This window comes from Strongylocentrotus purpuratus, unplaced genomic scaffold (genome assembly GCF_000002235.5).
Source record: "Strongylocentrotus purpuratus isolate Spur 01 unplaced genomic scaffold, Spur_5.0 spur5_scaffold_8, whole genome shotgun sequence".
NCBI classification, from domain to species: Eukaryota; Metazoa; Echinodermata; class Echinoidea; order Camarodonta; family Strongylocentrotidae; genus Strongylocentrotus; species Strongylocentrotus purpuratus.
In genome coordinates, this window is record NW_022145614.1 from 29,262,710 (window position 1) to 29,332,109 (window position 69,400).

General features: G+C 38.3%; 4 protein-coding genes across 5 annotated transcripts; 3 read left to right on the forward strand and 1 right to left on the reverse strand.

Moving 5' to 3' along the window:
• Window positions 1-3,845: 3,845 nt before the first annotated feature.
• Window positions 3,846-17,669, forward strand: LOC100887899 (neuronal acetylcholine receptor subunit alpha-2). Of its 2 annotated transcripts, none has more exons than XM_011678931.2 (9): window positions 3,846-4,202; window positions 5,943-6,027; window positions 6,757-6,875; window positions 8,395-8,439; window positions 9,400-9,509; window positions 10,235-10,367; window positions 11,762-12,089; window positions 13,745-14,034; window positions 15,289-17,669. In XM_011678931.2, the coding sequence occupies exons 2-9, from the start codon at window positions 5,958-5,960 to the stop codon at window positions 15,403-15,405; spliced, it is 1,212 nt and encodes a 403-aa protein (XP_011677233.2). In that variant the 5' UTR covers window positions 3,846-4,202; window positions 5,943-5,957; the 3' UTR covers window positions 15,406-17,669. The 2 variants fall into 2 exon arrangements, with proteins under 2 accessions (XP_011677233.2, XP_003723410.2); XM_003723362.3 differs by having other exon boundaries at window positions 3,846-4,171.
• A 1,531-nt stretch (window positions 17,670-19,200) lies between these two features.
• On the forward strand, window positions 19,201-29,505 carry LOC583663 (neuronal acetylcholine receptor subunit alpha-2). Its single transcript, XM_030975980.1, has 8 exons — window positions 19,201-19,257; window positions 19,566-19,650; window positions 20,403-20,518; window positions 21,884-21,928; window positions 23,433-23,542; window positions 25,402-25,537; window positions 27,798-28,286; window positions 28,904-29,505. The coding sequence occupies exons 2-8, from the start codon at window positions 19,581-19,583 to the stop codon at window positions 29,006-29,008; spliced, it is 1,071 nt and encodes a 356-aa protein (XP_030831840.1). The 5' UTR covers window positions 19,201-19,257; window positions 19,566-19,580; the 3' UTR covers window positions 29,009-29,505.
• A 5,502-nt stretch (window positions 29,506-35,007) lies between these two features.
• On the forward strand, window positions 35,008-44,384 carry LOC580310 (neuronal acetylcholine receptor subunit alpha-2-like). Its single transcript, XM_030975981.1, has 8 exons — window positions 35,008-35,085; window positions 37,418-37,502; window positions 38,402-38,517; window positions 40,337-40,381; window positions 41,408-41,517; window positions 42,291-42,426; window positions 42,932-43,420; window positions 44,038-44,384. Exons 2-8 carry the CDS (start codon window positions 37,433-37,435, stop codon window positions 44,140-44,142), a joined length of 1,071 nt encoding a protein of 356 aa, XP_030831841.1. The 5' UTR covers window positions 35,008-35,085; window positions 37,418-37,432; the 3' UTR covers window positions 44,143-44,384.
• A 6,697-nt stretch (window positions 44,385-51,081) lies between these two features.
• On the reverse strand, window positions 51,082-57,757 carry LOC115920213. Its single transcript, XM_030975501.1, has 4 exons — window positions 54,826-57,757; window positions 54,014-54,328; window positions 52,781-52,870; window positions 51,082-51,734 (listed from the first exon to the last, which is right to left on the reverse strand). The coding sequence occupies exons 1-4, from the start codon at window positions 57,695-57,697 to the stop codon at window positions 51,598-51,600; spliced, it is 3,414 nt and encodes a 1,137-aa protein (XP_030831361.1). The 5' UTR covers window positions 57,698-57,757; the 3' UTR covers window positions 51,082-51,597.
• Between the last annotated feature and the right edge of the window lie 11,643 nt (window positions 57,758-69,400).

A 69,400-nucleotide genomic window follows, 5' to 3' on the forward strand; every position in this document is an offset into this window, starting at 1 on the left:
GGCACTGCTCGTACAACGCGAGGAAAACGTATCACCTACTCAAAAAATAGATTCGACCATTCATGATTGGTGGATTTAGAGATCACGTGGTTTGTTTTTTGTTAGTGTGTGTCACAAGATACTCCACTCAGGATTTCGGTCGTGATCATAAACACGTACCGTTTTGAAAGTCTCGTGTCAGAATGGATTACTGAAGGAAAGCAATTTGAAGGAAATGAAAAGATGTGTTAGTTTCCTTAACCAATTTGGCTCAATAAACGAAAACGTTTGCAGATGAAATGACATTGAAGACTTTAAAACATAACGACTGCCGGGAGAATGAATTTCCTTGATATCGGGAAGATTTGGAGACTTCAATATGTTAAACTAAACAACAATGAAAGTTACAAAAATTATTACAATACATGGTTTAAAGAGTATATGAAGAAGAATGCAACATAAATCTGCCTATTATCAGATATGCGAGTGATGGAGTCCCATGTACATACCGCATAGATATCTGAGTGTAATCACATCAAACATCATGCACTAATTAATATCTCAATCGTCTGGGGAAAGTGAGGGGACGTTTTGATACGATTATAAGGTATTGGAAAAGTAAGAGATTATTTGCACCTGCCATCACCCATGATAGAACATTAAACTAGGTCTAATAAATTCATCTTTTCTTGGTTCGAATCTTTTAATGACATCTCACCTTGAAACAGCAAAGTAGCAAACCAATCAATTCATTTTATTCAACAACAAAATCTAAAGAGATTTTCCCAGTCCATCTTTCATGAATAAATTAGCCAATATCCAGATATCAACATGATCACTACCTGATCACTAAACTACACTATTGGTGTAGCTACGGGGTGAAGGGCACGGAAGGAAAAAGTGGGGGAGGGGTAAAGGGACGAATGCATATTATAGGACCCCTTCCAAACTCTTCCCAAAATAATTTGATCTTGATTACTCACAGGCATATACCATCCGTTATAAAAGAACGATGTCCCCCCCCCCCCCCCCCCCACTTTATTCATTGCACCCCAGCTACAATCGTAATTCCAATTACATGACGTCATATAATTTACCTTCGACGACCACCTACACCAATACGCCTATGGACGGATCTCTAGGGAAGGGATGAACCATGTGGTACTTGATATTATTGTACTCTGTTTCTTGTATTAGTGTAATGCTGGTGGGAAGCATATTTCCACACTGTGGACGAATAAATAAATAAATAAAATAAATCAATCAATCATCAACCCCTTTCCAAGCATCCAATCGACACCTTTTGTCCTACCATTTTAGTAAGGGCGTTGCCATGGGTGTCGATCCTTACGTAATACCTATTCATCAGGGGGGGATGAATGAATAGATCATCCCCCCTGATGAATAGGTATCAGTTACAAATCGACACCCATGGGCGTTGCCCCCAATCGTATCCAGCTAACCTCTCCTCAATATGTATTACTGGACCAATGTTTAGTCCTTTGGACGGAGCCCTGTGCGAGGGATGAAGCCCGTGGCACCTCATCAGCCCCCTTTCAACGCATCCAGTCGCAGTAGATCCTTTTCCTAGCATTAAGTAAGCCCCCCCCCCCCCCCATCCCACCCCGACCGCCCCCAACCGTATTCAGCCAGCAGTTCCTCAATGTGTAGGCTTTTGGAAGGAGCCCTGTGCGAAGAATGAACCCCGTTGCACCCAACCAACCCTTTCCACCTATCCATTCAACACCTTGAATTCTACCAGTAAAAACAAAGAAATAGATGACGAAGAAGAAAAGGATATAGATAGACGGAGAAACAAATAAATAAATAAAAACGATAGAGAAAGAGGATAGAATAAAGGAGAACAAAATAAATACATAACAAAGGAGAACGAAAGATAGATTGAAGGAAAAACAATTTAGAAATACATAACGAAGGAGAAATAAAGGATAGGCCTAGATTGAAGGAAAACACAAAGAAATACATGACGAAAGAGAAGAGGATAAATTTAACGAGAAACAAACAGATAACGAGTACTACATGTACAGCTCCAGCAATCCAAAAATACTACTAAGGGTAATGTTAGACTCTGTCTCTAGTCGTTTGCATAGTATATTTGACTGTACCGGCTAAACAGTTGTGTATTAAAAAAACAATATGCGCAGTCGGCGCCACCAACAGCCATGCCCATGACGTCATGACAGTAATTAATCCGATTCTTATTTAGCTTCGTCATCACCAGGCCTATGGGCGGAGCATAGGGAGAGGGATGAACCCTGTCTGTCACACCCAATCATAAGTCCCTTCCACCGATCCAGTCGACACGCTTTGCCCTATCCATGACTCGATCTACCTGGTGGGATGATCGTTCGAAACCAGTCAACACGCTGGTTTCATCAAACGATAATCAATCTCGGGTCGTATGTTTCTGCATCCCCGTGTCAACTTTGAAGAAGAGGGGCGGGGTCATAATGCATTGACAAGCCCATGATGAAAACAAGTAAGATTGCATTCCCACTGGTTATATGACGTGCTAAACATGGGATGAGTAATGATGTCTTGTATCGTTCTTTTTCTTCTCCATTCTGTAATCGTACTAGCTCGACTGAACTATTTGATATTTATAAAAAGTAAACATGGACTAGGTGTGTAGCTATAGTATACAAATATACACTGTCTTGAGAGGTTCTGGTTAAAACTATGCGCAAGAGGTGATATTTTTTGAAAACACCCCCTAAGTCCGGTGTGTAAAGTCAATTTTGCGTATGTACGAGCCGGACTTTGGTGCGTGAAAAGTACCCCTATACCGGACATTTTGGTAACACGCATGCGGTCATTCCGACCCCGGAATGGGGAGGGGGGGGGGCTGGAGTTGGCCCCTTCTAATTGCGAAGTAAGTACAAACAAACTAAACAGGGAGGGGTACTCCAGAGAAGAGTAGGTCGTAATGTATCATGGCAGCCAAACGTGTTGTAGAATGTTAGGTTTTGTTTATTTGTTTTCTTGTAGTTGTTGCTGCTGCTGCTGTTGAAGTTGGTTAACCTTTAAACGGAAAAGGTATCACAGCTTCACTCCATTTTGGCTACGTAACTAAGCCACCTCTCCCCCTCCCCATGATTTTGCAACTCAAATGTCACGTCTTCATTATTGTAAAAGTAACTGACATTTGACGTAGAGGGCAGAATAGCACATTTTCACTCGGACGTTTTTGGAAGTGTTTTGAACGTAAACATTGACGCGACAAATAATTCAATTAGAATTATAGCTGCCCTTTCACTCTCGAAAGAGATTATAATAATATAAGGTCATCTCCTATTGCCATGAACAAATGTAAACTAGGGACTCCTAATCATTAGGAGCCAGAGCAAAATAACACTAAGTTCCGCATAGGCAATCTTTTTATTCAGTTTGTCATATCAGTCAATATTTAATATATTCAATTGGTTTTCGAGATTTGGACATTATTTTTGATGCTCTTTCGGAAAATAAAGAACAAATTGAGAAATTCTAAAAATACATTTTAATGATGTCACAACTTCGGTTCTCTATTCATCCTCATTTTACATTTCAATATAATTCATTATTGCAGGGGGCGAAACTGGGGGTCTGATCGATTCTCCAATTTCCCCCAGAGAACAAGATAAGTGCCCTTACTGAGTATAACATCCAAATTTGTATCTGATGCGTTCCTAGTTTACATTTATTCATGGCAATAGGAGATGACCTTCCTTTAAATGAATACAGTCCTGGGTCATATCGATTTCTTACTTGCATCGTATTCTGTGTGTATGTGTGTGTGTGTGTGTTGGTATTATATTCCCCATGGTCATGTAATTAGAGCTGTCAAGAAAAAGAGATGGGCCCGTGCTATCAAGTCAAACCCCCACACACAGTTTCACAGAACAATTATTATGAGGTCACTCTCATAGGAGAAGTCGTTTACAGACTGTATAGACGGTAGTAGATCTCCTTTGTTGATATAAACCCACTAGCTGTTTCTCAAAGCACTTTCTCGAGCGGTGAACTGGAAAGCAGTGGTATATATCTGAGTACGGTAGGGATATGGTTTGATGCACAAGATAATTATCATTACTCAGGGACGCGCCTTTGGGGATACACACCAAACACTTGAAGATACGCCGCACAGGACATTGGATGCAGAGCTGAGCAATAATACATACATATACTGACCGTGAGTATAGGTTACGTCCCTTATTATATGAGTGAGTGGTGGCATTAATATATTCTTGCATTGAAATTACATTACGCTATATAGAGTACAACCATGGACCTATGTATATACAACAGTGTAATGCATCATATTTTGACATTATAGCACCGTCATGTTGTCGTAGATGAGGGAGGGGTGAGAAGGGTGATGGGTGAAGCATGATAATGGTCTATTGGGAGTTACTAGGTAAAAAATATCCCCTCCTAGCACCACTACCACCATTATCATCATCAGCATTGGAGTAAGAGTAGGAGTAGACATGAGTAGTAGTAGTAGTAATAGTAGTAGTAGTATTATAGTAGTAGTAGTAGTAGTAGTAGTAGTAGTAAAAGTAGTAGGAGACGACATAGAGTAGGAGTAATAGTAGTATTAGAATAGGAGTAGGAGTAGACGTAGTAGTAGTGTGTGTAGTAGTAGTAGTAACACTTTAAAGCTAGTGAATGCAAGTGGAAATGGAAAAGTTTTTTTGATAATTGGTCATGCACACGTGTTTGTTCACTCCCCCCCCCCCGCCGATACACTATCATAATTCATAACGCAATTTATGATAATGACAATGGCAAACACACGCCCCAAACGAAGCACCACAGCAGGTGAACATTCTGGAATAATGATTACAGTTTTTTCTTTCTCCCTCAAAACCCCCAGAGTATCATTATATTCCAATCAACGCTGGTCGCAGTTATTATGGAGGACAAAAATAAGTGCTAGTATGCATTAAAATCGACATAATTAATTATCCCCTTAGAGCAAATATGACCATGATGTAGTATCTATTCAGTGTGAGTCAATATAGAGGGAACCTAAGTTCAACTCAAATATCGCAAGAAGTTTAGATTCAACTATAATATGAAAGATTTTACTTTTAACAAACAAACAAACAAACAAAAACCAAAAAAAAGTCAGATTTGCGGAATTTCCTATGCGTGGTCTCCCTGTATGATGTGTATAATTGAATCGTCACAATCAAACACACAAACTTACCAACTATTATGCTCAATGTGTTGCTTGACTATACAGTGCGTCCCAGAAAAAAATGAACCGAGAATTACCGATGTTTTATCATCAAATTAATCACAATTGTAATTAATAAATGATACTTATTTGTAAAGCTTAGATCCTCCTCTTTCATTTGATGCAACTCATATGATGTACATTTCACGCATGAGTGATTACAAACAATTTGAAGAGAGGAAACCAAAAAGTCATTTGGGGGCGGTATCTGAATTTCAAAGAGAAAATTATATTTCTAGAAAGTTCAATTTCTGCCCTTTCATATGACACCTCAATCAGGAAAAAAGAGCCAGGAATAACAAAGTTCTGTTTGTTTAAAGTAATGCCTGTATTTTTTATTTAATTTGATCAAACGAGTTCGTTTTCACTGGCTGCTTGCCGTAGCAACAAAAATAATTGACAAAAGACTTAACTCCGTTTCGTTAACGATTAGCCATGCATCAAGTCTTTCGTCTTTTTTGTGCATGACCGATTGTCAACGAAACGGAGTTAAGTCTTTTGTCAACTCTTTTTGTTGCTTAGTTGAAACAAACGTTTGATTGATTTGACAGACGAAATTGCAAAATTGGTCGAAAAATCTATTGCTTTCGCTAAAAATCTTAGTTTTAAGATGTATTTTGTATTCTATTACCAGAAGATTATGTGCAAATTTAGTCTTACTTGTTGTTTTCTTTTTTACATTGAATGTTTCCTCTTCATTGATTTTTATTTTCCCTAGATTACATCTTTAACCATGAGTTTCTCCTGGGAATATCTGTTCCTTTCTTTTCTGGGAATGCTGACCATCACAACGGCTCAGTATGGTAAGTTGGATGAATTTACGTGATCTCCTTAAAATTTAAATCAACTCTGCTGCCATTTGATCATATTCATGTTAGTCTCTTATATATTAAATCTTTTAATGACCATTTGAATCAATCGTAGACATTCCCACATCGAACTTGTAATATCTTAATTAAGAAAATCACTACCAAAGGGCTTCATAATAATATATATGTAAAGCGCTTTGAGAGGGCCTGCGGTCCTGAAAAGCGCTATATAAGAACGAACTATTATTATTATTAAATCCGCAGTTTAATAGTTCCTTTTTCCATTTCCAAGGTTCGAAAGAAATCAAGTCTACCACTTCATCTTTTTTTATAAATTTGAAGGGTGGGTGACACAACGCTGTGGCGAACATGGCTTCGCTATCAAATGTTCTACCCTGAGCGAATCCTTAACTTAACCCTGAACTAAACTCTATATTTACCTAGCCCTAATTCTGAACATAAACCTCCCGCAAAACCCAACAGTAGCCCTTACCCTATATACCTCTGACGATTTAGAGTCTGGAGTAAATTTCGCCAGAGCGTATAGTCCCGTCACCGTTGTGTTTTCCCAAAGATGTTAATTTGGCATTTATTTTTTTGAAATCATTATTTCCCCTCCGCCTGCAAATAATGATTACAAAAAAATGTAACATCGAGCCATAAATTGTAACAATATTATATGCCTAATAAATGCATTTTCTTGATTTCTTACTAACTATTAAGCAAGTGGAGCTAGTCTAAATAGAGATCTGTTCTCCTACTATGACAAGGATCTCCCGCCAAGCTATGGGGAAAGCACGACGGTCGATATGAGTCTTTCATTGGAGAAGCTGAATAAACTGGTTCGTCAATCCCATTCAAGTTTTTACCTAGTGCATACAAGGCGCCCTTTCGATGCGTCGTTTTGATTGCGTCTACACTAATCAAACCTCTAAAAATAATGCATAGCCATACGCCAATAAGCCAAATCAGTATTTAAATTAATCATTTTGCATTCACTTCTGTATGATGTCACTCTCAGGTTGCGCGCCTAAGACAGTGCCAATCGTTGGCGCAGTGCAAAGTCAGCAAAATAGGGAATTTCCGATTTGCGTGGACGTAGACGTGTGACTTCCTTTTAAGGCACTGGCAGTGCCTTAAAAGGATGTCACACGTTGCAGTCCACGTTCTCGTCGTGCAAATCGAAAAGTCCCAATGACGCATTGTGTGCCTCGTACTACGTTGTGGAGAAAATTGTGAAGCGCTTCTGTAACTGCAAGGAAAAGGTCTATCCAGGAATGGATAAAAACATGGGCGGCAAACTCCTCCCAATATGACGGAACATAATGTACCAAATTTGGGCTGCCCCACATGCAATACAGTACAAGTTTCCTCTGCGTATTAAAAAGGGAGGCATATGCCGGCTTCATCTTATGCTGTATACGCCATTTACATTTTGTTGAAAGTATTTTGAAATTGGCCCAGATTTCAGCAGTTCGAATGAGACATGGGCTAAAGTATTGAGAACAGTTATTCAAATAACAAAGATGGAAAGCAATAAAGTTTTAAAACGATAGGTAAGATTTTGTCCATCAAAATAAGTTACCGAGTCTTACTGGTCTCGTGAAGCTCGTTATAAATTCACATTTACAATTACATGTACATCTATAAAAGCTTTCTTCACGCATCCGGTTACGAAGGATTCACTAATACTTCGCAACTTCACCCACATCCCAATAAATGATAATAATACTAATAATAATATTTCGCTTTTATATAGCGCTTAATACATCTACGATGTCTCTAAGCTCTTTAAAAATACACTACCGTATAACCCCCGTCATTGGATTCAATATCTGCCCGCGCACACTGTGTGCACAATATCCACTCCCTAGGGAGTATTCCAGCCAGGCGTTACTTGACGCTCGAAAATGTTTGACCAATATTCAACACCCGTGGAGAGTAGCAAGTGCAGATTAATATCTTGCCAACGGATATTAGTGCCGTGTTGGGATTCGAACCCTCGACCTCCGAAGGTTTATAAACAAGCATTAAAGCCCCACTGTCCTACTTGTAGCTACTTGCTCCCTCTATATAGAAAACTTCCCCAATCGGTGCCTGTTTGTCCCCCATGATCCTCTATTTCTTATGTTATTTGAGAGCTGAGTTGATGAGATAGCCACCTGTCAGTGACCTCGCTGTGTGGTCTAATCCCTCCTAGCCACACTAGTGGTGAAAAGCTTTAAATTTAATATACGCGATTCAATGGGATGTCGGCAAACTCTGACCATGATGACGGTTTCGTGAAAGCATGACATGGTCTTTCAATTAAATCATTATGTAACAAAGTCGTATTATTATTATCATTCTGTATTGTTGCAGGACTTTTACAAAGGAACCATTCAAATGACTGTGACGTTGAAAATGGTAAGTGAACTATTCAAGAAAAGGAATAGATTACAGCCTATTTGCCCTATGCACAGTTGGTCTATCACTAACATTTCTATTTCAAGATTTACGCCGCCATGCGCGATTTAAAAACGAGCAGAAAAAAGGCTTGTTCTTCATGACGACGTAACGTGTATATAAATATTTCTGTATCTTATAACACAGAGCTCATACGCGCAGTTACCATTCATTTACGCCTGTAAAAAACATCGAGACGGTGTTTTGTGGCGGTTTACCGCTTCATATCTTAAAGGTAAAGACTAGTTGTGGAAACGCCCCCCTCTCAAAAAATGAAATGGAAGCTCTTATTAACAATCATGTGAAAGAATATGTTTTGACTAATACGTGATGATACAAAATATTGCCGGGAAACCGCCTATACTAATTGATATATTTGGTAAATTATTATATCTATTTGGACCTGATAGATATCGCGCATGTGTCGCGTAGTCCCATATACACCTTTCTGTGTACAGTGCTTGTAACTTTACCAAGACTGGGCCAAATATTCTTATCATTTTGTGATTCCAGAACCTTGCAGTACACACCAATTATGCTAGATGATCAACCTTTTATGATCGATTCCACAACGTTTCTTTCACAATGCAATCGCATGACCAGAACTGATCTTTACCTTTAACGAGCCTTAATTATCCATCATTATTTTGTACATTATAGATGGAAATGAATTCTCTTGTATACATATATATGGTGATTCCTTGGGATGTGTCTCGTACGACATAGGCTAAGGCTTCTATCCATTTGTTTCTCCCCCCCCCCCCCCCCAAAAAAAAAAAAAAAAACTTTTTTGAAATAGCCTTTCTCGTATATCAACCAATGCTCCGTGGTAAATATCAAGGTTTTCATCTATCGTACAAGACACATCTCACCAAATCGTCCTTTTACTGTTTTCACTTCATGTATGTTTTCTTTTTCCAGATGTGGAAGGACTTTCGTTTGCGATGGGATCCGGCACAATATGGAAACATAAGTGATATACTGATCCCTTCATCAAAACTCTGGATTCCTGAAATAAGTCTATACAACAGGTAGGCATTTAACCATAATAGGACCATTGATATGGACATTGTAGATCGGTGGTACTTCACTGGTAGATAAATGATAGTTCATTGGTTAATACGTGGTATTCCGATGGTATATGCGTGGTAGTACAATGGTAAATCAAAGTTAATTCAATGGTCAATACATGTACACGTACATGGTATTTGAATGGTATACATGTGGAAGTGTATATGGGCAATTAACGGTGGTTCGATGTTACATTAGAAAAAGTTCAATGGTACATTAGTATATAGTATTTTAATGGTAGATGAATAGTATTTCAATGGTAAATTGATAAGTAGGGTAGATTGTAGACCGTTAGGCTGAGTAGGAGGTCAATGATACGTCAGAGGTCAATCAAAAGTTTGGGTTATTATATAAGGAATTCGGATTAGCAATGTCAGTGTTTCTATTTTGATTTGATTTGACTTGATTTTGTTTTAAATTATACTTCCTTCTGACAGTGATACAACGGGCTTAACACAGAACAATTTATTAGGTGTCACATGATAGCTTGTCAGCCAAATACAAATACAATATTTTATATTTCGACTATAAACACTGAATACATCACAGTAGAAGGATACTATTAAGATTTTTGTTTGCTATTGGACATTTCAGTGCATTTCAAAGGCACTATGAACATGTACAATGACCAGAAACTGGCTTATGGCGTTGTTTACACGTTTATTCTATTCTCCTATAATTATAGTAATTCGCCAAGTGAGATGCTAAAAGGTTTTTCAGCCCACGTGTACAGCTATGGATCTATCTCCTATCACCCATCCATGAAGATTGAAGCGGACTGTAGCCTTGACTTGAAAGACTACCCCAACGACACCCAGGTAAAAACGAAAAGGTCGAGACGCTTCCGGGGACATGGGGAAGGGTCCGACAAACTATTTCAAGGCCCTGTCGGTCGCATTGGTAACTTATGTTACAACGTTTAACAGTAACACTGTTGATCAGCGATCAGTGCATCAAGAATTCCTTAAATATGTTAACGAAATGATCGTAGTCTTCACCATGGCGTCTTCATTGCGTTCACATAATGTTATTTGACTCATTATGGCGTCCTCATTGCGTTCTCATAGTTGTTAATTATTTGACTCATCATGGCGTCCTCATTGCGTTCTCATAGTTGTTATTTGACTCATCATGGCGTCCTCATTGCGTTCTCATAGTTGTTATTTGATGTAATGGATGTTTAGTTATATAAATTACTGAAACGTGGTGCACACTATTACATAGAACAATCGAAAGTACAATAAGATATGTGAGAGCTATTGCGTTAGCATGACAACAATGGATAAATGAATAAACACATTATGGAATTCATTATCCGTTGTCTAATGGACATGCAGCTATTTGTGAATTCAGATATTTCGGTACTGTTTTAAATACTGTCTTTATAGCCTATATCCTGTAAAACACCAACAATATATAATATTCAACTGACTGGAAAGAGTTTAAAATGATACAATATTATAAGCACAAGTAATTCAAGAAAATAATAGTCATATTTATCTTTTGAATATTTTCAACAAAGTATCGTGGTATTGTGGATGTGTCTTGGTATAGTAGATTCACCTCAATCCCAGCCCGGTACTCACGTCCATTGGCAATACTTTAACCGACATTTGCCACTCTCCAACTAAGTGTTATACCTGGCAGGATTTATTCCTTGAAATGCTCTGTGCGCTGACTACGTCTGCCAGAGCTAAAAAACAGTGTTATATCAAACTTCTTTGGGAGCTCATATAGGCCCCGCCCCCCCACTCAGTGTTATTTAGGGTACGCATATGCTTGTTCCCTCTTTTTGAAAGCACCCCCTATCTGAGGACTGCCAACATTTCCGAACCCCCCTTTCGCGGGCTTTTCCTGCCTTGGAGACCCCCCCCCCCCCATAAATCATGAAAAATGCTCAATGTACCCCCCTAAATTCGGAATAATTTCTCAGGAGTTCAAAGAGATGAGAGACAAAAAGAAAAAACACCCGCTTTTTAAAGAAATCTCCGGGTGAAAAGTTAATACACCCCTTTATTTACAATTCTCGGGCCGGACTTTGTCGCACGAAAAGTACCCCTTTACCGGACATTTTGGTAACACGCATGGGGTCCGTCCGATCTCGGAGTGGGGGGGGGGGGCGGGATATAGGCACATTATATCATAATGCGATATGTGCTATAGCAAGAGCAGTTATTATCATTCATTAACAAAATATTTCTGAATTCCGCAGACCTGCCAGCTAGTTTATGGATATGGGATGTTTGATACAAGTAGAATATCCCTCCGATCGACATCAGATACAATGCATCTCGATGAATACCGTGAAAACCCTCTTTGGGAGCCGTTCAACACCTCGGCTGTTAAGCACACTCGTGAGTTCGTATGCTGCGAAGAGGTATACGATGATATTACTTACTCCTTGACTGTCAGGAGAAGAGAGGGTCATGGTCGAATCGTCTCCGCCGTTGGAATGGATGATGGGATGCATGGGAGCATGCATCCATCATATTCTGTTAATAGAGGAGGAGGAGGAGGACGTGTACACGCATCTAATCAAGGTAAACATATTAAGATATAGTTATCGAATTATCCTCAGGTACAGTGTAGCTTAGGGAAATGTAATGACATGAAAAGACGCGTCCGAAATGCAAACAGTATTATCCTTGAACTTCGAATTTGTATCACACAGAGGTAGAACCCTAACTTTAGAAAATACTAACAGTACTTAATACTATCTGTATGATAGCTAAAATTTCATCGAATTAGGTCCAAAAAATAACTTGAATAACAAACATCACTATTATGCATTATGCATTCCGGGCGCGTCGTTTTTTTAGCCACTATATTTTTCTAAGATACCTTATGATAGCAGTAACATTTGCGAGTGACCTCAGTGAGCTATTGATTCTTTTTATTCCTTCTTTTTCTTTTTTTCAAATGATTTTAAAAATTGTAATTTCCAATGCCAAGAACATTTTCTAATACTCTATTTACACACTGTTTTATTACCATTCCTGTATCATCAACTTCTGTCCTCAAATTTGGGGATTTGATAACCACTTATATATTTAATAAATTAACACAGTACATGTGATGATAAATTAATAATCATATCAATTCATGATTATCATCATCGATTTTTTTTTCTTCTTCTTATTGTCAATGATACGATATAACCATGATTTTTTTTTTAAATCGTAAAGAAAAGCTGAATAATAAATTTGAGGCCAAAATAATACCCTTTTGTTTCAAATTTTGTATATCCCATAGAAAATTCAGATTAATTCATTAATCAATTTATTAATTCCTTTATTAATTCATCTATGTATTTATTGAACATGATCAGTAAACCTGTTTTTCATCATGGTCCCGATAAGGGACATACAAAATATAGTGAAAAATAAATTAAAAAACCAATTCAAATAGAACGAAGAAATACAGAAAATGAATACGTCACTGCAAGTGATATTGACGTTGACTAATGCCTGGATTACGTTTGCCCCGGACACCGTACGATAAATTAGACTACGATTTTTTGTGCGATTTGGGGGGCATCGTAGGAGGCTACGGACTATATGATGTTTGTGTTTAAATTATCTACGAGCATCGTGCCTTTTTTTGTATTGGCCCTCGGGGGCAGGCCGGGGCAAATCCGTACAGAGGCTGCTCGGAGATTGTACGGAAATCGTGCAATTTCAATGCAGTAGCCGGGCAGTCTACGTAGCCTCCGCACGGAAATCGTGCGAAGATTGCGCGGAGAAGGCGCGGTGACCGTGCAGCCGCCGTGCCGTTTTTAAGCGTTTTTTGTCTCCATGTTCACCGAAAAATCGTGCGTTAGCTGCACGAACAGCGTGAGTCCTCCGCGCGATGACCGTGCGGGAATCGTGCAATGACACCTAAGACATGTCTATGGACTATGGGCTTACGATTTTTCAAATTTGTATAACTTTCTGCGAAACAAAATCGTAGAGGCCGCGGAGCCCGTGAATCCGTACGAAGATCTCACGGCCGCCTCCTGCTTCCGTACGGAGGCCGCACGGAAAAGGGATACGGGCAGGATACGGGTTCCGTAGAGTAGACTAATCGCAGATCAAATGTAATTCAGGCATTAGTTGATTTTTTCGTAAGGCTTGGCAGTCATGTGTAAATGTTTTATTTGTTACTATTCTGATAAACTTTTTGGTTCGATCACCCCCCCCCCCCCCCCCCACAGCTGAAGACAAATCTAGCGCGTTCTGGGTTACCTCCATGATCACCACGTGGTTGATTCTCACAGTCTTCCTGGTCGGCCCGTCATCGGCTGGAATACGGATCATCTTCGGGGGCTTTATCATCGTAGCCCTGGTTGTGCTGTCGGTAGCACTCAACGCACAGGTCGACAACTTCCCGGAGACGAAACTAGGTCGGTTCCTCATGGGAGGGATGACGGTCACCGCCGTCGTCATCATCATCAACGGCCTCGTCCACCGCTGCTACCCCAAGGAGCACCCAGTGCATTTAAATGTGAGGGGAATAACTTGAATTCATGATCGCATACACTTTCGAGAAATCAGAGCATGTAGAGCATTTCAATACCCTAGTAGGCTATTTATATTGCATATAATTATATTTTCGGGGTACGTCATTTGTCACTGTCATGTTTGCAGATTTCAGTAGGTGACGCCCAAGGCTTAGGTTGATTTTTGGAAAGTTATGCAATCGTGTAAGGCTTACATTAACATTGGTTGTGGGCAGTTATACCCAGAATGGGGCGGAGTCGTTCTACGCTCAAGAAACCAAGAATGATGATGATAATAAATACTAATTTGGTCTTGTTTACCCAGAAAACCCACCACATCACTAATACCGCCCTTCCTATATGGGCCTAGCAACTATTCTTACCCCGGAAATTGCCAGGTACCCATTTTCACCTGGGTGAAGAGTAGCAAAATAAATGCAAATGGATGAATATCTTGGTAGTGTTGAGTTGGGATTCGAACTGTTAATTCAAGGATTGAGATTCCAGAGAATGAACCCCTTTCCATTTTCCCCAAGAAAGTCTATATCATTTTTTCCTTTTAGTTGGGGGGGGGGGGGGTCATGTGGGATGCTGAGGGTTAACTAAATATGCCCCGATAATGGCGGATCTAGGATTCCCTGACCAAGAAGGGGGGGGGGGGCAAAATTCAGAAAAACCTCTGGAGGACTTGGGAGAGGGTAGCGGGAGGGGTTGTCAATATCGAGAGGGTGGCGGGAGGGGGTGGTGAGGCGAGGGGGTCGATAGGGGGGATAGTGTATTGGTAAATTACTATGATTTTAAAAAAAATGATATTGTATGTAAAATAATATGATTTTATTGCTTTTGGACCCCATGGAAGAACAGGACCATTTTGAAAATGGTCCTGAAATGGGCTGTCTATGCTTTACACATTTACTTACTTTCTTATCATTCGAAATGTGTTTTATAAGTATGTTTTAAAACTTGTATGGATATATTTGGATTTCGGAAGAAAAGAAAAGAAAAACTTCTATGATTCACGTATACACTTCCGCGAAAGTAGGCATCTGCACCACGACATGACTTGGTGTGATTGACCGATGGAACCGACTATAGGGCCGAATAGAAAGTATTCGAAATGTATTGTGTTCTCTTTTTAAACCAGTTTTATGCTGTTCATGTTTCTTTTTTGTTTGCCCCCACCCCACTCTCTCTCTCTCTCTCTCTCTCTCTCTCTCTTTCTTTCTCTCACTTCCTTTACATTTCCTATTAATATTCAGGACGGAGAGCGCTCTAAATCTAAGAAGCTCCGGATATTTGTGTTCATCGACATCGTCGCCTTCTTGATTACAGTCATCATACTGGGGACATTAACAGGCCTCATCTTTGCCTATTAAGCAATACAGCAGGAGCATCGCTACTTCACTAGAACAAATTAAACGTGGGGAGGGGAGGGGTCACCTTACTGGGGACAGGCCACATCTTCGCCCATTAACTAAACAAGAGAGCGTGTTGCTACAGCATTTTGAACGGGAGTGGGGTCGTTATTTTACTGGGGACCTGGGGGTATTTCACAAAGATCCCAAGTTGAACGTATCTCTAAGTTGGACTTAAACATTATGGATAGCCGTTAGCATCACTGAAAATATTTTGTAAAAGTTAATTTAAGAGGCGTAAAATGATGATTCAAATCATTCATATATTCTATTATTCAGGAGATTTCATGTTCTTGATGTGGAATTTTTGTAAAGTCTAAAATACTTCAATTTTTGCTTTTGAATATATTTTATTTTAAGGCTACAAATGGCTCTCCATAATATTGGAGTTAATTTTAACTTAACTCTTTGTGAAACACCCCCAGGCCCCATCTGCAGTAACCGACTGGGAGGCATTTCTCCTGCACGTAGAGGGACGTTGAGTGATCCGAAACACGCAATTATTGTACGAGGCACACGATAGACATTTGCCGTGCTGATCATTTGCTGTGATGGGGTGTTTTGTATGTGAACATAGTACTTTTATATGTATTTCTAAACACATTGTCAAAATCATTGTAAAACGATTGCAGTGTATAGGCATACCGAAAATAAAATGAAAATATTTGTGACCGTTCATGATTTATCACATCGAAGATGACGTGTAAGTGAACTTTGGGGGGTTTTGTGCGAAGTTAACCATTTTTTCCTATTTGCAAAATTATCAAATTTGATTGACATGATTATCGTCATATCATGTATTCATACATGTAATATATCCATTTTTAGCTATCTTGTAAACAACCTAAGTGTACTAGTTAAAGAGCAATTGAATGTAAATATGTATATAACAATTTTAGTATCCTGTGTGTTAAGCTATATCCGATTATAAAATGAACGTTTTCAATTATTTTTTTCTTTCTTTTAAATACGTGGTTATCATTCTATTCTTGATTTTATTTTCATTTTTTTAAAATAGTATTTTCTATTTAAATAGAAAATTCTATTCACTTATTTCTTGTAAGTGATTAAGGATAATTCTTGAATATTCAGTTATATCATGGGGATACCAATTAATTTGTATTTCACCTGTTTATTTGCTTGTGTATTTATCTATTTTGTATTTGCTGCTGTTATTTGTTTATTGTTACCAAACAGAGCCTCATGGAAACCACCAAATTGGTGATATGTGCCAACCTGTATAAATATCAGAAAAATAAATAAATAAATAAAATAAATAAAGAACATCATGGGAGCCATATGTGATCACGAAATGCTCTCATATCACAAACAATTATTACTATAAATAGTGTATTGTCATTAGCCATATAATTTGTTTGCATCATTATACATATATAGTGAAGTGCATTTCATTGATTGCGTTTATCAGTAAGATCAAAATAATTGTGTTAATTCTCTCACCAAATTATCCCTAATCACTACACAATTCCCCATCAAAAAATTATTTCCACAATTGTTTTCACCATGAAGTTTCATGACCTGTACTGAAATGCACTGTTTAATCAAGGACCTTGGCCCCGTTTCATAAAACTTGTTATCAATAACAAGTAACAATAACCGTTTAAAGTTAGTTAAATCGTGGTATTAATTGGCTGAGAAAAAATTTAGCACTTGTTATTGATGACCTATTTTTTATAAAACAGAGCCCTGGTACGATTGCAAATTTCTCACTATTATGTTTATGTCACTTTTATGTCAAAATGCTATTATTATTAAGTTTTGGTTCCTCATTCAAACCATGTTGGATTTATTTATACTATGCTAACTTGCTAAGTCTGTGTGTTTTTCACTTTTAACTAAAGAAATGATATCACGAACAACATGCCGAGTGCAGGTATGGGTAAAGGTATTATACTTCTTTTATACTTATTAGTATTTATGAGAGAAATATATTGAAATGATAATCATTAAATCGAATAATAGCATTTGGATTTTCAAATTTAGTTGTTTTTCTTTTGTAGAGAAGCAATAAGAGGTTGACTTGTCTGTATTGGGAACGATAACAACGCAATTATAATATCATATTTCAAAAGAGGTATATCTAAAAACGACAAAGTTCCGTGCATTGTCTGTTTTTAAAACCTATCTTTATTTTACCAGGGGTGTTTTTTTAAAGTAAATTGGCACTTCCCTTCAGTTGGATGTGTTGTACGAGAAAAACAAGACATTAACCTATATATTCCCTTTCAGTTTCTATGTTGTTTTGAGAAACATCGCATTGTTTTGAGTTTAAAACGCAATATATTATCGTTGGCTGCGACTGCTCATGGAATTAAACGTTATGTTATCTTGCATGATGATGATGATGATGATTGTTTCACCTGACTGCTACGAAAGCATGTATATGTTTCTGAGTAAACAACCAGAGGACCAACGGCTTTAAATCCTCACCGAGGTACTTGTCAAAGAGGAATAATAGAAGTACGTTAATAGAAACATTGTCATTACCAGTGATAAGTTAACCACTGATTTTGTCAAAATTCAATACATTTAATTTTTTTTTAATGACAACTTTTTCATTTAAATCAAAGTAGACCACAGATATGCAATCGCCCGATCGCAAATATTAATATCAACAAGACACCTACTGTCTCATTGGGACACTCCCTAGTCAACTTAACCCCATTCCACACCCACAAAATCCCCTTGCTCGTCCAAATCGCCCCCCCCCCCCCTGACGAGGCATACCAGGTACGCCACTGGTGCTACCTATTTAGCTTTTCAAAGAAGTGCCCCTTTTTTGGCGACGTTTCCACTTTGAAGAAGAAAAAAAGAAATCTGTCACCATTTGTTATTGCTCTCTTCAAGGCAGCGCCGATACTCTCATAATGATAGCACATTTTCTTTGTGTCTTTTTGGAGTGAACCCCAGATTTAATTAAAACAAATTAAGTCTTGGCTTTGAGGTTTCAAGCCTCTGTCTTATCCTTGGTCTTTGACTCTTAGTAGTTAAAACCTATAGGCCTTGAGGGTTTGTGAATGCCTTGACTACAACGCTGGCTCGGTTGTATACCGATGTCTCAAATTTGTATTTTCCACTTTGTGGTCACGCTTCGTAGATTCCCATTTATTAAAAATTACCCTTTTTTGTCGCCCCATTTTGAAAGACGCTCCACCACCATGACCGCCTCTGGTATGTAACCTCATGCAATTAACTTTTCGTCTTTTTTCACTTGCAGGGCCCATACAAGATCAAGTTTACTGTATGTGCTACTCTGTATCATATGGTATATGGAATACATAGACATTTCTATTTGTATCTAAATAAATCTATTTCATACCCCTCAACTGTAGCAATACATGATAACCAAAAGTTCTAGTTGATTTAAACATGAGTTCCGGGAATATACATGCTTTCAAAGTAGTAACTGTGATAGTCAGACAACTGAGACAAGAAGCCCTTGTTGATAAAAATGTCCATACTCTTTAGTGCTTACCAAAGGTCTACTTGATTGAAAAACAGAATGTTCCGAGAACGTACCTGGTCAGTGGTCTCAAAGATATTAATGTAACAAGCAGAGAGTAAAAACATGGTAACGACGAACGGATTTCCTATCAGAGCCAGTTCACCCTTTTATGTTGACACTAGACCGCTCAAAGTCACGTACACATGCAGGCACATTATGTCTTGTAATGACATTATGTTATTGCGTTCTCGCAGCTATATACTCGACAGCCATTTGCGTTTGTTGCGCAGTCTCCGATTTCGACACACGTCCTCTCACTTACATGTTCCAAGCTTCCAGAGATCAAAGTAAGTTTGCTATATTTCAATTGTTGATATAAAAAGGGCAAGTTCATGGTATTTGGTAATTTTGATGTCCCATATGTTACTGATAATAATGGAAACAACAAAAGACATCGAAAGTGTCTTTTTTGAGACATTTTGATATGGGCTAATCCAAACTTGACGCTGTTACAGAAGTAGGTCGGAGAATGGAGTGTCACGTATAAAGATGTTTTCGTTATAATCCAAATGAAAAAGTTGAAAGAAAGAAAAGTTTGTTATTATTGTAATCTTCCTTTTTTTTAAAATCATCATATTTTAAATTTTCTTCTCAGATAATATCCTCAGTCATGAAGTTCTCTATGGGATCGTTAATGTTGTTCTTCATGGGAATGTTAACAAGGACAACCGCTAACCAGGGTGAGTTTGGTGGTGGTGGTGGTTATTTTACCTGACTGCTATAAGAAAGCATAAATGATTGTAAGTAAGCAACCAGACGGCCGACGGCTTTAGGTCCTCTCCGAGGGACCTGGTAATGAGGATTAATGTCTTACCAAAGGGCACTAGCGCATCGACTTGGTTTCGAACCCGGGTCACCGGATTACGAGACCACTGCTCTACCGACTGAGCTATCGCGCCTGATATCCGCGTGATACTCTTGAAAAGAATTGAATTATTTCGGTTTCATTTTGTATTATCTTGTAGTTAGCTTTCGATGTTGTCGATTTTTCACAGAATAAGTATTCCTTTCTATACATTCGTGTTTTCCTAAGGAATATTCATTTCATTGCATTGCACAGTCATATAATCGTCTACCCCCCCCCCCCCCATCTCATAAAAACATTCTTCATATCCTTCAAACATACTGTGGGGAAATATGTTGGTGTTTTGTTATTTGTATCTACCGTGTTTCCTATTATGTTAACTCACTCGAAGTTTGGTAATAGTTTTTTTTATATTATGCTTTTTCTGTTTTTTCGTTTTATTCTGGTATTTTGTATCTCCTATGCTAACTTTTATGTGAATTCACTCCAAGTTTGGTAATGCATTTTTTTACATTATGCTTTTCCCACTTTTTTCGTTCTTTTCTGGTATTTGGTATCTTCCATGCTTGGTAGTAATTTTCGTTTACATTATGCTTTTTTCTGTTTTTTCCATTCTATTTTAAGCAGTTGAAACTCGTTTGAAAGCGGATCTGTTTTCCAGCTATGACAAGCGTCTTCTTCCTACTCACGACGAGAGTCTCGAGGTCAATATCCGAATGAGTTTGAGTAACCTGAGAGAAATGGTAAGTTTATTCCTTCCAATCAGTTATAATTTGGAGATCAACATAATGCTACACCGTGAAAATCCCTCACAAATCGACTCGATTCTATGTTATTTATGATCTCCATTTTTCTCGATATATCTTGAAATTATCTCATTTGATGTTTGGATAAAAGAAAATCGTAATTCGATCTTTGGTAGAGGGGAGGGGGGGGGGTGGGATTTGTGACATAGACAACAACTAGAAACCGACCTTAATTTTGTCTCGAATCTTATTACGGGCATTCATCAGAATCAGACCTCTGTAAACGGTCTTAAATCGGTCTTGAATTCAGGGGGGGGGGGGTTCTATTATTAAAACGGGCTTACATGTACTTACAACAATGTGGGGCGACTCTCTTCGGTTGCCCAAATTAATTGAGTCTTTATTTTCAAGATACATTTTTGTGAAACAATGTTGAAGACATCCACTGACAGTGCTCCTTCTGATAATTGTTGTTGTTGTTGTTGTTGTTGTTGGGTTTTAAGGCTGACCAATCTGATTATGCACCATTATTTAGAAATGGTATTACGCCTGAGCTTTGGGCAAGCTGTAATAAATGTCCGGTTGAACACAAACATAACATTCCACACATATATTTCAGGGGTTTTAGGACGACCATCCCCGGATAACCACCTCTAGGAAAACCACCCCCTAGGATAACCACCCCCTAGGACAACAACCACCCGGACAACTACCCCCAGACAACTATCCTAGGGGAAGTTGTCTTGGGGTAGCTGTCCGGGGCAGTTGTCTGGAGGGTAGTTGTCCGGGGTTAGTTGTCCTAGGGGGTAGTTGTCCGGGGGTAGTTGTCCTAGGGAAGTAATCATCCTAGAGGGTGGTTATCCGGGGTGGATGTCCAGGTGGTAGGTGTCCGGATACGATTTAAAACATGAGCTCTAGATATCACTTCTGCAAAGAGAATAGAACAGGGTCCGAACTGAACCCGATTCCGACTTGGGTTCAGTGTGAGCGGTTGTATGTCATTACTTCTTTTAATGAGACTCTTTAATCCAGACAATCCTGGTTGAACATTTTTAGGTTGATTTTGTACATTCTAGCCGTACACAAATTACTTTGGTTCTCTTTAAGCATTGAATTAATATTGCTATGTTGGTATTCATGTCATTTGAAGGTGTGCTCTTTTGAAATCTCGATCATATCATGTAATATAATGGGCTTACATGGATAGACGAGATTTAAATTTTGTCCGAATGATTCACTACAAATCATAGTTTTAAAAAAATGTTGTTGTAGTAGATTCAATGTCGACATGTTCAAATAGACATCAAATATTTCAATCTTATTACAGCAGTCTTTTCTTTCCCCTTTCATTTGTCTATGCAGGATTTTTTTCAAGGATCCATTAAAATGAATTCATGGTTAAAAATGGTAAGTCAAATGAATATACAGCTTCAGTCAAAACGACAGAAAACACAAATACATGACGTCATCCAAATATGTAATATACCAACTCAAATTGCCTAAATATGTTTTGCCGGCATTATAGCTTATACTTTTAAGGTTAAGTTCCCGGAAAGGTGAAAGTAAATTGTGAGGCTTTAAAAAAAATTTGTTCACTCAAAAGGATGGCTCTTTAAATACCCTCATATTACAAGTATGAACTGTGGAAACAGCTAAAGGTTGTGGACCACAACATCCCTCGGGTCAACTCTCATAAAATAAATTTGTGCCAAAACTGGCTGTCAAAATGTATTTTTATTTGTAGGGACATTTACTTGTTTAAAAGTATTGAGTGTCAGTGTTAACTTCATGCACAACCATTGCGTCCTTGCATAGTACGCACAATCAAAACTATAACCAGTCTATTTTTCGCTATACTACCCAGCAACCAGTAGCGTATTTCACGCCTGTATTTTTGACAAATCAGAGACCTAAATTTGTTACGCGATGGATATGACTGCTTTTAGGAGCATGGTTAAAACTATTGCCCAAGGTGAGCTCGAAACTGCACTGTGGCCCGTGACGATGTCGATGGCATTGTGCAGTCTCGAGATCACCTAGGAGCAATAGTTTTGACCGTGACCCGAAAAAAAAATATCAATATTTGTTTTTATATAGCGCATCCCCTGTTTCAATTCTCAGAAAAAATGTATTTATTTGCAGGAAAGCAACCATTGCGTCCTTGCACTTTAAGCACAAGTAGAACTATGTCCGGTCCATATTCTTCATATGCGGTATACAATAGTATATATATATATATATATATATATATATATATATATATGCCTAATGTTAATAGTATTGGTATTAGAAGTAGTAGCAGTATACTATCATTATTACTATTATTATTATTAGCAATAGTAGTAGTAGAAGTAGTAGTAGTAGTAGTAGTAGTAGTAGTAGTAGGAGTAGTAGTAGTAGTAGTAGTAGTAGGAGTAGTAGTAGTAGTAGTAGTAGTAGTAGTAGTAGTAGTAGTAGGAGTACTAGTAGTAGTAGTAGTAGTAGTAGTAGTAGTAGTAGTAGGAGTAGTAGTAGTAGTAGTATTAGTAGTAGTAGTAGGAGTGGGAGTAGTAGTAGGGGTAGTAGTAGTAGTAGTAGTAGTAGTAGTAGTAGTAGTATTAGTAGTGGTAGTAAGAATGCCCACATCCCCAACACATCCAACTGAAGGGAAGTGCCAATTTCCTTTAAAAACACACCCTGGTGAAATATAGATAGGCTTTTTAAAAGCAGACGATGCAAGTAAGTTTGTCGTTTTAGACTTACCTCTTTTAAAATATGATATAGCGTTGTTATTGGTCCCAATACACCAAGTCAACCTCTTAATGCTTATCTTTTTAAAAAAATGAGAACAACTATGTACACTCAGGGCATTTCACTTTGTAATCGCTTGAATGAAATTCCTTTTTTATCACTAATCATCATCTTTGTTCAGTTGTGGATGGATTCGCGTTTAGAGTGGGATCCGGCTGAATATGGAAACATCTCTATCTTCCGCGTTCATTCCTCCGAGGTCTTTGTGCCAGACATCACTCTTTACAACAGGTATGTATACAATTGCACGGTGAGTATATGGTAAGCCAATGATTAGTCAACGGTAAATCAATGGTCAATCAATGGTAAGGCCAAATAAATAAAAAAATCTTTTGCGTCCTGCTTTTTTGAAAAATAGGGAGGAGGCACTTTTTTTTTCTTCTTCAAAATGGCCGCTCGTAACATTTTCCCTGACAGTCGGGCTATTTTTCAAGATGGCCGCCGATTTAAAAAAAAAAATTTAATCAGAAATAAATCCAGTGTTTTTCATGTTTTTGTTTTTTAAAGCGGGCGGGGACGCTAAACATGTATATTTTTTGTAATGGCCTAAGTTCCTTTTTTTTCTTCTTCAATTCAAAGTAACGTTTATTTTTTCCATTTCTTTTTTTTCATATCAACAAACTTCTCAATAATAAATACGCATAGGCCTATACTTAACGTCAGACGGTGAAAGTCAATGGTGAATCAAAGATTAAGTCGATGATAAGGCAATGGCAAACAATACTGAATTATAATCCAACGTTGACAGCGTTTGCTTTGACGGAATTCTTTGACGGAAGCCTTGACGGAAGCCTATTGAATAAAGAAACGTCATACAAAGGGTCATCGTATATCGAAAGGACCGTAAAGACTGGACAACAACATCGTTTAAAGAAACGTCGTGTAAAGAAACTACTATTTTTAAAGTCAGTTGGCAACTTGGCATTAAACCTAGCCAATCATCATTTACATGATTTTCGTACGATTCGACGTTTAGAACAAACATGTACTTCGCTATACGATTCGTTATGTGGTGGTGTGACCATAGTTCGCGCGGGACCTTAGTTCGCTATCTCAAAAAATCGGCAAGATGTCGAAAATCTAATACCACCAATGGAAAGAGGAACCTCACATTACACAGGGAAGAATTTTCTATTGAATTGGGTGAATATTTTCGACAAAAGATCGGCTAATCTTGCAGTCTTTTGCGTCCGTTCTGAACTTACCGACAAGGAGCTGGAAATCCTTTTTTCAGAGCAGATGTCATTAAAAAGTGATACCAATTGATTGTAAAATATTTTGCCTTGCAAAATATGCAATTATCATATATTTCATTGATTGCTTGTTATAATTTCTTTTGATGACTTTTTCTTTAGGTGCAACACATTCCGATCCGACATCGAATTTCGAGATCGCGAGGTCTCCGGAATTATTTGAAGATAAATATTCTAGTTGCACCAATTTGTAATAATCTTTGCAGTCCATTTGGTAATAATTAAACTAAATTAATTTGTGTAGAAAATGAGAAATCATAGATCGAATATCACATTTTCTAATATTTTTTAAAAATCTCCGCGAACTAATTGGTCACCCATCATACAACGTTTCTCGATACGACATTCTTCTCGTATTGCAATACGATTAATTCAGGTAATCTGAATGCAGGGTCAGGGGGATACCAGGAGAACGTCCATTGCTCAGAAACCTACGGAAGCCCATCAGTGCCACTATGTGAATTAAAATTTAAAAGGAATGTCCTCAGGGGGGGGGGGGGGTAATTGTCCTGGAGGGGGAGGGGTTGTCCTCGAGGTGTAATTTTCCGGGGGTAATTTTCCGGGGGGTAATTTTCCGGGGGATAATTGTGCTTGGGGGTAATTGTCCCGCTGGTTATTGGCCGGGGGGGGGGGGGGGGGTGATTGCCCAGGGCGTAACATTTTCCTAGAACCTAAAAGGGCTATACCTGTTCCAATCCTGTACTATATTAATTATCTGCCAGCCGCCAGTTAATCCCTCTTAAATTGTAATTTCACATGGTGGCACTAATGGGCTTCCGTGGAAACTCGACGATTACATTATTTGATGTAGTATGTTTTCGTTTCGTTCTCCTACAGCCACTCCCCAAGTAAGGCACTGTCCGATGATATTTCAGCTCTTGTGTACAGCGATGGTACCGTGTACTATCTTCCACCCGTGGCTATTGAAGCAGCATGCGACCTCGACTTGAAGGACTATCCCTACGACAGCCACGTAAGAAATGAAAACAAAATGATCAAATAGTTCCATGAGTATCAGCGATGATTTTTCATGGTGGAGAAACTGAGTTGTAGGTTTTGGGGTTAACTCCATGAAATCCTTTCAAAGGAATAAGAGCCATTAGAGAGCCAAAGAGCTATCAGCTGAGCTCACAGCCCCTTTTTATGGCTCTGATTATGAAAGAATCACATGGTGTAACCCTGAAAACTTTAGCTGAAATTGTGAAGCCAAGTCTTCAGAAGTACTTTGATACTTGCACGCACATCATACAATTGAAAATGGAAACACAAATTCGGCCAGGAGTACGCAAATGTATCAAGAAGAAGATATTCTGGCAGGGGGCGTGCCCCTTATGCCCTCTTAAAGGACTCTACATCATTTTATGTACCAGATTTAAAACTGCATTCATTGATAATCTCTTAGGATATAAGCAAATTGAAAGCGAGCATCCATGGCAGTGAAATCATCCTCGTACCAAACGTGTTTGGTTATTCATATTGGAATTCATCATATTGAAGAAATAGCTGCGAACGCGTCATGTCGTATAATTCTTTTCGATGTACATAATTCATGAAACAAAAATAAAGAGTTATTCATATAGATCTAATTAATAAAAAGATGAAAAAGGGTAAATACAAGGACGGTTTTGCAAAAATAAACTATGGCCCCCCCCCTCCTATGTCACTTTTTGGATGAGACATTGACAAGTACAAATATATATATATATATATATATATATAGGATTCATGGACTGCGTGTGTGTGTGTGCGTGTGTGTGTGTGTGTGTGTGTATGTGGCTTTTTACAGACGCGTATCAATCAGATATGATTATTTACGTCTGGGGACCGACCTTTAATGTCACCATCTGCATTAAACCAATGTCAAAATATCGAAAATAATACCGCTAGTGACATTCGTTTGTCCGCCGGTCCACCCGTATAAAACACACCCACAACAAAAAGTGAGTCACCCTTACTCAAATTGATGAGTCACTGGTTTGTCCGTACAGCGAAACACTTGAAGGATCATGTGAGTCATTATGACTCGATACAAGTGAGTCTTAGATAAATAAGACTCATTTGTATCGAGTCATAGTGACTCACATGATCCTTCAAGTGTTTCGCTGTACGGACAAACCAGTGACTCATCAATTTGAGTAAGGGTGACTCACTTTTTGTTGTGGGTGCATCATGACATAGACCCCCCTACTCCCTAGGCCTATCACACACATACCATACCATGCCAGAGTCACTGTCCACATTTGCAATGGAAAATATATCCTGAAATATCACATTTTAGCGATGTAATCGGTGGTCCCGCTACCCGAATCTGAAAAATCTACTTTGTACGCACTAAATTAAGCCTTAACTTGAGATTTATTTGTCACCCATACTGTCACGAAACAATCTTGAATTAATTCGTTTTACATCAAATAACAAGGATCTAGGAGTTTCGTTGTATAAAACAATAATGCAAGATCATGCATGTTTTCATTCGACACGGCTTCGTGCGATACAGAATCTATAGTTAAGTTACACACAGCCTCATCAACTCGAGTGCGGATATCGTAAAATGAACGCATGCATCATTTGTATACTAATCAGAAGATTCAGCCCACGAATCCAGTCATAAAAATCATCGTTTAAAACCATATGAATAATTATGCGTACCAATTTTTCACTAGCTGCAGTCAAAACTCTTCTGAATCCAAGATATAAGATGGCGACGTCGCGTCGTCGATCGGGAATTCAAATATGGCTCGAGAATGCGCATTTTGGATGACGTCACGAAAGCATGCGCGCGCATGCATACAGCCTCACTTTCAAGTTGACTCACTTTTTTCTTCTAAAATGCTCTTATGTCGATCTTGACTCATTTTTTACGACCATGTGAGTCAGTCGAAGCATTTTGCAAATGCGTCAGCTCATGATTGACACACCGGTGAAATATAAATGAGTCAATAGAGACTCATTGGTTGTTACTAATGAGTCAATTTACACCTGACTCACGAAAATTATGCTTAAATGTGTCAAATGACTCACTTTTTGTTGTGGGTGCACGCTTGCTTACAATATATTTTATCACCTGACGAAGTGTTGATTGCGGCACAAGAAACGTCGTGATCTTTTAGATCCCTTTTTCACCTTACATTGCGAGACAAACGAATGTCACTAGCGATATTATTTTCGATACTATATCCGCAATGAATAATATATTTAGCATTAATGTCAATTTAATTTCCTGATTCATATAGACCTGCCGCCTAAAATTGGGATCATGGGTGTTTGACAGCATGAGAATATCTGTTACGCCAGCGTCGGATACGATTGATCTGGAAGATTACAATGCCCACCCTGTGTGGGAACTCGTAAACACATCAGCCGTTAAGAACGTCGTCAGGTATCCATGTTGCAAAGAAGTTTACGAGGACATCTCATTCCATCTGACCGTCCGACGACGAGATAGTCACGGTCGTATTGCCTCCGCCGTGATCGCCACCTGGCTTATCCTCGTCGTCTTCCTGATTGGGCCGTCGTCGGCTGGAGAACGAATCATCTTTGCGGGCTTCGTCTTTGTCGCTTTGGTGGTGTTGTCGGCAGCGCTGAGTGCAGAGGTCCCCGCCTACTCGATGACCAGACTTGGTCGGTTCCTCATCGGTGGGATGCTCATCAACGCCGTCGTCATCATCATCAACGGCCTCATCTACCGCTTCTACCCCAAGGATCAACCAGGACACATGAAGGTGAGAAAAGTTATCTTTCCGTCGTCTTTGGGATATCAGTTCATACTTGCAAATTTCTCCAAATCTTTCTATCCTCTTGTGTCCTTGTTCACGCTCATGGTTAGCGCCTTTTCCGAGTCTTCATTTTTATTTCAAACTTCTTTTCTAATTTAGCCTTCTTCCATTTCATGCCCCGTCAAGAGGAACTGACCACAAATCAGCATCAATTTTAGGTGAATAAGATAGCGGTAAAGAAGCACTGTGAACAGAAATACGTGAAAGGCAATCTCTAAGAATTGAAGCATTGATAGACGACTGTGTATAATTAAAGAGAGCGGGTCAAAATAACCTTGTGGAATATGAAAAGTTTGATTTTGTCCATGACAGGAAAAAAAATGGACATCGCTATATCTGATTCATGTGTGATATCATCCACTTACTTTTCTTGTGTATGCTTTGATACCGTTTCACCCTCCGAGTCATTGATTTTGTGATGTCTGTGCCTCGGTTATATCGATGTACATGATTACTGCATTCATGCACCTTCACGAAATATAGATATTTTTAGTCATGAATTTAACACATGCACAAAATGGAATAACATAATCATTCGCTTTTGTCTTCTCACTCATGTGCAGGAGGGAGACGGGACTATTTCTCGCGTGTTCCTCTTCATTGATATCGGTGCATTCCTGGGGACCACCATCATCCTCGCGATAACAACGGGCGCCCTCTTCGCCTAAGACAAGGAATTTCTGCTTTAAGCCATCAACTCATATGTTAAGAGCCGGTATGACAAAATAAATAACAATAATGATAATGATGAAAATCATAGTACTGAAAAAAAAATTGCTACTCTTACTCTGGCATTTTATGGATTCAATTCCTGCCGGGTACCCATTTACTTCACCTGGGTTGAGTGTGGCAAATGTCGATCATCATCTTGCCAAATGACGTCCGTTCCTGGCCAGGATTCGAATCCCCTAACCCTGTGGTTCACAGGTTGGAGACTTATCAACAAGACCGCAATACCTCTACAGCGATAATGATAACCATCATTATAAAACCTGTCTGTGTAGAAAATGAAATGGATCTGAGAGAATCAGTGCTGATGTTGCTATCGCCACGATCATCAGCGGAAATGTAAACCAAACCACAAAGATTAAAAATGGCTGCAAGCTAGGAAGGTTCCCAAATATGCTTATAATGTCATACTAGAACCACATGTTCCCGAAAAGAAATTAACATTCTGGAAAGAACATTCTGACTCTAACCCTGTTGATTGGGACAAGATTCATATTGATAATTTCAAATGTTCTATAAGCACTCGCATTCGTTCATTTTATTTCAAACTATCTCATAAAGCCATAGCTTTAAATAAATTCTTGTTCAAAATTAAACGAAAGAATTCTCCTAATTGTTCATTTTGCGATAATGAACCCGAGACTTACCTACATCTTTTCATCAAATGTCAGACTGTAAAACCCATTTGGGATGATACCATTAAAACTATTAATCAGAAAATTAATAAAGTAGTGAATTTTTCAATATTTGAAAGAATGTTTGGCTATGAAAAGGATATGTTTTTGACGTATTTATTTCTTATGCTTAAATACTACATTTATTTATGCAAATTTCAAAGTAAAATACCCAATTTTCAGGGTTTCAGAACTTACATTGACTATAATAAAGTTCTTGAATATCGTATTGCAAAAAAGAAAAACAAACTGCCCTTGCACTTTAAAAAATGGAAGTTTGTCTTATAATCCTGTTTTATAATGTTGTAAATGTTGTAAATTTAATTTTCGTGAGGTTTTGATCTGCGTTTTACTGCTTTTTTGTAATGTTTTTATAATAACTTGTAAATACTGTGATTATTTTTTGATTGTTCAATAAAACACATAAAGAAAAAAAAAAGATTAAAAATGGCTGCGCCCACGTCATGCTAAAATGCATTACCCATGCCACGAAATCTTCATTTATATATTTCTTGTACACATTCGTAAGATTTATTGTACATAAAACTTAAGGTAGGAATTCATCTCGTTTTCAGGATAAGAAGATTGTTAAGACGTTAAGAAGATTGTTAATGGTTCTGTTTACTACCCACATACTTTGTTTTTTTAATTCAAGTCGTTGCTAACATTATTTTAAAGATATGAATGTGTTACCAAAGAAAATAATACTAAGCTGGAAGAATTGTTGAATGTACTTTAATCTTTAGACTATGTTAAGTTTCACTCAACCATCGAGTTATTAATGTACATATGTATTACTATTATGGAAATAAAAACCTCGCTTGAGGATAAGAGAAAAAAACAACTTGTCATTGATATCAAGTTTAATGAAACAGGGCCCTGAACTACAGAAACTACTGCCAGTTTTGAGAAACATCGTATTGTTTTGAGTTTAAAAAAACCGCAATATATTATCGTTGGCTGCGACAGCTCATGGAATTAAACGTAAAGTTATTTTGCATCATGATGATTGTTTTACCTGACTGCTAAGAAAGCATGTATATGTTTCTAAGTAAACAACAAGTGGACCGGCGGCTTCAAGTCTTCACCGATGTACTTGTTAATGAGGATGAATTCCTTAATAAAGGGCACGAGCGCACTGACTTGGCTTCGAACCCGGGACCTCCTGGTTACGAGACCACTGCTCTACCACTGAGCCATCGCGCCTCCTCTCATACATGTGATATGAAAAGAAAAAGAGTGGACTACCTGTGTAGTATCGGTCTTTGCATTTCTTTAAAATCTAATCAACAAAGGTAAAGATTCTCTCTACTACATTATTGTATAAAAATGTGATATAAATTAGAAATCATTTTGTCGTATGTCTATATTATCATAATCATGAACAGTTACGTGGACTCATGCTAACAGCAGTAATTAGTAGAATATTGTATTTTTGTATCATACGGTAAATTGATCAATTATTCAGTGTAATCCTTCTCAAGGTGCAAAAACATTGATTATATGGGAAAAGAATTTTAACAGAGTATTAAAAGATTCATTACGTTTTTATTTTAAAAAGTCAAAAGGCACAATGTAAATGACCACTGATTGATTCAAAAATGATACAAATGGAGGTATTTGAATTGTAGACCCAGTCGCAGTCTTGTTATTACCATCCTATTTTTAGAGTGCTACCTATTTAGTTTTTCAAAGAGGTGCCCATTTTGGGCGACGTCCCCACTTTGAAAAAAAGGAAAGAAATCTGCTACCATTTGTTATTGCTCTCTGGAAGGCAGCGCCTAAACTCTTTTTTAAATAATAAAAGCACATTCTCTTTGTATCTTTTTTTTGTGCAAACCCCAGTCTTCGAATGTTAAATTTAAATCTTTAAGTCTTGGCTTTGAGTTTTCAAGCCTTTGCCTTAGCCTTAGACTTGCTGGTTAAAACCTAGGCCTTGAGGGTTTGTGCCTTGACTACAACGCTGGCTCGGTTGTATACCAATGTCTCAAATTTGAATTTCCACTTTTTGGTTACCCTTTGTAGATTCTCCTTTATTAAAAAAAAGTCCCCCTTTTTGGCGCCCCATTATGAAAGACGATCCACCACCATGACCGCCTCTGGTATGTAACCCCAATTAACTTTTCGTCTTTTTTCACTTGCAGGGCCCCATACAAGATCAAGTTCATTGTACTATGTGCTACCCTGTATCATGGTATAGGGAATACATAGACATTTCTATTTGTATCTAAAGAAATTTATTTAAACTTCCCTTATTTTGTATAATGGTCGCAATAGTGACTAAACAAACATGAACTGGGAATAAAATCTGAAGCTTTCAATATGCTCGTACTTGTAAACATTCTCTTTCTAAGATTTTTTTCTCACAGTGATTAAATCAGACTTAATTATTGATTGATACGCTCAGTATTTTCAATAATTGCTCAATTCCCAGTTCTCTAATGACGTCGTAGGAAATCTAGAATACTCATGTACAACGCAAAGAACAACCTGGCAAGAGAGATTTTTTTTTAAGAATGACAAAAAAGGAATATAGTACTCAGCTTCAAAAATGTCACACATAACAGATTAGGAATGTATATATATCCATTTCTTTATAATTCTTGGTAGGAATTCTATAAAAGAAGAAGAAGAAGAAGAAGAAAACCGAAACAAATGCTCAATGACAAGTATTTTTACACTCTCTAACTCTAGTGAAGCATTATTAACACCAAGTTTATTCGAAAAATAAAAGCGTTCCAAAAATTTCTGTATTTCGAAGTAGTCATCATATACCAGGCAGACAGAAAACAACTTAATTGAAACATGTTTTCCCAGCTGCCCCTCAACTATAGCAAAGCATGATAACCAAAGGTTCTAGTTCGTTTGAAAACGTGTTCAGGAATATACATGCTTTCAAAGTAGTTCATGGACCTCCTAAAGTATAGTTCAGTTAAGTTCAGTTCCTTCTTTATTCATTCTTCAGTTTAAAAACATGCAAACAGTTCAAGGTAAAATGCAACGTACATTAAATGAATTCATGAAAGAAAAAGGTAACCAAAAGTTCTAGTTCGTTTGAAAACGTGTTCCAGGAATATACATGCTTTCAAAGTAGTGTTGGGTCGGGGCAATTAGCTTACATTCAATTGGACTTTTAGGGCTATAGAGCCCAAAAGTAATAGTCTTGATTTTCAGACAATTGTACCGAATGGTCATACGTTTTATGCTGCGCAAAGATTCAATCAGTTTAATCTTGGCCATCACAAGAAGTGGGTTATTGATGTAGACAAATGCTCATGTACCCTTTACAACTCTTTTCATGTATGTTATTACCAAAGAAGAAATAAAGCCAGTCAGTCACTCAATAGTGTCTGACAGTGAAGTCTAGCAAGTAAACGGTTTTCCTTGCATAATTTGAATATGAGGACACTGCTAACGTTTAAATTTCACAGATAGGACATACATGACATATTCATAATTCCTGCAAAGTTCTACAGAATTTGAGGTTGGCTGCAAAAGGGACATAGTACCTTTAAAGCATATTATAAGAGAAAGAGAGAGAGAGAAGAAAAGAGTAGAATATTAGAAGAAAAAAAGAAGAAGAGGAAGCACATGAAGAATGCGAAACATGAGATTAAAACTTATAGTCCTACCCAGTTTTACAAATTAATAATCCCTTAAAGGTACTATGTCCCTTTTGCAGCCAACCTCAAATGCTGTAGAACTTTGCAGGAATTATGAATATGTCATGTATGTCCTATCTGTGAAATTTAAACGTTAGCAGTGTCCTCATATTCAAATTATGCAAGGAAACCTGTATACTTGCTAGACTTCACTGTCAGACACTATTGAGTGACTGACTGGCTTTTTTTTCTTCTTTGGTAATAACATACATGAAAAGAGTTGTAAAGGGTACATGAGCATTTGTCTACATCAATAACCCACTTCTTGTGATGGCCAAGATTAAACTGATTGAATCTTTGCGCAGCATAAAACGTATGACCATTCGGTACAATTGTCTGAAAATCAAGACTATTACTTTTGGGCTCTATAGCCCTAAAGTCGATTTGACAACTAATAGTTGTTATTTTCCCACTTGAAGACATTTTCAAGCCCCACCTTTTTTAGGGAAGTTCTAAATTAGTATTATCTTTCAAATGCAGTTGGAATTTAACTTTTTCATTTTTTGGGCCTGCAAATGGGACATTGTACCTTTAAACAACATCAGAATTAAATTCATACCATCAAAAATCAAGACGATTTGTTACCTTTGATTCGTGGTTTATTACTATAGCTCGATCATCTCCAGAAATAACAGTAGTAACTGTGATAGGCAGAAAAGAAACCCTTGTTAATACAAATTTCCATATTCTTTAGCGTTTACCAAATGTCCAATCGGTTGGAAAACAGATTGGTTCGATAACGTACCTGGTCTCAATGATATTAATGTAACCAGCAGATAGTAAAAACATGGTAACGACGGACGGATTTCCCCATATCCGGACACCTACCCCTGGACAACCACCCCGGATCCCCCCGGATAACCACCCTCTAGGACAACTACCCCCTAGGACAATTACCCCCTAGGGCACCCACCCTCTAGAACGACTCACCCCAAGGACAACCTCCCGGGCAACTACCCCTAGGACAACCACCCTCCAGGACAACTACCCCCGGACAACTACCCCCAGACAACTATCCCCTAGGGAAACCACACTCTAGGACAACTACCCCCGGACAAATGTCCCCCAGACAACTACCCCCTAGGATAGTTGTCCGGGGGTAATTGTCCTAGAAAGTGGTTGGCGTAGGCGGTAGTTGTCTAGGGGTAGTTGTCATATAGGGGGGGGGGTAGTTAGATGGGGGGTAGATGTCTGCATGGGGGTAGTTGTCCGGGGGTTGTTGTCCTGGAGGTACTTTTTTGTCTTAGGGGGTAGTTGTCTGGGGGGGGTAGTTGTCCGGGGGGTGTTTTCCTGGAGGGTGGTTGTCATAGGGGGTAGTTAGATGTGGGGTTATCATCCTAGATGGAATTGTCCAGGGGGGGGGGGTAGTCGTCCTAGAGGGTGGTTGCCCTAGGGGGTAGTTGTCCAAGGGGGTTGTTGTTCTAGGGGTGGTTATCCGGAGGGTGGTTGTCCAGCGGGTAGGTGTCCTAGAACCGGATTTCCTATCAGAGCCAGTTCACCGCGTTATGTTGACACTAGATCAACTAGACACGCTCAATGTCACGTACACAGGCATATTATTGAAATTATGTTGTGGTGTTCTCGCAGCTATGTACTCGATAGCCATTTGCGTTTGTTGCGCAGTCTTCGATTTCGACACACGTCCTCTCACTTACATGTTCCAAGCTTCCAGAGATCAAAGTAAGTTTGCTAAATTTTAATTGTTGATGTCAAAAATGCAAGTTCATTGTATTTGGTAATTGATGTTCCATATTTTACTGATAATAATGGCAACCACAAGTGACATCGAAAGTTTTTTTTTTAAAGACAATTATTGGATATGGTCTGATCCAAACTTGAGAACGGTAACCGTAATTTCTCGAATGAATAATGCTGATAAGAAATATTAGAATCGTACATGAAGTCGGTTTCGTAGCGTACAACATACCCTGGTCTTGCTCAAAAACAATTAGAAAGTTTGTATTTATGTGGTACATGGATAATTTTAAAGTATACATGTACATATTAATAGTCGTGATTTGTATTTGGCAAGTCCTATCTTATATTTAAATATTTACTTACATTTTGTCACGTAATTTTGCGCACTACCTCTCTCTCTCTCTTTCATATTAAAACACACACACACACACACACACACACCTACCCTTACATCTCCCCCCCCCCCCACACACACACACCCTCGCTCTCTCTCTTTCTCTCTCTCTCTCTCCTTCATTCGTCCTCTTTCTTAATACACTTAAAGTTTGTGACGAAACGACACTACTTATACGTTTTTACGTTACAATAATTTTCCCTAATAGCTGACTACACGTATTTTTTAAATTATAGTCATCATTTGTAGAGCATGGTCTGGTGAAATGCGTTCGAACTTTGTTTTGGTTGAATGTTGATGATGTGGCGTGAATGAAAATCAATTTAGCTGGAGTATTCAGCCTTTTATGTGATATTTATGTGTCATCAAATAGTATTAACAAAAACACACTGCACCGGAACGTAAATACTCTACATCTTGTTGAAGTTTGGGCGTTTATTTACCAGCCCATCACTAAATAGTTTTAAAAGAAAATTTAAATTGTATTTATTAAACAATACTTAATAATGCAATAACCTATATTTCTAAGTTTCATCAGGCAGATAAGAGTGTGTGTTGGTGTGTATGGGAAAGGTGTATGTGTAAATTCAAATTGTTTCCTTTTTTTTCTTCTTCCTTTAAAAAAAAATTAATAATTTCAATAATGTAGGCCTTACTTAGTTTTCTATACATTTACTTTCATTAATGTACATGTTTTAAATGTTTTCCCCTTGTTCTTCATGTCTTCCCCACTTGTGTTATTCTCATGTTAATATATTGATACATGTACATGTATTATATTTTTAACTTCTATATGTTTGTTTTCCTTTGTATATTTTTAATGAAAGTATAGAATAAAGTGAGCTTAAACTTGAACTTGCATTGACGGAGGGAATTAATTTTGGAATTTAACCAAAGTTTTCATTTCATTTTCAGTCGTTTGGTAAGATGATACCAGCTTCATACCAGGTTGGTATAGCAGCCAAAATCATACAATAAATCAATCGTCAAACCAAGATATTTCGGTGCGGTCGCCCTATTCACCTTAAGAGTCGCTTGTGTTCCCTTTTTAAGGGGGGCGTGGGTCAACCTGACCTCAAGTAGCTGAATAAATAAACGGGGATTACACATGGCTGTGTTGTAAAACCATGGATCAAACAAACGTGTTGCATGAGAGGCAGTGGACGGCACGATACTGACTAAAAATCCTTTACTTTTACACAGATTTTATGAGATTGTAATTTTCCGTTCACCAGAACTTTGAAATTCTTTAGCAGGGTTTAGTGCAATATCCCATGTTATGATACGAATGTTTTATGTATTTTAATATTATGTGATTCGCCTGTAATACGAAGCGCCTTGGGCAACTTGTGTGGGGGATATGAGCGCTATAGTATAGAAATGCCAAGTACATTAGTATTATCATCACCATCGTTATTAGTGTTGTTGTTATCATTATCTTTATTATCATCATTGTTATCATCATAAGTATAATTATCATTAGCATTATTATTATTATTATTATTATTATTGTTTAGGTCTTTAGAGCAGATGTTTCTGCATTTATTGGAAATCAGATACAAAATATTAAAACAATATTAAAAGAATATAATTTAATTGATTTACATAAAATGTGACAACTGAAATACAAAAAATACGTAGATATAATTGAAAACTTGAAAGTACGGAGGTAAATAAAAGAATCAAGATAAATGCAGAGGCCTGCTTGAGTTGGTAGCAGCCAGGAAAGGGGGGGGGGGAGGCACATGACGCTGTTACAAGAGTAGGTCGGAGAATTGTGTGTCACGTATAAAGAGTTTTTTATAATCCAAATAAAGAGTTGAAATAAAGAAAAGAAAAGAAAAGAAAAAGAAAACTGTTGTTGTTATTATTGCAATCTTCTCTTTTTTTAAATATTATATTTCATAATTTTCTTCTCAGATAATATCCTCAGCCATGAAGTTCTCCTTGGGATCATTAATGCTGTTCTTCATGGGAATGTTGACAAGGACAACCGCTCAACAGGGTGAGTTTCTGCGTGATACTCTTAAAAAGAATTGAAATTATTGTCGGTTTCAGTAACATCCCCCCCCCCTCCACAACAAAGGTAAGTCATATATAAAAGGTGTATAATAAAATGAAATTACCCATTATAATACATATTATTCCATGCTTCTTTTAGGCTTCATTTTGTTTATCTAACAAATAGCTTTCGATGTTTTCGATTTTTCACAGAATAAGTATTCCTTCCTATACACTCGTGTTTTCCTAAGGAAAATTTAACGATATTCATTTTATTGCATGTCACTGTCATTTGATCCTCTACTCCCCCCCCCCCACCCCCTCAGTCTCATTACAACATTCTTCATATCCTTCAAACATACTGTGGGGAAATATGTTGGTGTTTAGGTATTTTTATCTTCCGTGCTACCTATTATGTGAACTCACTTGAAGTATGGTAATACCTACTTTACAATATGCTTTTTCTGTGTGTTTGTTTGTACGTTTTATTCTGGTATTTCGTATTTTCTATACTAACTATTATGTGAACTCACTCGAAGTTTGGTTATAGTTTTCTTGCATTATGCTTTTTCTGTTTTTGTTCTATTCTGGTATTTTGTATCTTCCATGCTAACTATTATGTTAACTCACTCGAAGTTAGGTAATAGTTTTTTTTTTACATTATGCTTTGTCTGTTTGTTTTTTCCCGTTCTATTCTGGTATTTCGTATTTTGTATGCTAACTATTATGTGAAATCACTCCAAGCTTGGTAATACTATTTATATTATTTTGTTTCTGTCTTTTTGTTATATTCTGGTATTTTGTATCTTCCATGCTAACTATTATGTTAACTCTTTCAAAGTTTGGTAGAATTTTGTTTACATTATGCTTTTCTTCTGGGTTTTTCCGGTCTATTTTAAGTAGTTGAAGCTCGTTTGAAAGCGGATCTGTTTTCCAGCTATGACAAGCGTCTTCTTCCTACTCACAACGAGAGTCTTAATGTCAATATCCAAATGAGTTTGAGTAGCCTGAGAGAAATGGTAAGTTAATTTCTTCCAAAAAGTTGTAATTTGGACAGATCGACTTGATTCTATGTTATTTATGTTCTCCATGTTTCTCGATATATGATCTTGAAAGTATCTCATCTTGTGCTTGGATAAAACAACATTATTATTCGGTCTTTGGTAGGGGGGTTGTGACTTAGACAACAACTAGATATTTTCAAGATTATGCCGAAAGTCATCGAACTTGATTTTGTCTCGAATCTTATTACGGTCATTAATCAGAACCAGACCTCTGAAAACGGTCTTGAATCGGTCTAAAATTCAGGGGGGCCGGGGGGGGGGGGGGCGGGGTTCAAATAAAACGGGCTTACCTCCAACAATGTGGGGCGACTCTCTTCGGAACCAGCAGATGGGCAATCTTTTAAAAAGAAATACAACCATATTTGCCCAAATTGGTTGAGTCTTTATTTACAAGACGCATTTCTGTGAAATACTGTTGAAGACATCCGCTGACAGTTCTCCTTCATATAATGTACCACTATCCAGAAATGGTATTATGCCTGAGCCAGAGGCGGCGGAGCGACTTCCAAAGTGGGGGGGGGGGGGGGGCACCAACAAAAAAGGGGAAAAAAAGGGCACCTACATAGGGAAATCTCAAAGCGAAATTATACAATTTTTTAGACATTGGTATATACCCCTATATTGTGAATACATTATCAGGGATGATTTCAATATTCTTAAATCTTTATACATCATATAAAATATTGCTTAAGCATCATACTTTGCAGTTGGGTGTGATGGTCTGAAAATTCATTTTCGAGCGATCAAAGCGAACGAGGAAAAAAATTAAGATTTGTGAGGTCGCAGTGCGAAAAATCTTATAAAGAGGAAGAACCCAATCCTGATGGGGTTATAAGCACATTCTCATAACAGAAAACTGAAAAGGCCTTTGATAAGTAAGATAATTATAACATCTAAAAATGCAAGCGAGCATAGCAAGCGAGCTTTGGAGGATATTGCTCCTAGTCGCTTGAAATTAGGGGCAGGTTTAATGATGAGAGGAAAAGGGGACACTTATTAAAAAAAGAAAAGGAGCACGTGTCAAAGTACAACGGGTAATTATCAGAGGTGAAAATGGGGCACTTCTTACACTTACAAAAGGGGTACTCACCAGGGATGAAAAATGTACGTATGAGAATGGGAAATGGGCATTTGTCGACGGAAAAGAGGCACCCATCAAATTTTGATAGGGGCATTTATAAGAAGTGAAAAGGGGCATTTATGAAAAAGGGATAGGTTCCTTATAGGAAAGGAAAAGGGGCACGTATCATTGTTAAAAGGGTAATTATCAGCCGGCCCGTGTATTGTTATTATTAATTAATTAATTAATTAAAATTCACCGTATTTTTTTTAAAGTGGAGCTTAATTGGTATGACTGTATTGGCATAATTACACACATTTCGGGGCCTAAAATTATCTTCTTATCAATATTAGGTCCTAGAAGAGCACTAGAAATGTCATAAATAAGAATAAGAGCAATAACCATGAACTTTGAAGGCATTTGCGGTCTTAAACAAGAACTCAACTATCCATTTAAGCTTTGAATAAATATTGCTATGTTGGTATTCATGTCATTTGAAGGTGTGCTCTTTTGAAACCTCGATCATATCATATAATATGTTGGGCTTATATGAATAGACGAGGTTCAAATTTTGTTCAAATGATTCACTTCAAATCGTAGTTTTTAAAAATGTTGTCGTAGTAGATTTACCGTCAACATTTTCAAACAGACATTAAATATTTTAATCTTACTACAGCAATCTTTTCTTTTCTCCTTACATTTGTCTATATGCAGGATTCTTTTCAAGGGTCCATTAAAATGAATGCATGGTTATTTATGGTAAGTCAAATAAATATACAGCTTCAGTCAAAACAACAGAAAACACATATACACGGACGTTATCCAAATATGTCATAAACGAACTAAAATTGCCTAAATCTGTTTATTCAGGAAGTATAGAATATATTTTTTTTTTAAAGAGAAGGTTGAGTTCCCGGAAAGGTGAAAGTAAATTGTGAGGGTTTTTTAAAATTCTGTTCACTGTAAAGGAGGGCTCTTTAAATACCCTCATATTCAAAGTATGAAATGTATAAACAATTAAAAGTTGTGGACCACAACATCCCTCGGATCAACTCACATAAAAGATATTTTTGCCAAAACTGGCTGTCAATATGTATTTATATTTGTAGGGAAATTTACTCATTAAAGAGTATTGCGTGTATATCCCTGCGCATATTATATAAATAATGACTGGCAGGGGGTGTAATATTATACAGATATTGCCTGCTGTGAGAGGGATAGCAGTTTCTCTAGGCTCAAGGGGAAGTTACATTCTGCTATGACCCCGACCAATCAGAGACCTAAATTTTGGAGCGCCTTGAGTACCTTACGCGATGGATATACAAATATTGACTGCTTTTAGGGGCACGGTTAAAACTATTGCCCAAGGTGGGCTCGAAACTGTACTGTGGCCCGAGACGAAGTCGATGTCATTGTGCAGGCTTGAGATCACCAAGGAGCAATAGTTTTGACTGTGACCCCCCAAAAACCAGTCAATATTTGTTTTTATATAGCGCATCCCCCAGCAGTCAGTAGCATGTTCATACCTGCAGTTTTAACTAATCAGAGGCTTAGAATATGCATATGCGGTATATAAAATAGTGTATAGATATGTCTAATGTTATTATTATTGGTATTAGTAGAAGTAGTAGTACCATCATTATTAGTATTATTATTATTGGTATTATTGTTATTATTATTAGTAGTAGTAGTAAAAATGTCCATAACTATGTACACTCAGGGCGTTTCACTTTGTAATCGTTTGAATTGAATTAATTTTTATCACTAATCATCATCTTTGTTCAGCATTGGGTGGATCCGCGTATGGTGTGGAATCCGTTGGAATATGGAAACATAAGTAAATTCCGCGTTCATTCCTCCGAGGTCTTTGTGCCAGACATCACTCTTTATAACAGGTATGTATAAATTTGCACAATAAGTATATGGTAAACCAATGATTAGTCAACGGTAAATCAATGGTCAATCAATGGTAAGTCAATGGTAAGTTCAATTTTTTTCAATCAAAAGTAAAATTTATTTTCTTCCACTTCTTTTTTCATATCAACAAACTACTCAGTAATAAATACGCATATACATAATGTTAGTTTTTACACAAGGAAGTCGGTGAAAGTCAATTGTTAATCAAAGATTACGTCGATGATAAGGCAATGGCAAACCAATACTGAATTAAAATCCAGCGTCGACAGCATTTGCTTTGACGGAAGTCTTTGACGGAAGCCTTTGACGGAAGCCTTTTGAAAAAAGAAACGTCAAAATATACAAAGGCTCATCGTATAGCGAAAGAAACGTAAAAACTGGACAACATCGTATGAAGAAACGTCGAAGTAATTATTTTTTAATTTTTTATTTCAGTTGACATGAAAGCTGGCAAATCATCATTAACACGATTTTCGTACGATTCGACGTTTCTAAGACCAGCAGGACCATGATCATTAATTGACTTTCCCTTCAAAACAACGCTCAAACATGTACTTCGCTATACGATTCGTTATACAACGTTTCTCTATACGACATTCAGGCTAGGCAAAACGTAATAACTTATCGTCTAGTTGTACGATGAATTCAGGTAATCTGAACTCAGGGTTAGGAGGAACCAGGAGAACTTCCATTGCCCAGAAACTCGATGATTATATTATTTGATGCATGTTTTTAATTCGTTTTCCTACAGCCACTCGCCAAGTAAGACAATGTCCGATGATATTTCAACTCTTATGACCAACCATGGTACCGTGTACTATACTCCACCCGTGGCTATTGAAGCAGCATGCTCCCTTGACTTGAAGGACTACCCCTACGACAGCCACGTAAGAAATGAAAACAAAATTATGAAATAGTATCAGCGATAATTTTTCACGGTGGAGAAACTGAATCGTTGGCAAAGTTTTTTGGGTCAACATCATGTATTTCTTTCAAAGGAATAGAGTCATTAGAGAGCCAAAGAGCTATTTAGCTAAGCTCACCAGCCCTTTTCATGGCTCTGATTCCTTTGAAAGATTTACATGGCGTAACCCTTAAAACTTCAGCTAATATTATGTAGCCGAGTCTTAATAAGTACTCTGACACTTGCACGCGAAATGATGAAAGGCTATGCACTTTGGTGTGCCTATGCCTGAAAATGATGGAAATGGTCGTGGAATGTTCTTTGGAGGTGTGTGGAAGACAAAAAGTGCGTTTTAGGATTTAGACATTTTTCCAAACATTGTCAAACATACTTTTGGGACCACTCCCGTGAACAGTTCGTGAACTATACTTAAACTTGAATTAGGCACAAATCGTCCATAAATTCTATATAATTTGTGATTTATATAGATCTGCCGCCTAAAATGGGGATCATGGGTGTTTAGCAGGATGAGAATATCTGTTACGCCATCGTCGGATACGATTGATCTGAATGATTACCATGCCCATCCTGTGTGGGAACTCGTAAACACATCAGCCGTTAAGAACGTCGTCAGCTATCCATGTTGCGCTGAAATTTACGAGGACATCTCATTCCATCTGACCGTCCGACGACGAGAGAGTCACGGTCGTATCGCCTCCGCAGTGATCGCCACCTGGCTTATCCTCGTCGTCTTCCTGATCGGGCCGTCGTCGGCTGGAGAACGGATCATCTTTGCGGGCTTCGTCTTTGTCGCTTCGGTGGTGTTGTCGGCAGCGCTGAGTGCAGAGGTCCCCGCCTACTCGATGACCAGACTTGGTCGGTTCCTCATCGGTGGGATGCTCATCAACGCCGTCGTCATCATCATCAACGGCCTCATCTACCGCTTCTACCCCAAGGATCATCCAGGACACATGAAGGTGAGAAAAGTTATCTTTCCGTCGTCTTTGGGATATCAGTTCATACTTGCAAATTTCTCCAAATCTTTCTATCCTCTTGTGTCCTTGTTCACGCTCATGGTTAGCGCCTTTTCTGAGTCTTCATTTTTATTCCAAACTTCTTTTCCAATTAAGCCTTCTTCCATTTCATGCCCCGTCAAGAGGAACTTACTACAAATCAGCATCAATTTTAGGTGAATAAGATAGCGGTAAAGAAGCACCGTGAACAGAAATACGTGAAAGGCAATCTCTAAGAATTGAAGCATTGATAGACGACTGTGTATAATTAAAGAGAGCGGGTCAAAATAACCTTGTGGAATATGAAAAGTTTGATTTTGTCCATGACAGGAAAAAAAATGGACATCGCTATATCTGATTCATGTGTGATATCATCCACTTACTTTTCTTGTGTATGCTTTGATACCGTTTCACCCTCCGAGTCATTGATTTTGTGATGTCTGTGCCTCGGTTATATCGATGCACATAATTACTGCATTCATGCACCTTCACGAAATATAGATATTTTTAGTCATGAATTTAACACATGCACAAAATGGAATAACATAATCATTCGCTTTTGTCTTCTCACTCATGTGCAGGAGGGAGACGGGACTATTTCTCGCGTGTTCCTCTTCATCGATATCGGTGCATTCCTGGGGACCACCATCATCCTCGCGATAACAACGGGCGCCCTCTTCGCCTAAGACAAGGAATTTCTGCTTTAAGCCGTCAACTAATATTTTAAGAGCCGGTATGACAAAATCAATAACAATAATGATAATGCTGATAATCATAGTACTGAAAATAATTTTGCTACTCTTACTCTGGCATTTTATGGATTCAATTCCTGCCGGGTACCCATTTACTTCACCTGGGTTGAGTGTGGCAAATGTAGATCATCGTCTTGCCAAATGACGTCAGTGCCTGGCCGGGATTCGAATCCCCTAACCCTTAACAATTAGACCGCAATACCTCTACAGCGATAATGATAACCATCATTATAAAACTTGTCTGTGTAGACAACGAAATGGATCTGAGAGAATCAGTGCTGATGTTGCTATCGCCACGATCATCAGCGGAAATGTAAACCACACCACAAAGATTAAAAATGGCTGCGCCCACGTCATGCTAAAATGCATTACCCATGCCACGAAATCTTCATTTATATATTTCTTGTACACATTCGTAAGATTTTATTGTACATAAAACTTAAGGTAGGAATTCATCTCGTTTTCAGGATATCTACACTTATTCGTTGGGATTAGTTTCCCTTTAAAGGTACTATGTCGCATTTGCAGGCCAACAAATTAAATGGTTAAATTCCATTTGAAAGATAAAATGTAGAACTTCCCTAAAAAAAAAAGGGGGGGGGGGGCTTGAAAGTGTCTTTACATGTAAATGGGAAAATAACGACTATTAGTTGTCTAATCGACTTAATAGCTATAGAGCCAGTAAGTAATAGTCTGATTTTTTGTTTACAGACCATTGTACCGAATGGTCGTACGTTTTGTGCTACGCAAAGATTCAATCAGTTTAATTTTGGCCATTACCGGTACAAGAGGTGGGTTATTGATGTAGACAAATGCTCATGTACCCGCTCATCAAAGAAGAAAAAAGCCAGTCAGTCACTCAATGGTGTCTGACAGTAGTCTAGCAAGTAAACGGGTTTTCTTGCATAATTTGAATATTAGGACACTGCTAACGTTTAAATTTCACAGATAGAACATACATGACATATTCATAATTCCTGCAAAGTTCTACAGAATTTGATGTCGGCTGCAAAAGGGACAAAGTATCTTTAACATTAAAGTCTTGGTATTAATTATTAATCTTGTTTATTCAAAATTGCATGCGCTTGCTGTGGCATTGTAATCATTTATCATCATAATCAAAATTGTGATTATTTCTTATTTTACGTCGTATGTCTATAAAGAAACATCTTGGTGAAGTGTATAACGAAGTGGCGAACATTTTGACTTACTTCAACAATGTCATTAACCTCTGAATGTTACTACTACAGACGATGTTTCATAAATGTATGCGTCTGAGATCTTAATGATTATAATCGTTTATCCTGGTAACATATGCATAATTTTTTTTATAATCTTTAATTAAGCAGTAGTTTTTTGTATAAAGATAACTACGTCTCACGTGCCTTTTTATAAAACTTGTTATCAATTACAAGTGTCACATTCCTAATAACAATATTTTGTTCAGCCCATCAAATGCAACGATTTCAGTACTTATAACAGCTATTGCAACTTGTCATTGAATATTATTTCAAATTATGCGCAATATGCAATTTATAAATGTTACGTTAAGAAGATTGTTAATGGTTCTGTTTACTACCCACATACTTTGTTTGTTTAATTCAAGTCGTTGCTAACATTATTTTAAAGATATGAATGTGTTACCAAAGAAAATAATACTAAGCTGGAAGAATTGTTGAATGTACTTTAATCTTTAGACTGTGTTAGGTTTCACTCAATCATTGAGTTATTAATGTACATATGTATTACTATTATGGAAATAAAAACCTCTATTGAGGATAAGAGAAAAAAAAAACTTGTCGTTGATATCAAGTTTAATGAAACAGGGTCCTGAACTACAAAAACTACTGCCAGTTTTGAGAAACATCGTTTTGAGTTTAAATAAAAACGCAATATATTATCGTTGGCTGCGGCAGCTCAAGGAATTAAACGTAAAATTATCTTGCATGATGATGATGATGATGATTGTTTGACTGCTAAGAAAGCATGTATATGTTTCTAAGTAAACAACAAGTGGACCGGCGGCTTTAAGTCCTCACCGATGTACTTGTTAATGAGGATGAAATCCTTAACAAAGGGCACGAGCGCACTGACTTGGTTTTGAACCTGGGACCTCCTGGTTACGAGACCACTGCTCTACCACTGAGCCATCGCGCCTCCTCTCATACATGTGATATGAAAAGAAAAAGAGTGGACTACCTGTGTAGTATCGGTCTTTGTATTTCTTTAAAATCTAATCACCAAACGTAAAGATTCACTCTACTACATGATTGTATAAAAACCTGATATAAATTAGAAATCATTTTGTCGTATGTCTATATTATCATAATCATGAACAGTTACGTGGACTCATGCTAACAGTAATTAGTAGAATATTGTATTTTTGTATCATACGGTAAATTGATCAATTATTCAGTGTAATTCTTCTCAAGGTGCAAAAACATTGATTATATGGGAAAAGAATTTTAACAGAGTATTAAAAGACTCATTACGTTTTTATTTTAAGAAGTCAAAAGGCACAATGTAAATGACCACTGATTGATTAAAAAATGATACAAATGGAGGCATTTGAATTGTAGACCCAGTCGCAGTCTTGTTATTACCATCCTATTTTTAGAGTGCTACCTATTTAGTTTTCCAAAGAGGTGCCCATTTTGGGGGACATCCCCACTTTAAAAAAATTCTCTTTGTATCTTGTTTTGTGCAAACCCCAGTCTTCGAATGTTAAATTTAAATCTTTTAAGTCTTGGCTTTGAGTTTTCAAGCCTTTGCCTTATCCTTAGACTTGCTGGTTGAAACCTAGGCCTTGAGGGTTTGTGCCTTGACTACAACGCTGGCTCGGGTGTATACCAATGTTTCAAATTTGCATTTTCATTTTTTGGTTACCCTTTGTAGATTCCCCTTTATTTAAAAAGGTCCCCTTTTTTGGCGCCCCATTATGAAAGATGATCCACCGCCAAGATCGCCTCTGGTATGTAACCCCAATTAACTTTTCGTCTTTTTTTCACTTGCAGGGCCCCATACAAGATCAAGTTCACTGTATGTGCTACCCTGTATCATGGTATATGGAATACATAGACATTTCTATTTGTATCTAAAAAAAAATATATATTGAAACTTTCTTTTTTTAAATAATGGTCGCAATAGTGACTCAACAAACATTTAAACGGGGAATAAAATCTGGAGCTTTCAATATGCTCGTACTTGTAAACATTCTCTTTCTAAGATTTTTTTCTCACAGTGATTAAATCAGACTAAATTATTGATTGATACGCTCAGTATTTTCAATAATTGCTCAATTCCCAGTTCTCTAATGACGTTGTAGGAAATCTAGAATACTCATGTAAAACGCAAAAAACAACCGGGCAAGAGAGATTTTTGTTTTAAAGAATGACAAAAAAGGAATATAGTACTCAGCTTCAAAAATATCACACATAACAAATTATATATATATATATATATATATATATATACATATATAACTATGGATTGCACATACGGAAGACATGTGATAAAAATCAATATTTTGGAGACAGTAGCAAAATGGTACCATAAAGTTAAAACAAGCATACAAACTTTCGTTTTTATTTCGCAGAAAAGATCTTCAAACCAGAGTCTTTCAATTACTTAATTACTTTTTACCCTCAAAGACACACTTTTTCGGTAAAAGATATACCGTCGTAATTTATGTCTCCTTTACGTTTCATTACTATCTGAGCAACAAAAGGGAGACATTTTGTCTTTCTCATACTATTGGGAGACATGTCTCCTAATGATAGTGATACTGAGCATGCACACATATATGTATATATATATATAAATGTAACATAATTAAAATGTATGTTTTGCTTTATAGATTTTTGAACATACTATTAGTCTTCATACAAGCCTAAAGGGTTATAAGGATTGCACATAGGCTTAGTCTATATTAAATTACTATTATCGTTATAATTATAATAACTATTATCATTATTATCATTTCTATTAACATTGTTATAAATTCTTGTTTATTAACACGAAAATGTCTCCTTCATGTGGGTGTCTCCTATAAGTAGGTATAATAACACCAAAATGTCTCCCAAATGTCAGATCTATAGAAATATTATCATCATCATTATTATTATTATTTGATTTAATTCCACAAACTGGAAACTTCCTGGGTCTTTGAAGACATGCATTACTTCTAGGAAACACCCACTCAATGGAGACATATTTGTGTCTCCTTGAAGTACAAGTTTATCGATTATTTTGTCTATGTTATTATTAATGTTTTTTTTATCATTTTTTTCTTGTGTGGAGGTATATTCGCACATGTCCTTTGTTTTTGTTAATACTCGATATGACATGCAGTGGCGGATCCAGGGCGCAACAGGTGCGCAACAGTTTTTACCATCTTCATCCCATTATCATAATTATAACTATCCTCTTTATAAATCATAATATCATTATCAATGTCATATGAATGGATTTGTATACTATAAGAAAAATATGAAAAGGAAAAAGAATCTTGCATGTGAAGACACCATATGCTAACTTTCAAAAAGGAACCCGAACGCGACCCGACCGTTTAGCACAAGCCAAACAAAACGAACCAGACACAACGAATCTCACAGACATGTGTATATGGACACAAACTCAATCAAAATATGCATTCACATCTTCAACTGGTCATCCACAAAAGGTCACATTCAAAAGCAAAAACAAAACGCGGGAACTATTTAGTTATTTTATTAGCAAGGAATTTATTACAAAGGTAAACCATGGATTAATTGAGCAAGTCTAAAATCAAGCAATAAAAATTGGGCACATGCTCAAAATTATAAATAAGCATGAAGTAGAATACATATATTATATAAATGGGAGAGATCTCAATGCAAAATATTAAATTAATAGTCACATTGAATATTAAAGAAACAATTTAAATTGCACAGACAATACAAGAAAATATTTCAGTGTATCACATCATCAGGCAAGAAAATAAAGAAATGGCAAGAAAGAGACAGAAAATTGGAAATAGGGAAAGGGAGGGAGGAAGGGGAGAGAGACAGAACAAAGTAGTGTGGTGGTGGTTTTGGTAGTAAACCTCCTTGGTAGTGGTAGTAGTAGTAGTAGTAGTAGTAGTAGTGGTAGTAGTAGTAGCAGCAGTAGCAGTAGTAGTAGTAGTACAGTGGAACCTCGTTATAATGATATCGGATATAACAAAATCCTCTTATAACGAGGTAATTTTGCTGGTCCCAGCTCTTTATATTTCTTTGGTTTTTTACACTGATATAATGAGAAACCTGATATAACATTAGGTAATTTTCATGGTCCCAAGGACCTCGTTATAAAGAGGTTCCAATGTAGTAGTAGTAGTAGTAGTAGTAGTAGTAGTAGTAGTAGTAGTAGTAGTAGCAGTAGTAGCAGCAGTGGCAGCAGCAGTAGTAGTACTGTAGTACTACTAGTAGTAGTTGTAGTAATACAAGACTAGTAGTAGTAGTAGTAGTAGTAGTAGTAGTAGTAGTAGTAGTAGTAGTAGTAGAAGTAGTAGTAGTAGTAGCAGTAGTAGTTTTATATTTCTAAAATATTTATAAAACTAATAATGCTTAACCTTGAAATTCTACATATAATTGGAACATACATACTCTACCCAACCATGACTAACTTGACATGAACCAATGAATAACCACTCGTGCATGAACGAAAACAGAGCTTCTCAAAAAAGGTGTAAAATTAAGATGTGGTCAAAACTTTGCCTGTATCTTTTGAATCTAGTAAAGGAAGTCATCTCATTTTTGGTCTGGGTCCTCACAAATGAAAGCAAAAGAAAGAACATACATGTGGAGATCTTCGGTTCTGAAATTAATCCCAATGTAGTCATTTTCATATTTCGATGTCTATTCTGGGATGAATAGGGACAGTGCCCAATGTTATGCAACACTACAACCTAGTGGGTCAGAATGTAATCGTTATACTTTTCCTACATTTCTCATGAATAAAAACATTAACACATGTAATTATTATAGCACTAAATGAGCAAATTAGCATTATTTACTCTTGTCACAAAGAACACTGATGTAGCCAAATATGTACACCATATAAAAGGCAATGCTGTAAAATATTCCAATAACAGGAATAACAATAACAAAAGTTCAACTAGATGCAAACGTGCAATCCATATATATGCAAGATTAGATAGTAAAATGACATCTAAGTGTCTTTGTAATATCTGTGCTTGTGGAATCAAGTTGATGCTCTTCAAAAACACTTCGAAAAGGGATTGTGCTCAAACTGACATCATTATCAAGTACTATAAATACCCTTTGTCTAATAATATGTAGTTCACTTTAATAAACTTGAATTGAACTTGAAGTTTGACTGCATAACTACACTTCACTGTACAGTGTGCAACCAATCATTTCTAATGTCCAAACCTTCATCATGCACTGAAAGCAGTATTCATCATTACATCATTAATTAGATACATGTCATCTTCATTTGATCCTGAATTAAATTTAAAGGTAATACAAAGTTTTGGTATGGGGTCATGAATTTTGTTCAAATGTACATATTGGAAGCATATATACGATCCAACAAAACACAATGATCGTTGTTGCTGTTGTAATCGAGTCTAAAGTGATGAAATTGTAGATAATAAACTCTTTATGTTGTATAGCGCCCTCTCCGGATTGATATTACTTTAGCTTTAAAGCAATGTTTCTTGACTATTCTTTTGGAAACCTAATATCAGAACTGCATATTCCGAGATTTTCATGGTCGCAGCTACCGTTATATGACCGTAGGCGCTATTTAAAATTTATCGGGAGCACCGATAAATTTCATATTAGAATATCTCGAAATCCAAAGCGTTTTAGAGCCCAATTTATTCAGAGGCGGTTTTTCGTACACAAGGTTTTACAATGATAATGAAAATTTAAACGTTATTCTCCGACCCTAGTGAAATATTCCCAAAACTTTGTATTACCTTTAATATTCATTTAACTTGCATACATCCAGGTTACAAAATGTCCACTATATAACCATTTAGCACTTTCTTTAATACATACACTAAGTCAATGGCAGGGAAAACCGAAATAAACTAACTTCATTCAGGCTCATTAATCATCATTACACCAATGTTTCAACTGACCTCTTTGCCCACCATATTAGACTTTCATCAATTCAGCTCTATCACAAATTAGAGCAAGTTACAGGTTGCGCATGTGCAGATAAAGGACCAGGCTTGACACTGAAACAAAACGAGGATGAGTCCTTGTGCAAGCTCTTTCATGAATATTCATTTAGAAGCCACATACCTACTGGAATATACAGGTGAAGGTACATGTATTGTGCCAAAAAAGGCAACAAAAGATGTTAATCAGACCATATGATCTGACCCAACTAATATTATTAGTTTAGGAAGCTCCTCTCTCTGTCATCAAAGTTTTTCTTTGCTTTATTCCTTTCGTTCATCACCTTATTTCTTACCGCCTGCCATTCCATGGTGATTTGATGTCTTTGCAGGAAAGTGGTGCAGGCCTTCCTCCCTGGGTATGAAATAAGAACAATACATTCTAAATCCTTTGTCATCATCGATACTATCTTAGGTTATTAAATAGGAACTAGTCGACTGGTATGCCTCTGCCCTCTCACGCACTGCATTATATTGAACAAATTTGCATATTTGCACTATCAACTCATATGAAATTTCAATACTTATTATTAATTTGACTAAGCTATCTTTCAGAGTACATGAAAAGCCAATTAATGTCAATTAAGTGCACTTTCTCCATAAATGCTGGAAACTGAAGAAAAAAAGTAGAACTCCTGGAAAAAAAGTTGCATATGTGCATAATCAAATAGGAATAACAATAAATTTGACTATGCATTTTTGTAAAACAAATAATCCATGTATACACACATGCCACACATTGATATATGGCCGAGGTCCGAGATGGGGGTGGGGAAATCAAATGAGTCCTGAGTTACTTGTCATGTCCTACATGACCGTCTCACCAAGTTTAATGACATCAATCAAGTCATACTCAAATTATCGCGTAAACGAAGAACATCTGATGGATGGGGGAATAACCCCCTCCCCCCCCCCCCCCCAGCTATTGCAGTGTCACTCAAAATCAAATTTATTAATTGCCAAGTCCTACTCAAAGTTTGATGATATTCCATCAAGTCATACTTGAGTTATCACGTAATTGTTCAAAACTGAAGGAGTAGTTCGCGACGCAAGATCCCCCCCCCCCCTTTGTTTGTCATAATATGCCATTACCATGGCAATGCACTTTCTGCCACTGTCATCAACTTCTGCCAACACGCTGATTCCTATATACTTCGTTTGGCAGGGGTATAATAATGACTAGACCTTGAAACTAGTAAATGGAAGCTACCAAAACTGAAAGCTGGGGATCCCTGGAACTTAGTTTCTTGGAACACAATATTCTGATTTTTATATAAATTATATGCACACTTCTAATACATGCTATACCAGTTTCCTGCCCTTTAAAATGACAACAAAATTACAACTTTTCTCAACCCTTTGCCTAAAGATGCACTTAAACATAAACACAAAGAAGCTTACCTGGTAATGGTTCCCCTTGTTTGATTGCTGCAGAGAAATACTGCTTGCACTGCTTGCTTCCCTGCTTTGACCAGCGGTTGTACCTTCGGGCTGTAATGACATAACATATAAGCCTTATATACTTCTACGCTTCAGACATGTTTCACAGTTTGTCACATGTTGTGCCTACATCTATGAAAGATGTTTGAAAAGAAGAAAAATACTTTAAAACGCACAACACTCCGGTTGCAGCTTGCATGACTACCCTCCCCTGAATTTGCTTTATCTCATGAAACATAACCACAGCATCGGGACACCTACATGTACCAATTTATTTATGGGCAAAAGATACTGTAATTTAAACAGGGTGATTAATGTTTTGCAAACCTCAAATCCCCATCTCATATGATGTGGCAAAAATAAAATAAAAAATACTCAAAAAGAGCCCAGTAGACTAGATGCTCACCTGAATTTCGCAACCTCCCCATAGTGCCCCAAGGGGGAAAAAAAAGTTTGTAAATTTGCTCAGGGGCCTATAGTGTGTCTGCTCATCAACACCCCAAGGCAAACATTTGTGCCAAATTTCACTAGAATTGTTCAAAAACTGAGGAAGTAGTTCACGACACAAGACCGACCGCGCGACCGCCCAACCGACTGCACGCTGATTCCAGTATACCCCCTTCAAACAAAACGGATGGCAAAATCTCACTTGAGCATTCTGCTCACATGGGCTAAAAAATATGGAATAAATCAATCAACAAGCTGTATGCATGCGCACAGGTAGTTAGAGCCCATGTGTCCCTCCAACTTTTAAATGTCTAGGCCAAATACACCTTTACCATTACTCTCGCAGTTGCTAGATTCAAATTGTATCCATATCACACAATCTTTCAGTATTTACAATGGTTGCTGGGAAAACTTCTCATTATGGTCAGCTATAAACTTTTCCCATACAGTGTTGCGTTCCTGAGCAGATCCAATTAGTTTTACACCAATATTTGTCATATAAATGCATGAATCTACTACTTTTTTTTTTCTTCATGAATCTCCATTGTATCATATGCTGAAACCTTTATGAACTGATTCATTCTACAAGAACCAAGTTTTGAACTCATGCCTATGATTCTCAACAATACAATACAACTATGAATTCAGCACATGTGATAGTTGAACTGCAGAGTTAATGGGAACAACTCCCTGTTTAATATCAAAGCAACAATGTGCAAAAAAAAAAACACTTCGCTTTCATATTACCTGAAGACCTATCCCCAGAGGTCAATGTTGCAGTAGAGCAGCCATCCTTTGAGGTCGCTGGTGTAGTTGAGCTGCCATCCTCAGAGGTCACTGTTAGAGTTGAGTTGCCATGCTCAGAGTTCACCCGTGCTGTAGAGCAGCCATCCTTTGAGGTCGCTGGTGTAGTTGAGCTGCCATCCTCAGAGGTCACCGTTAGAGTTGAGTCGTCATGTTTAGAGTTCACCCGTGCTGTAGAGCAGCCATCCTTTGAGGTCGCTGGTGCACTTGAGCAGCCATCGTCATCAGACGCTTCAGATTCTTTGCGTGCCCTCATTCCTATGGGAAGGGAAAGACATATAAAATGCGAACATCAATAATTTGCATACACGATATAACAACAGTCAATATAAGAGAGAGAGAGCATAAACAAATTAACAAATTTGTAATAGTGCAATCAAACAAATACAAAATAAATATATACCAAACACAAAGAGTTTATGAAATAAATAAATAGTAAATATCACTTGATGAACATTTTTGTTTTCTGCGTTAGGTTTGCTTCAGATTTGGGAATATGAAATGGTGCAAGTTTTTTCCATCAATATTTTGCAATTGTTTTCATATAAATGTACAATTGGGTGTATCATTTACTGGTTGTTTTGTTGCTCGATGTTATTATCCTATATGCTATCCCAATTCAAAATTATATCAGCTCTTATTTCTATTACTACTGCCTCGCTGTTATAAATCTGAACTCGAGATAATCATAAATTTGCTGTACATATAATATGGTACATTGAACCAATGCAAAATTTGTATAAATGTTTACCTACCTCCTATATCTATATGATGGAGATGACTCCCTACTCGGGTGATTTCTTGGATGGCAAGTGGGGTCTGGTAGATTGTTTGATTGATTGTAGAGGAGTGTCCCATATGCCGGTAAAATAGTTCCAAGTCAGCATCAGGCAAGTCGAGGGATGCGTAAATTGTAGACACTCTGTGCCTGTTCTTGGTGGCATTCACCGTAACGTTGGACGAAAGGCTGATGTTGTCTGAGACATTCTTTAGAGCATGCCACCCTCCAACATGGTCATGAGACATTTGAGTACAAGCGAATATGTACTTATTATCAGGTCTTATTCCTGCTGTATGCCGGATTTCCTGATCACATAGAAGTTGCACAGGTTTCACAGTGTCTCTTGGGAACAGGACTGGAACCAAGCGATTAGTGCCCTTCCCAGTCTGGTAGCATATCTTGAGCTGAGATAAAAGTTCCTGATGGGCTGGATTTTTAACTTCATGAATCTTGTCTTTCTGCATCCATACACCCTCTTCTGCATCTCTCCATTCTTCGGTTGTAAGCCTGCTGGGTTCTCCACCACGCCTTGCATTCCACAATGTCAATCGCGAGCAAGTCAGATCTCGTAACTCTACAAATGTGTGAGAATCCCAAACCAGGAACTCATCAGAGATGATTTCTGTGACTTTCTTTTGAGTGTATGTCTTCAATGCTTCAATGTCAGCCTCAAGCGGGAGCTCTGCAGGCTTCCTCAAACGCACTTGGCGATTCTTTTGGATTTCGTAGTGTGCATCCCCAAAAATCAAATTCTGGTTCAAGTCAAGAATCTCTACGAACTTGTCAATCTCAGATGCATCTTCATCTAGCCTGGATACAAGAAAACTAGCTTTAGTGATTTTGCTAGCTTTTTTCAGCACAAAGTACAAGCAGAGTTTCAGTCCTGGCTTTAGTTTGCCTTCAGTTTCATCATAAGTGAGCGTCTGGATTGCCTCTGTCAAAGATTCGAAGTGCTCTCTACTGAACATGTCTCCAGCATGTCCCATTGTGAGATCTGCAGTCCCATGAACCTCGTGTTTCTTCTTAAACTCAGTGTATAAGGTGGCAAGTCTTCTCATATCAGCCATAACTGATTTTCTTACTTCAAGTTTCTTGTCTTTTTTGGATCTGTGTTTAGTCCACAGTCGATGTCCAACATTAACTATCACTTTGTCCGTTCTACACGTATTCCCAACGTCATCATTCTGGAATCTACTAAGTATGTCAGTGACAAAGTCTGGGTGTTTTTGATACACTGGATCTTTCCCTTCCATGAGGTTTACTGGTACTCCTTCAGATGGAGTGCATATATCACCTTGGCAAACTTTCCTGTGATGCCAGAAGAAATGTGAGCTGTAAAAGCCCTTGCAGTTACTGCACATTTTAAGGTTGTCATCATTCCCTGATTTTGGTAACTTTTCTCTTTCATAAATGGGGTTGTCATCTTTCATACGTTCTCTATTTACTTGGTATATGCCTTCCTTCCTGAACTTTGAGAACACCTTGTCTCTCTCCCGCTTTGGCAGCTGCATGGCAGATTTCACCTGCTCCTTATCCTTATGTACCAAACAAATGTGTCTCGAGAGCTTTTCACCACAAGCTTTGTTGCAGAAAGGGCATGGCCTTGATGGCTTCTTGTACCTTGTTTTCTTGTCCTCGTGTTTGTGTGTCGTTTCCATATTATCATTGGTTTTCTGATGTGGCAATTCTGGCCCTGAAAATGATCCTGGAAGGCACTGTTTATAAATCTTTGTAGGTTTTTCATCTGGTGTAGATATAACAGAAGATGGTCTCTTGCGCACTTGAACATTTCTTGGATGAATCTCAAGAGTTGCCTCATCATCACTGCTGTATTCCTCGTTGCTACCCTCCTCTGGTCGATATGTTGGATCAAGGTCAGATTCATCACTGTCAAAATGATTTTGGAGTTCACTTGATGATTTAGATAGGTTAGGGTAGATGAACCTTCTTGGGCGTGTGTACTGCTCTTCCTCATCTGAGGAACAACTTGATGGAGATACACAGTTTTGTGGATGCTCAGATTGTTCTAATCCTTTGAACTCTCCTTCGACTGGTTGGTGTCCTTGTGTCTCTCCTTGTTGGAGTCCTGGAGTCCCTCTTTCTTGTTGGTGGACCTGTGTCTCTCCTTCTTGTTGGTGGAAATGTATGTCTCCTCCTTGTTGGTGTCCTATAGTCCCTCTTTCTTGTTCGTGTCCTTGTGTCTGTCCTTCTTGCTGATTAATCTGCATCTCTCCTTCTTGTTGGTGTCCTAGAGTCCCTCTTTCTTGTTGTGTCTCCCTGTGCTGGTGGATTTGTGTTCCTCTTTCTTGTTGATGCCCTAGAGTCCCTATCTCTTGTTGGTTGACTTGTGTCTCTCTTTCATGTTGGTGGCCCTCTGTCTCTCCTTCTTGCTGGTGGACATGTGTATCTCCTCCTTGTTGGTGGACATGTGTCTCTCCTTGTTGGTGGACATGTGTATCTCCTCCTTGTTGGTGTCCTAGAGTCTCTCTTTCTTGTTGATGGACTTGTGTCTCCCCTTGTTGGTGGATTTGTGTTCCTCTTTCTTGTTGGTGGTCCTCTGTCACTCCTTTTTGGTGGACTTGTGTCTCTCCTTGTTGATGGATTTGTGTTCCTCTTTCTTGTTGGTGGTCCTCTGTCACTCCTTTTTGGTGGACATGTGTATCTCCTCCTTGTTGGTGTCCTAGAGTCTCTCCTTCTTGTTGGTGGACCTGTGTCTTTCCTCGTTGGTATATATGTATGTCTTCTCCTTGTTGGTGTCCTAGAGTCCTTCTTTCTTGTTCATGTCCTTGTGTCTGTCCTTCTTGCTGGTGGCCCTCTGTCTCTCCTTCTTGTTGGTGGACCTCCATCTCTCCTTCTTGTTGGTGTCCTAGAATCTCTCTTTCATGTAGGTGGCCCTCTGTCTCTCCTTCTTGTTGGTGGACCTCCATCTCTCCTTCTTGTTGGTGTCCTAGAGTCTCTCTTTCATGTAGGTGGCCCTCTGTCTCTCCTTCTTGTTGGTGGACCTCCATCTCTCCTTCTTGTTGGTGTCCTAGAGTCTCTCTTTCATGTAGGTGGCCCTCTGTCTCTCCTTCTTGTTGGTGGACCTCCATCTCTCCTTCTTGTTGGTGTCCTAGAGTCTCTCTTTCATGTAGGTGGCCCTCTGTCTCTCCTTCTTGTTGGTGGACCTCCATCTCTCCTTCTTGTTGGTGTCCTAGAGTTTCTCTTTCATGTAGGTGGCCCTCTGTCTCTCCTTCTTGTTGGTGGACCTCCATCTCTCCTCCTTGTTGGTGTCCTAGAGTCTCTCTTTCATGTAGGTGGCCCTCTGTCTCTCCTTCTTGTTGGTGGACCTCCATATCTCCTCCTTGTTGGTGTCCTAGAGTCTCTCTTTCATGTAGGTGGCCCTCTGTCTCTCCTTCTTGTTGGTGGACCTCCATCTCTCCTCCTTGTTGGTGTCCTAGAGTCTCTCTTTCATGTAGGTGGCCCTCTGTCTCTCCTTCTTGTTGGTGGACCTCCATCTCTCCTCCTTGTTGGTGTCCTAGAGTCTCTCTTTCATGTAGGTGGCCCTCTGTCTCTCCTTCTTGTTGGTGGACCTCCATCTCTCCTTCCTGTTGGTGTCCTAGAGTCTCTCTTTCATGTAGGTGGCCCTCTGTCTCTCCTTCTTGTTGGTGGACCTCCATCTCTCCTTCTTGTTGGTGTCCTAGAGTCTCTCTTTCATGTAGGTGGCCCTCTGTCTCTCCTTCTTGTTGGTGGACATGTGTATCTCCTCCTTGTTGGTGGATTTGTGTTCCTCGTTCTTGTTGGTGGTCCTCTGTCTCTCCTTGTTGGTGGACCTGTGTCTCTCCTTGTTGGTGGACATGTATGTCTTCTCCTTGTTGGTGCCCTAGAGTCCCTCTTTCTTGTTCATGTCCTTGTGTCTGTCCTTCTTGCTGGTGAACCTGCATCTCTCCTTCTTGTTGTTGTCCTAGAGTCCCTCTTTCCTGTTGGTGGACTTGTGTCTCTCCTTCTTCTTCTTCCCTTTGAACTTGTCCTCTGAAATGCTGAGGGGAAAAATAATTAGAAATTAGATGAATAAAGCCAAATAATGAGTAGAAACTTGTCCAAAATGTAATCAGTTTAGCTATATCACATGGGGCAATTTTTAGTATTATGGGTAATGTACAGAGGTAAAGAATTGAATCTCACATACATGACTTGTATTGCTTTGTCTATCATGGGTTACAAGCAAAAACATGAAAAGGTAAAATTTGACTTTTATCACATCTGATAATAATCTTGTAATTTCCATCATACTCTAAATTTATCAAAATTAATTTTACCTTTTTCTTCCACGGCAGTTCTCGAACTCCATAATTGTACAGAACTTCGGTCCCTTTAGATATGTTCTTTGTAGCAATTATCCACATGTGTGGATGTGACTTCATATCTAGTATCTTCATTCGGGCGTTCTCCTCCCTCCCTTGTCCATGATTCACGAGGCGGCCGAGTCTATCCCCAAAAGCACACTCATCAGTTGCATCAAGACTGTATTCCAAAGAAAAGTGTACAATATTGTATGTCATTCAACTAGATGGATGTTCGACTGCGCGCAGTCGAAAATGATGCCTCCACTATTGCGCGATTTACATATTAAGCCCAATTACATAACGTGATCACAAGCTCTTATTGCATATATAATGAGCCCTGTGACCTTTGACCTCATAACCCAAAAATCGAATTAGTTCATCATTGGCCCCTTAAGGTACATACATGGGCCAAGTTTGGTGAGAATCCGTCAATCGGTTCTTGAGATAACACGACCACAAGCTATTTATTGCCCTATGACCTTTGACCGCATGACCCCCAAATCCAGCTTTAGTGAGGATGGGATGAACCATCCAAAAGTAATATGTAGATTTAACATCTTATGTACAAATTTAACATTTTGTACACAAAGTCTGAGTGACCTTTGACCACACTAAAATGTATAGGCCTCCCTAGCTAATGCATCTACCATTCAAATTTGGTAATGATAGGACGAACCATCCAAAAGTAATAGGTAGTACACATACGGATGGACAGTGCCCGTTTCATAATCTCCTAATAGGAATAAAACGTGCAAACTTACCAGTAGCTTTGTCCTTGATGCTTAAAAAAAAAACGAAAACCAGATGATTCCTCCTCCTCACGTTGGTTGCCTTCTTGGGCAGATATAAGTTGGCCTGGGTACTCCAACAAAAACTCCCCTTTTGAGATGTCTCTTTGTGCCACTATCCCTCTTCCTGTAAGAAAAATTACAGTAAGACATCATTACACCAACATTATGGTACCTCTAAACAACGATAGTTGATTGTTGACGTCACAGCTGAAAGTCATCTTCAACAAAATATTGATTTGCAATTTATTTCGTGCAATTTACTTTCAGGCGCACATCTAGACATTGTCCCTATATACTCTATATGTAGTAAATAAGGATGTCCAGCTCAACTCAATTTGTTTTGTTTCTCACTGTTTTCATTTTGGACACCCTCCAAGAGTTGGGTTTGCAGGTTCTGTACATTGTAGAGTTTGAGGAAGTAAGGATTACAAAAAGTATCCAGGAAGTGTGTCTGATTTTCTTATGCCAGATTCACTATTCTATTTCTTTTATGTTGAGATGGAAATGGCAGGAATTTATATGTTTCCAAAAATCACAGTGCCAATTTGATCAGTACAATTAATTTTGTCAGAATATCTTGACAATGTGTACTCGGACAGACGGTGTGAGTTGCCATTGACACCAATATATGTTATTCGATCATACCGGTGTTTACACAATGCCATGTTCCAAACAGTAAAAAAATGATGTATGTAAATATGCCTGGTCAATCTTCGGGATAAAATTGGCGGCGCACAACATGCCATCGAACAGCGCCTTCTAGAACACCAGGTATACATGTACATCCCTTTATGTTATCGTGGTAAGAAGAAATATGGACGGACAGACGGATAACCTAAAAACAGAATGCCTCCGGCACCACTTCATGTCGGAGGCATAAAACAAAAGAACTTGAGTTGAAATGAATGTGCAAAATATGCAAATTATGTTGTTAAGTTATGTTTCTGCTGTGACATCAATCAAATATTGTTGGACAGTATACGACCTAAACTTGTAGCAGCCCCATGAAACTTAATTATGAATTAAAAAATGATGTTGCTTACCTTTGTTCTCAAACAGCTTGACAATGAAGTGAGGAGGGTCCTTTTCTTTCTCTGTGTATTGTGCTGCTACCTCAAGGGGGTTGGGTTTTCCAACACCACAATGTCTTCTTCTGGTCAGCATGTCTAAAAGGGTTAGAGAAAAATAGAAAATGAAGACAAGGCCTATATAAACCAAGAATTATAACAGCATTTAATAGGAAAAACTACAGATGGTATTCATCAAATTTAGTAGGGTTACACCGCTATGGAAGAAGGGATTACATTCCAGTAAGGGAAGTATCAAGTTCCAAAAAGGGGTCCATTATCTATTTTAGTGTATGTCACCATCACCACAAGTGGCCTAATTGGGAATGATGAAATTGGGGGATTGACAATAACTATTTGGCCGCTAGAGGGCGTTAAATTAAATGAATTAAATGCTTGTTTCTGATTGGTTGACGTGCGCTGTTGGCTCAGCGGGTCCAGCTTCAGGTTGTGCTACCTACTTCCGGTCTTTTACGCCGAAATCCTACAGAATTCAATTTTTGCCGGCTAATTTGATCATTTCATCCGCAACGGAACCCCATACTCACAAAAACACTTATTTAAACTGATTTAAATCAATGTTTAAATCACTTTTCGATAGCGTTTTAGAACCGTTCGTTATAATGACGCATCATGATTTTGGCTGATTTCAATAGGAAAGCTATTCACTCGTGCCTGTCCTGGAAGTAGGCAGCACAACCAAAGTAATATAGCGCCGCTATCGGAGAATATCTTACAGCTCTTGTCGATCTCTCGAATTGGTCTTGGATACAAAATTTTGAATACCCAGTGAAACTTACCAGTGACTCTTTCCTTGATCTTGATGCTTGAAAAAAAAAGCCCTAGCCCTGCAACCGCGACTCCTCACATCGCTCGTCTTCTTGGGCAAGTAGTTGCTGCAGGAAAATAAAAACATGTACATATTTTTCATATTGTGTCAGAAAAATTGTGTTAAAAAAGACTGTTTGACCCTACAATGTAGATACACGCACCCGCTATCTCTTGCGATAGCGGTGCACCTACAAAGCTTCCTCTAGAACTTAATTTCCCTGTCTTATTTTTGTTTCTCAATGGAATTGTCATAGATCCAGTCTTGCATGGTCTACAATCCAATGAAAAAATCAGGAAAATTATTTTGACAACCCAAAAAGCATGCAAAGTTTCTGCAGATACTGCATGTTCATCGTTGGGTGTTTCGCGAGCAGTTCAACGCAGAACCCTATGCCAACAACACAAATAAACAGAAATTTGTTTTGTTATAGAGGTCTAGGGTAAATCGTTGTAATCAGCATTTTTTGACATATGGTTCTATATTCGCTGTCGAAGTTGGAATGCGCAGTGCGTGGCCACGCACGCGCACAGTACACATTCGCATATAATCCAACAGCACTTGATTGCCCTGCGTTAAGCATTTGTTTGAGCGGTTGCTATCGAAATGTACAAGCCGGGACCGGGGTCGTTACATAGGCTTCGACAGTGAATAGGAATTAAGCTTCATGCTTTGTACATGTAGGTGCAAGCAATAGCGGGTGCGTGTATCTAGGTTGACCCACAACAATGCAAAACAAAAAAGTTTGACCTTGCAATGATTCCAATGTCAAAATTACCGCTAAGACCAGAAAGATGCACAAGATATTATATTAAATATCGAAGCAAGACTGATCATATCAATCATCCACTTTGACTATTCTATTTTGACACACAGTGACAATTAATAATTTTGACATGGATTTTTACATTTCATTCAAATTGGCAACAATTTTTTTTTTTACCGCGCCTGGCATATTGGCATTCAAAATCCATGAATGTCACCCATTACTATATGATACAAAATCCCCCAAAATGAACAAATGATAATTTATATGGGTTTGAACTCAATTATTACCTTTATGTAATACCTAATTTCAAATTCTTTGACGTCAATTGAAAGTTTTCCACCTCCAAAATACATGATTCGATTGATAAATCCCAATGTACTCGCATATATTGGTGACACGGGTATGTGCCGCTACAAAGACCCCCTTTTTCAGAGCCAATTTTTTAATGAGGGCCGCTCGGCCAGGCCGGGCCGGTTGCCGCTCTCAAGGGTTACAAAATTATTTCCCCCCTTCTCTCTTGCCGCTATGCGGCAAACTCCCAGTTCCCAAACCATATGGCATCCGAACAGTGCGGGCCGGATTTTTGCCCAGAACAGCCAATGCATGAGCGCTGTACATAGCCGCTGAGCGGCGCTCATAGACACATACATGTACACACGCAACAAGCGCGGTCAATTCATGACATGATGGTCGAATTCTGACCCAGACAAGAGTTCCATATTTATACCCCCTACTAAAACATGAGAAAAGAACTTGATAATAATTTATTTGATTTTTTTGGATGTTGAACTTGAAGAATAACACAATGTGTTATGTAATATTTAATGTTGTATCCATTAATGTTAAAGCTATTTCGTCCAGTATTTCTGTCCTAGCGTTAGGGTTAGGGCAACGCGGACTCAGGTGGACTTCCAGTAATTTAAAATTCTATCATAGTCTAGACATAGGTCTAGTCTAACTAAGTAGATTCTATCAGTCGTTAATTTTTTTCAGCGGGGGGGGGGGGGGGGGGGGGGGGGTGGGAGATCTAGATCTAGGAGTAGGCCTACTAGGACTAGACTCTATATGGAACTCTTGCCATGACCCGTTCTCAAGACCCTATTTTTCACTCAACTTGTTGCCCCCTAGGCTATAGCAAGGCTAAGCCCTATCCTTTACTCAGGGGAGGGCCAATTAGCCCTAGACTCTACTAAACTAGCTGAGTAGACCCTACTAGCTTAATTTGAGCTGACTGCGGCCAGGGGCGTCGCCAAAGGGGGGGGGGGTGGGTGTGGGGGGTGCGAAATTGCGCTGCCGTCGGGAAAACAAAGAAAAGGGGGAGGGGAAAAAAGAGAGGGAAAGGGAAAGAAAAGAAAGAAAGAAAAGGAAAAGAAAGGAAAGAAAGGAAAAGAAAGGAAAAAAGGAGAGGAAAGGAAAGAGAAGAGAAAAAAGAAAAAGAGGGAAGAGAGGAAAGAAAAGAAAAGAGAAAGAAAGAAAAGGAGAAAAGGAAGAAAAAAAGAGAAAAAGGAAACAAGGGGAGGTAAGAGCCTGAGAGAGGGGGAGGGGGGGTTGTTGGGTGGAGTCGTCTCGTCGAGGGAGCAAGAAAGACACGCATAAATAAATTGCTGTGTCGGGTCAGCCGTGTCGGTATTCTTGCTCGATCCTCGGGTACTATATAAATGCAGGAATTTGAAGTCGGCGAGATGTATAATGTCGGTTGGCCGACAATTTTTTTTCCCCCTACTAACTGTGACGACATCGAGAGAGACTACAACTATAATACTTGTACTTTCTAGAAGTTTGACTTTCCTATAATATCAGCTAAAGAAATCAGAGGTTTAAAAGTTTCGGGTAAACTAAATTCAAACAAGGATTAGAGTCAAGAACGGTACAACGAATCGTCCTTTTTCTCTAAAATGTTAATGAAACGTCAAAGCTTTCGCGCTTCGCGCGGAACATTATTTAGATAAGAATTAAGAGTCGAGAACGGTACGACGAATCGTCTACTTTCTCTATATTGTGATGAAACGCCAAAAAGAAAACGTCAAAACTTCCGCAAGCGCGGGCGGGGGAAAAACTGAATTCAGACAAGGATTAGGAGTCAAGAACGGTACAACGAATCGTCCTTTTTTTCTAATATGTTAATGAAACGCTAAAGCTTTCGCGCTACGCGCGGGAGGGGGAAACTTCATTCAGACAAGGATTAAGAGTCGAGAACGTTACGACGAATCGTCTTCTATCTCTAATAGTTTAATAAAACGTCAAAGCTTCCGCGCTTTGCGCGATTGGGGGAAACTGAATTCAGACAATTAAGGATTAAGAGTCAAGAATACTACACTGAATCGTCTGCTTTCTATAATAATTTAATGAAACGTGAAATTTTCCACGCTTTGCGTGGAAGGGTGGAATCTTCATTCAGACAAGGATTAAGAGTCGAGAACGTTACGACGAATCGTCTTCTATCTCTAATAGTTTAATAAAACGTCAAAACTTCCGCGCGGGAGGGGGTAAACTGAATTCAGACAAAGATTAGGAGTCAAGAACGGTACAACGAATCGTCCTTTTTCTCTAATATGTTAATGAAACTCCAAAGCTTTCGCGCGAAGCGCGATAGAGGAAATCTGGATGCGGACAATTAGGGCTGATTAAGAATCGAAAACGGTACAACGAATTGTCTTCATTGTCTAATAATAAATACTACAAATTTAATGAAACGTCTAAGCTTCCGCGTTTCGCGTGATTGGGGGAAACTGAATTCAGACAATTAAGGATTAAGAGTCAAGAATACTACACTGAATCGTCTGCTTTCTATAATAATTTAATGAAACATGAAATTTTCCGCGCTTCGCGTGGAAGGGTGGAATCTTCATTCAGATAAGGATTAAGAGACGAGAACAGTACCAAGAATCGCTTTCTCTCATAATTTAATGAAACGTCAGAGCTTCCGCGCTTCGCGCAATTGGGGGAAACTGAATTCATACAAGGGTTTAGAGTCGAGAGCAGTACAACGAATCGTCTTCTTCTCTCATAATTCAATGAAACGTCAAAGCTTCGCGCGGGAGGGCCCTTTGCGCGCTCTTTAAGTGATTCGCTTCTCACTACCCCCTCCCCCTAAAATAGGATCCAAACTAGATCTACGCGCCTGCATTTAAATATATAGTCTAGATCTAGCTATGATACTGACTAAGTTAACGAAATAATTCTTATATTTATGTCAAGGAAAATGACAATTTGCGCATACGCAAGTAGATCTAGATCTACTATAGATCTAGATTCTAGATAGACTAGATCTAGATCTAGATCTAGTTCATAGAAAAAATAATTTAGCCTTCGGCCCCGGGTTGATACTAGTATTGATAGGGTTAAATTTGTAGACACAGGGACATTATTACATTTTGTCGGTAATTGGTGGCTAGTTTTGTCGGTAATCGGTGGTCTCTAACTTACACCCCCCCCCCCCCCCACTGAAAAAGGTCTAGCGACGCCCCTGACTGCGGCACACCCCAACAACAAATAATTTGAGCAGACTCTACCCACCCCCGCCCCGGATAGATCTAGGCGGTACTACTACTAGCCTAGATCTAGTAGTAGATCTAACTTAGATCTAGACCTAGGTCTAGATGATACTTGATAGATCTATCTAGACTAGTCTAGTAGGGTCTAGAATCTAGTATAGTAGAGTCTAGATCAGCTAGATCTAGATATAGAGTCTAGACCCCTACTACAAAGTACTAGATCTAGATTTTACTAGTACTAGACTCTTCTACTTCTAGATTCTAACTGTTAGACCTCTAAATGGAGAATTTTTTTTTGCCAAGCCAAGGCCCAAGACGTACTAGATCTAGTATGAGAATCACACAGGGTCGACTCTCTAGAAGCTTTGCTGGAGTGGATCTAGTCTAGACTTTTCTACTCTAAAGTCAATTGGCTACCACTCTCATGAGTGTCTCAGCCCCATATATGCAGGACTAGTAGTACGGTAATAGAAGTAGTCTATGAATATGATTAACAGAAAAGAATAAAATATCCACATATAGACCCTATAGGCCTACCTGAAGTTCAGACAACCGTCCCGACTTGCATGCTGCTATAGCCTGCATACCGTACCGTACCGGCGCGGGAAGCTTGGGCGGCAACGCCTGGGCTACATTCGTGGAGGTCCTAGTAACATCTTGATCTGCTGTGTAGCGGTGTAGTTAGGAGACACCTTTTGCTACATATTACGGTGCAAGGGAGACAATTTTATCGGCAAATATATGTATATATTACTGCGCATGTGCGAAGATCGCGATATCGCATTGGAATAAACTACCTTAAAAAAGAGGGTGCTTTTCACACCATAACGGATATATATTTTTCTTTAAAAAAATAATGAGCAAGATGCACATTATTACGTTGTTAGAATCACATCTGATCTTAGAATGAATATCCCACACATATACGATTGAGAAAGCGAGATATATCCCATAAACTTTGTGTCTCTCAAATGCACTGTTATATCAACGCCGAGTATACACCCCCATATTTGAAAGGGTTTCTATTTTAGGTTGATGTACCCTTGTATCAAATGGACGGTGCGAACATTGAGCTACAATGTTAACATGAATATTCATGAAGCATTTTGGACACCGTTCCTTGTAAAACTGCATGTATGGGGTGTTGAAACGTAAAGGAGACACGAAAATGTCTCCCTAATCTGGGTGTCTCCTATAAGTAGGTATAATAACACCGGAATGTCTCCCAAATGTCAGATCTTTATATATATATATATATATATATATATATATCCATTTCTTTATATTTCTTGGTAGGAAGTCTATTTTTAAAAAGAGGAAGAAGAAAAACCGAAACAAAGTGCTCGATGACAAGTATTTTTACACTCTCTAACTCTAATGAAGCATTATTAACACCAAGTTTATTCGAAAAATAAAAGCGTTCCAAAACAAATCTTTATTTCGAAGTAGTGATCTTACCAGGCAGACAATTTTTTTTAATTGAAACATGTTTTCCTACCCCTTAAATATAGCAAAGCATGATAACCAAAAGTTCTAGTTCGTTTGAAAACGTGTTCAGGAATATATGCTTTCAAAGTAGTTCATGGACCTCAAAGTATAGTTCAGTTCAGTTCCTTCTTTCAGTTTAAAAAAAACATGTAAACAGTTCGAGGTAATATGCAACGTTCATTAAATGAATTCATAACATAAAATGGCAACCAAAAGTTCTAGTTCGTTTGAAAACGTGCTCCATGAATATATATGCTTTCAAAGTAGTGTTGGGTCGGGGCAATTAGCTTACATTCAATTCAGTTCAATTTATTCAGCAAATCATTAAAAACAATTTACAATCACACTGGTACTGGTACAATTATAATATGATGACAGGCTATGGACCCTGGGAAGCAAAGCTTGTAAATGGGGCCCATTAACATATAATTTAATACAATTTGATAAAACATACTATAACAAACAAAACAAAAAAGACATATATGTATATTCATACTTTTACAAAACAATCACAAATATCTTGCAAACACAATCAGCCATACTCACTCACTCACACACAATGCATTGCACTTTAAAGCATATTTTAAGAGAGAGAGAGAAAGAGAGAGAGAGAAGAAAAGAGTAGAATATTAGAAGAAAAAAAGAAGAAGAGGAAGCACATGAAGAATGCGAAACATGAGATTAAAACTTATAGTCCTACCCAGTTTTACAAATTAATAATCCCTTCAACAACATCAGAATTAAATTCATACCATCAAAAATCAAGACGATTTGTTACTTTGATTCGTGGTTTATTACTATAGCTCGATCATCTCCAGAAATAACAGTAGTAACTGTGATAGGCAGAAAAGTAACCCTTGTTAATACAAATTTCCATACTCTTTAGCGTTTACCAAATATCCAATCGGTTGGAAAACAGATTGGTTCGATAACGTACCTGGTCTCAATGATATTAATGTAACCAGCAGATAGTAAAAACATGGTAACGACGGAAGGATTTCCCCATATCCGGACACCTACCCCTGGACAACCACCCCGGATCCCCCGGATAACTACTCCCTAGGACAATTACCCCCTAGGGCACCCACCCTCTAGAACGACTCACCTCCAAGGACAACCACCCGGAAAACTACCCAGACAACTACCCCCTAGGGAAACCACGCTCTAGGACAACTACTCCCCGGACAAATATCCCCAGACAACTACCCCCTAGGATAGTTGTCCGGGGATAGTTGTCCTAGAAATTGGTTGGCGTATGCGGTAGTTGTCTCGGGGTAGTTATAGGGGGTAATTAGATGGGGGGTAGTTGTCTGCATGGGGGTAGTTGTCTGGGGGGGGGGGTAGTTGTCCGGGGGTTGTTGTCCTGGAGGGTGGTTGTCATAGGGGGTAGTTAGATGGGGTGTTATCATCCTAGATGGAATTGTCCGGGGGAGGGGTAGTCGTCCTAGAGGGTGGTTGCCTTAGGGGTAGTTGTCCGAGGGGGTTGTTGTTCTAGGGGTGGTTATCCGGAGGGTGGTTGTCCAGTGGGTAGGTGTCCTAGAACCGGATTTCCTATCAGAGCCAGTTCACCGCGTCATGTTGACGCTAGATCAACTAGACACGCTCAATGTCACTTACACAGGCATATTATTGAAATTATGTTATGGTGTTCTCGCAGCTATATACTCGACGGCCATTTGCGTTTGTTGCGCAGGCTTTGATTTCGACACACGTCCTCTCACTAAAGGCCCGGTCACACAGGGAGGACGCATGGGGAACGCACGGCCAGCGCATTGGAAATTTGCAATTT

What these genes read in the sequence shown, in the direction of transcription:
- LOC100887899 (XM_011678931.2), top strand. Translation starts at nt 5,958, where the DNA reads ATGAGTTTCTCCTGGGAATATCTGTTCCTTTCTTTTCTGGGAATGCTG. An exon ending in TGGAGAAGCTGAATAAACTG is followed by an intron (nt 6,876 to 8,394) that starts GTTCGTCAATCC and finishes GTATTGTTGCAG; the next exon opens with GACTTTTACAAAGGAACCAT. An exon ending in AGCACCCAGTGCATTTAAAT is followed by an intron (nt 14,035 to 15,288) that starts GTGAGGGGAATA and finishes ATTAATATTCAG; the next exon opens with GACGGAGAGCGCTCTAAATC.
- LOC583663 (XM_030975980.1), top strand. Translation starts at nt 19,581, where the DNA reads ATGAAGTTCTCTATGGGATCGTTAATGTTGTTCTTCATGGGAATGTTA. An exon ending in AAGGACAACCGCTAACCAGG is followed by an intron (nt 19,651 to 20,402) that starts GTGAGTTTGGTG and finishes TATTTTAAGCAG; the next exon opens with TTGAAACTCGTTTGAAAGCG. An exon ending in TGAGTAACCTGAGAGAAATG is followed by an intron (nt 20,519 to 21,883) that starts GTAAGTTTATTC and finishes TTGTCTATGCAG; the next exon opens with GATTTTTTTCAAGGATCCAT.
- LOC580310 (XM_030975981.1), top strand. Translation starts at nt 37,433, where the DNA reads ATGAAGTTCTCCTTGGGATCATTAATGCTGTTCTTCATGGGAATGTTG. An exon ending in TGAGTAGCCTGAGAGAAATG is followed by an intron (nt 38,518 to 40,336) that starts GTAAGTTAATTT and finishes GTCTATATGCAG; the next exon opens with GATTCTTTTCAAGGGTCCAT. An exon ending in TGAATGCATGGTTATTTATG is followed by an intron (nt 40,382 to 41,407) that starts GTAAGTCAAATA and finishes ATCTTTGTTCAG; the next exon opens with CATTGGGTGGATCCGCGTAT.
- LOC115920213 (XM_030975501.1), bottom strand. Translation starts at nt 57,697, where the DNA reads ATGGAGGTCCACCAACAAGAAGGAGAGACAGAGGGCCACCAGCAAGAA. An exon ending in CTCTGGGGATAGGTCTTCAG is followed by an intron (nt 52,871 to 54,013) that starts GTAATATGAAAG and finishes ATGTCATTACAG; the next exon opens with CCCGAAGGTACAACCGCTGG. An exon ending in ACAAGGGGAACCATTACCAG is followed by an intron (nt 51,735 to 52,780) that starts GTAAGCTTCTTT and finishes TTTCATACCCAG; the next exon opens with GGAGGAAGGCCTGCACCACT.